Below are 61,769 nucleotides of genomic sequence, written 5' to 3'. Positions count from 1 at the left end.
AGAGCCTTGATCGAATTGATATCGTTATCATGAATGCTGGCCTTGGCCGAATACAGTTCACTACAATACCAGCGACTGGCCATGAGGAGACCGTTCAAGTCAACCATTTTAGTACAGCACTTCTCACGATTCTCTTACTTCCGATCCTAAAGCAAAAGGGCAAGTCCATGGGCCATCCACCTCGATTGACACTTGTCAACTCGGTCATGGCTCACTTGTGCAAAGTTCCAAACAGAGACGAACGACCATTTTTGGCTTCCTTCGACGACACAAAAAAGTTACCTTGGGACCCAAGCGAACGATATGGCGTCTCTAAATTGCTTAGTCAGTTTTTTATTGTCAAATTGACCGAGATGATTGCTCCCGAGGATGTCATCATCAACATGGTTGATCCGGGCTTGACCAAAGGTACGGGCTTGGGGCGTGATTACACTGGCATCATGTACTTGTTTGGATTGTTATTCATGACAATTGCGGGCAGACCGGTGCAAAGGGGTGCAGCAACCTATGTGGACGCTGTTCTGGGTCACGGCAAGGAGACACATGGGTGCTTTCTGATGAATTGTAATATTGCTCCGTGAGTCAAATTCATTTCCAGTCCGAGTGAACACAGCTGACAATGCTTTAGACTTTCTCGTTGGTACTATTCCATTGGGAAGGACTTGACGGATGTCATATGGTCCGAGACACTTCAGGAGCTCAGCTTTGCCGGCGTTCAGGAAAAGCTCGCCTTGCTGCAGTCTTGAACGGAATGGCAGAAGGTTTTCAGGATCATTCGCTTCAAATATCTTTATGGTTGCGAAAGCTCCATGATAAATGGATCATTTATCGCCTAAAAGCAACGGACAACATCTTTTGATTGTATATTTCACGCAATCCGGGTCGATAGTTTTCCTTTAGGCTTCCTTAGTACTAGACGGCTTCTCTCGTTACTATATTGTATACCTAACTCAAGTATTCTTAAGCTGATCGTAGTAGCTACATCCTAAAGTCACTATCATTGTGTTTTTACACTAACACTATACTCGAAAGTGTATCTCAGTCATGCGTTTTGTAAATGCCTTACTCCAGTATCAAGGTGACCGTACTGCCAATCTTTGATGAGACTACCGGGGAGGGTTTGCAAGAAGAGGTCGGAGGTCATCATCAGACTTGAAGCCCCGCTTGTCAAATGGGCCGTATCCTTTCTCCTTGCAAATCATAACCCCAAATCCAAGTGCCACAGCGATCCAGTAGAGATTGTATGATACCACAGACCCGACCGTGGCAGAGTTCTGCCAACCTAATAGTGCATTGAAAATTCCCCAAAACCCTCCACCGTTCAGGTCGGGGTTACAGCACTTTGAAACTTGTGAGTACTTTCGTTCACAAAAAGGATAATTGCGACAATTGCGAGCGCAACTTACATTCACATGCCAGACGCTCCTACGGATGTCATATGAGCCTGGACCCGATCCGAGCTCTGCAGCATCGCCGCCAACGATCATGTTCCACTATTCCTAGGTTAATCATATAATCAGCCATAAGGGAACTGTGCACGAACCTGATACGCTTCTAGATGCCAAACACCCTTAGAGAAGAGGCCCGCTCCGACAAGATAGAGGAAGCATGTAGATAGGATCAAGAAATACTGGATGGGTGCAACATTGGATCCTCTAGATTCAGAGTCAGTAAAGCAAAACATTACAACGCACGAATTTGCTCGTACTTATAGATTAAATATCCAATAAAAGCACCAGTCAGAAGGCCGGTGATAGCTGGCAGCGGAATAGATGCGGGTGATATACCCAGGCCAACACCAGCAATGAATAGTACGGCTTCAAAGCCTTCTCGCAGAATCGTGATGAACGGCAGCACAAACAGAGCATACTTCTCGCTTAGATACTTGAAGCGTTCGAGGAAGGGCCCTTTCTGGGTCGAGCTCGGGCTCAGAGCCTGGGAAAGCTTGATGCGCCATTTGTCTTGGAGCTTCGAGACACGCAAAAGCACAGCTCCCATGATGGTGATGATGATCGAGGCACCAAGCGAGAAGAGACCTTCCCAGATATCTTCTGCGCCGGCTAGCGACTCTGACTCAAGGCCATAAACACCAGCCATGACGATGATTCCTAGGATGATCACAGTGACCATTCCGACAGCAGTTCCAAGCCAGACCTGGTTTACTCCATTAGATGTGCAAAATACCACTATACCTTTAAATGCATACCTGATTGGCCAGCTTTTGGCGAAGTGAAGGGTCATCTTGGGGAGTCAATGTTCTCTTGATGAGTGCCAAGAGAACAGAAACAATTATGGCTGTCTCGAGCGCCTCGCGGAAGGTGATGAAAAAGACTAGACAGGTCAGTGTCGGCTCGGAAACTAGAGATGTGGCGATAATGGCGATGTCTTACTCGGGAGCGAGAAGTAATCCGCCATGTTGGAGTTGTTATGTCGAGCGGAGTTACGAGCGGCGCCGCGGCAAGAAATCCGACAGTTCAATGTCGACTTTTACCACCACTTCATATGACGCTTTGGCAGAAGAAAGTCTCAACGGCCATGCAAGCGTCTTTGAACTCTTCTAAAGACGTTGAAGAAGCGACAGTTCAAGACAGGGCTGCGATTCTTCAGCAGGAGAGAAAGTGGCGCTATGTTTGAGAGGCGCGCACAAAAGGGCACAAGTCTCATGATGATGAACGAAACGACAGAGAAAACCGGCGGATCTATGGACCCGATGTCGGGTCGAGGCCTAAGCTAAGCGATCTAAGATAGCATGCGGAGACTTTCGGTTGGGGCTCAGCGGATCAGATAACGCGCTGTAACTCCACTTGCGGGGCTAAAAGGAGGCGGTCAGGGGTGTGACAAAAATTATCAGATCCGCCAAGGTTTCATCCCCGGGCCGAGTTGGTGTGCATGTGCTGCGTGTGTGTGGCCCGGCTCAAGAGTCCCAGTTTTCCAGAACAAATACTCGTTCGATCCTCCTGACATCTTCTTCCATCTCGCGGGGAAGAGGCGAACGACGTCGACGACTGCTACTGCTGCAGATACCTGGTTATTGAGCTTCATACAGTGGCGGCCATCATGGCCTTCTCAATATTGCGCTCTGGCCTGCTGGTTTCTCTGGCAGTCGTCTCTTTCTTACTGTCATCCGTACGCTCGGAGACAATTGTGCGTGACTTCACAGTCGGTTGGGTCATAGCCAATCCCGATGGTGCCTTGGACCGGCTTACGATCGGCATCAATGGACAATGGCCGATTCCTGTAATAACCGCAAATGTTGGCGACAGGCTTATTCTGACTGTCCATAATGACTTGAAGAATGTCAGCACGTCTCTTCACTTCCATGGCCTTTTCCAAAATGGAACGAATCATATGGATGGGGCTGTCGGCGTAACGCAATGTGCGATTCCTCCCGGCAAGTCATTTACGTATGATTTCAAGGTCGGTCTCTTCATTCCCGCAGCCCCCTGAATTACGAAACTCATAAGATATAGTTTGATCAGCCCGGTACTTATTGGTACCATGCACACAATAATGGTCAATATCTGGATGGTCTACGTGGACCAGTGGTAATACATGACCCCAAAGGCCCGTACGAAGGCAAATACGATGAGGAGCTTATCCTGTCCTTCTCCGACTGGTACCATCAGCCCACCAAGAATCTGATCAAGGAATTAATCAATGTCGAGAACCCAACCGGGGCGGAACCCGTACCTCAGGCTGCACTCATGAATGACACCCAAAATCTACAGGTCAAGGTTCAGCCAGGCAAAACGTATCTAATTCGCATGGTTAACATGGGCGGTTTTGCTTCTCATTACGTTTGGTTTGAGGGTCACCAGATGCGCGTCGTTGAGGTAGACGGTGTCTGGACTGAAGAGGCTGAAGCTGATAGGCTCTACATCACGCCGGCCCAGCGTTACAGTGTTCTTTTAACAACAAAAGATGATGCATTGGAGAATTTCGCCATTATCGGCGCCATGGATGAAGAACTCTTTGATGTCATCCCTGACGAGTATAACGCCAACGTTACCGGATGGCTCGTATATGATGACACAAAACCTCTCCCCTCGCCTACACCTGTTGACGAATTGGACTGGTTCGATGACATGACACTGGTCCCCTACGATCGGCAAGAACTTCTCGAGAGGGTCGATTATTCCTTCAACCTCGATGTCAAGATGGATAATCTTGGTGATGGGGCCAACTAGTATGTTCCTGTGTCAAATTCCCAAGGACTGCGTAATTGACCAAGTCTGTAGCGCCTTCTTTAATGATGTTACGTATGTCGGCCCCAAGGTTCCATCGCTGTATACAGCTCTGTCAGTTGGAACCACAAATGCCGCAAACCCACGAGTGTACGGCTCGAATTCGCTCGCTCAGATTCTCAAGCACGGTGATGTCGTTGAGCTTGTCCTCAACAATGGTGATGACGGGAAGCACCCCTTCCATCTTCACGGCCATAACTTCCAGGTCGTCTATCGTTCTGATGAGGATGCGGGTGATTTTGTCAATGACGGCAGCATTGAATTACCACGATATCCTATGCGCCGTGATACCGTCTTCGTCCAGGGAAACGGCAATTTCGTTATCCGATTCGTTGCCGACAACCCTGGAGTCTGGCTTTTCCATTGCCATATCGAATGGCATATGGACCAAGGTCTCATAGCGACTATTGTTGTTGCACCAGAAGCTATTCAAGGCCTAGAAATCCCCTCGGATCACTATGATGCTTGCCGAGCTGTTGGTGCCCCGATTAGGGGAAACGCAGCGGGCAATATTATGGATGTCCTAGATCTTACCGGAGAGAACCGACCACCTCCTCCACTACCTGCCGGTTTTACGGCTAAAGGTTATGTGGCTTTGTTCTTCAGCTGTATTTCTGCCATTATTGGCTTATTGGCGATATCATGGTATGAGAAGTCAATTTCTTGCTTCTTTCCCAGAACTATAACTAACCAGAAAACTAGGTATGGTGTGATTGATCCCGGAGCTAAGGAGTCAAATGTCGAGAGCCAGAATGCCTCTGCACAGGAACAAGAAGAATGACTACCTCTCCTGAGGTTGAACGATCAAAGGAAATTATCCAAATTTGAATAATACCCAGCAAGCATATGCTTTGCAATATCAGAGCAACCAGTCAAAACAAAGTATGACTTGACGCGCCAAGACAGGATGCGAAAGATGATTGACCTCGTGGTCGTCTCGATGAGAACAAGACATGTTTTAAAGCAAGCCCGTGTTGAATAAGGCGAGGGCAGAACACAAATTATTGTGATACTTGAAATAAAGATCCATTCTACAGCTTCCTATCCCATCCCTATTTTAGAACCCTCTCCAAACCTCAATTTTGACGTGTCGTTATTCATATCGATTTTCATGCTCACTTGCATTACTGCTCACAACCGCCTATACTTTCGCGGCATCTGCCAGGATATCCTCCGCAGCCTTCGCCGAAATCATGAATGTCGGCAGTACGGGGAAAGCACCCGGAACAGCAGGAAAGACTGATGCATCTACGACGCGGAGTCCACTCACCCCACGTACACGGAATTTGGAGTCCAACACTGCCCACTTATCATCATCGCCACCAATGGCGCATGTGGACGATGCGTGGTGAGAGTAAGCTTGTGTGAGTAGCAGCTCCTTCTTTGCGGCATCGGTGCAATTGCCGGCACCTGTTCCAGGGCAAGGATGCTTCTCGTTGAAAGGTAGCACAGGTGCACCAGCTGCCTGCCAACCCTTGCGCAGAAGATCTGTGGCTTCTAGCATCTCTTGCAAGTCTTCGTCGGCGTGCTCCTTGAAGAAGTGTAGGTTGATGTCTGGTACGTCTTGCGGATCGGCACTGATAAGCTTGACAGAACCTGCTTGGGACTTTGGGTTAATATGAACCATTGCACACTCATATTCATTGGCGCCATAGTCGGTTGGAAAACCTGGCCAAAAGCCCTCAAAGGAAAAGACTCCACACCAGGTGAAAATGTTTCGGTTCTTGGGAGCAGACGGTGTCTTGAACATAAGTGTGATAAGGCCACCACCCACAGGAGCTTGACCGATTGCAAGGAGACTGTTCTCATAGTTGTCCGCCAAGTGCTCACCCACGCCGGGAAGATCTTTAATCACGGGGATGTTGAACTTTTTCAGCTCGTCTGCTGGGCCAACTCCGCTGAGCTTGAGGATCTGGGGGGTGTTGAATGTACCGCCAGAAACAATAACTTCTTTGTTTGCGAAGATTTGGGTGAGCGGTCCCTTAGTACCAGGCTTGTATCTCGGGTCAGCCTTGTACACGGACTTTCCATCCATGACTTCAACACCAATAGCAGTAGGAATGCCGCTCTTAGTGTCATTAGCAAAGAGAACCTTCGTGACGAGAGAGTTAAGTCTCAGAGTCAGTGGGTACTTCTTAGGATCGGCGAGAGTGGCCTTAATGTAGTTGTTGGGGCTAGAACGCTTGCCCTGCTTATCCATATGCTGGACCATTGAATAGAAGCTGGTAATTTGGTCTTTATTCGGGTAGTCGCCCAAGATGTCCTTCTCTACGAGCCTAGAGGCATTTCCCGTATCTTGGCCTGTCAGTTTCGCCAGTTCATGCAGGATCTTGGTGGCGGGCAAGTCCTCCTGCGTAGACCAGGACGAGTCACTGGTTGAGACGGAGAGCCATCCTACTAGGTTTAGCTATGCTTCCTATACGGATCTGAGGCTCCTGGCTTACCGTCAAACCCATGATCCGCCGTGCCAGCGGGCAAATACTCGTTCTTCTCAATCTTGATTAAATATTTGCGCATTTTCGAGGCCTCCCAGCTGGTGTCGCCAGTCTTGTTGACAATCAGGTTCCAATCATCATCTTGAGGTAGCGAGCACACGCCACCATTGTGCACTACAACATCTGAAGTCAGTAATTTCCTAACAAGGACAGTGAAAGAGCACGGAAAGGCTTAAAAAGGGATGTCTCGGGAGACACCGTCCACATTGCGACGTTGCCTTTGTCTCCATTAATCCAAACATGGCTAAATGAGGTGAAAATGAGCTCCAAAGGTTGCTTACTGGCGCAACCTCCCAGTGTCGCCGCCCGAGGGTACTGAATACCCAAATGTGTGGCACCAGCGGGAGGATCAACGCCAACATAGAAGCTGCCGTTGGGCAACCTCCATGTGGTGTGCTCGAACTTGAGCTCGCGGGCCGCGTCATCAGAGTGCTTTGTCCAAAAGTCCCAGCGGCTCAGCTCGTCGTTGCCAGCTTGATTAAAGTTGGCAAGATCCGCGTACGTCGGGTTGTCGCCCTGGTCATCTCCAGCCTCAATGAGCAAGGTGGAGTATCCTGCCCTGGCGAGGTCACAAGCCAGTGGCCCACCGCCTGGACCGCTCCCGACGACAATGTAGTCATATGATGCATCAGTCGCACGAACAACTGCCACCGCAGACGCCGCAAACAGAAAATCCCAGCCGTGACGCATTTTTGCAATCTTGCAGTGAGTGAGTAGGTTGTATTCGGCCCAGTGCCAACTTTGCCGAATTGCATAACCGCGGATTTGGGAATCCAGGGCATCTTTTTAGCTTTATAGCTTGGCCCATCGTGAAATGTGGTTACCAGGATGACGGAAATATAGACGTTAGAGGAATTAGCAAGCGAGCCTTGATTAAACAAGAAGGGACTTTGATGCGAGGAATAGATCAATATCTCCACCTGTCCCAAATTGGTGGATGAATGGGAGCAAGTGAGGCTCGAACGGTGATGCAGGTCCACCATGGCTAAATTCTCGTTGGATCAAAATTGCAATATTCGGCGTGGCCAGTCAAAGAAAGCGCAGGGGCGGCACGTAAAACATCGTAAATCATTGCTATTATGATAGTAAAGACAGCCTGAAAGACGGAGGACGATGCACCATTTATTTGGTCGAAGCCAATTTCGGCAAGGCAAGTTACCAGCCGCAGCGCTCGCATTTGATGCAGTCCGAGGTGGTAGACAATGCTACAACAACCTGGCATAGGTACTGAACTGACCAGGATCCCCGCACGAGGCTTCGAAGTGATGCTGGAGCAATCTAGGCGAGATTTTGAATGGTCTCAATTGGCAAGGAACTTTTACACAATGGCGTGGCGACATAGCCTATGCTCTCGGCACTCGGAAGTATGGCTCACTAGAATATGGCAATGTTGCACAGGAAGATGGCATTTAATATGGAACTAGGCGTCAATTTAGAGTAGTCAATCGAATCTCAGCGCGAGGCTAACCGCGAAGTCGTTGTGTATCATGATATCCAACAAGCATTGAGATTTTTAGGCGGAGACGGATATATGTTTTCGTGTAACGAGTTGAGTATCCTATAGCTACGTAATTCTATATTTCACTATAGATGATGGCAATTGCGTGTATTTGCAGTGTCCGATTGGATTTTACTTTTGCATATAGTATGACGTGCGGTCTCAGTAGGAGACATCACTCGTTTCCGACAAGAGACGCTTTCACTACATCGCAGTAAAAGTTATATCGTTTTTATATCTATATCTAATCATATCAGATCCAAGTCCTTATCGACTCCGTTAGTCTCTAGAATACGAAATACAAACTTGAGAGCCGTTGCTCTACCAGCTGCTAACTTGTCCATACCCTCCTGGATACCTTCCAGACCTCCGGCGACGACAACATGTGGCTGCGGCTTGAACCAACCATCCCGTAATCCCTTGGTGATGTACCTGTAATAAACATGCCCGAAATCCTGAGCATCGCGATGCACAGACCCCACAAACGTCAGAGGGGCGGCGACCACATCAGGTATGGCATCCTGCTCCATCACAGGCAACAATGTCGTAATTGTACCACCAGGCGCGACAACCTTTCCTAAATTGCGGTAACTCCCCTTTTCCGAAACGGAATCTAAAGCATGTAATAGCTTTGTATGTCCCAGGACCTTCTTGATGTTCTCGACCACCGCATCGTCACCTTCGCGGTAATCGACAACCACGTCGCCTTTATTCCTATCGATGAGCTTCTCTACGTGTGCAATCGACCTTCCTGCAACACATATCAAAGGATGGATATTGCTCTGCTTTGCCAACTGTATAGCGTAAGATCCCACAGCTGATGCAGCGCCGTACAAAACGACAGGAGTTGGCTCCTTGGCAGGTGTCCAGGGTTGTGGAAGTCCCAGGGTTAGGTATAGACCCAGGGCGGCTGTCATAGATGCTAGAGGGATTGTGGACGCCTCTTCAAAACTTGTCGATTTGGGTATATGGAATGTGGTATGTTGCCAAGCAATCGCATACTCCGCGTAGCTTCCACCAGGCTTCCCAATCTCATGGAACGCAGCAACACGATCCCCAAGTTTGAACTCTGTCACGTTCGCGCCCACCTTATCGACAATGCCGGCAATGTCATCTCCTTGGTTCGCGGTTGTACCAGTGACCATAGGATATTTCCAATCCTTCGGGTTAGAGCCACTCACGATGACTCGAATGCGGACTTGGTCATCATTCGGCTCAGGAATTGGTGATTCGACGACTTTGACTTTCGGGCCTGTAGAAAATATGAATTCTAACTCTCATTATATGCTAGTACTTGAAGAAAAGAGCACTTACCTGGTGCTACCAGCGCCTCCTTCATCGTGGAGGACCGAGTCGCAGATCTCACCGTAGCCAGTGAAGAGCCCATCTTGATCAACTACTCCCGATTTCCCTCAAGATATAAGACTCCCTAGGCCCAAAACCACCAATCCTTCGGTGACTACCGCATTTTGGCGTTTCCTGAGTGGTGGGACAATGGTCTCTTTAGACTCAAAATAGCGCCAAATCGCCGCATGGTGAATAGTGACATGACGCTCGAATGCGGGTAATTGTCGTCGAACATCCAATATCTACCGCGTCTGGCCCCTCTCTACGTTCATATTGTCCACGTTGTCCATCTCTCGGCCGCTCCGCTATTACTGCATCCTGTTCTCGTCATTCAAATAAGGTTATTCCGGAGAATCGCAGACTCCCCGCTCTCGTATATCCGTGTGTGTTGATTGGCTTACTTCATCCGGGAGTTGACCGCCCGGAGCGGTACGCTAACCGAAGAATGCCTTCCTCGGCCCTTTCCATGCATTATCCTTGACGACGTGTACGTTGGTATCAACTATGTGGACCCAGGACACCGGATGAGTTCGCCGTTCGGCTAACATCCGGTAGGGAGCTCTGCAAGCCACGCGCTACAAGCCACTTGAACTGGTCTTTCGGTCTGCCTACCCTATTTATGGCTGGTACTTCCCTCATAGGGTACAACTTAGACCACGCCTGTCCCAGTAGCTTCATTGGGGATGTTGTCCTACTGGTGCATGATTGATATCCATTCATATGTGGGAATACGGTTGATCCGATCCCAGTGAAGGATTAGGGCCCTGGTTTGGTTTTCTTCACGTTGATTTCCAAGCACATTTTTTGCAGTTAGGAGCAGGGATATGGTTTTCCTACTATTGAGATACTGCATGATCTCTTTTTTTCCAGTTCCAGAATTATGCACCTTTTCAAGAAGCCAAACGAGTATCTATGCCTCCGCCAATGGTATCCCGGATGGCGCCACAGGGCAACTTAAACATTATCACGCAAACCACGATAACAACATGCTTTAAGTAAGTCACATTTACTAAGAGAACGCGCCTCACCTGCAGCCTATCTTTTCACTTGGAGTCGCTCGAACACGCCCTAGCAATCGAACCGATAATCCAGGTCGGTCTGGTACTCACCGTGGCAAGTCAAGGCAGCTGCCGGGAGTGTTGATGAAGATTCAAAGATTGGCTACCCTCTATGTTGCGGTGGTCATACACCCTCTTCTGACTGTAGCGTCCCATCGAGAGACGAGAAAAGACGACTGAATGATTTCTGACTATTGAAATTTCAACAACCACAAGATTAGGCACCTATAGCAGCTTCATGATTCTTCATACCTGGTTTTGCAGGTCGAGTGCACCCAGGCTTAATGAGTCGCGCGAATTCGTCACCGTCGACCACGACCCGTTCGTGTCATCGACTAAGCGGCGTAAAGAAACTAATCATTCAGTCAAAAATGAGAGTTGTTCGAAAGTGCCTGTTTGAGTTAGACTGCTGCCTTCATTCAAGTTCGATATTTCCTCATACATTTCCTACAAACCTCATTCATGTATCTGCCCCGAGGCAGTCCATCACCCACTAGGGATGCGAGTCCATTGACCTGTGGTGAAGGGACTAATTGTCAGCGCAACCACATCAAGAGCTTGATGTAGACTCATAATTATGCTCTCAACCTCTTCAAGTTCCATAATTTATCATATATGTTCATCTCAGGCAGTCTTGCTGTGCACGGGAGTCAGGAGCTGCCTCTTGGCGCTATGGCGCCGGGTTTTCACAACCATTGCGTATCGTTTCCCGCGTAAATGGAGATCATTTGACCGGGGTTTCAATAATTTGAGTCGGACATTGACGCGTAATATTCATTTGCGCGCTGTAGGTGAGGGAAGGGATTGAGATTTGCGGCACTCAAGGTTATGGGAGCTCACAGTGCGTTTGAGTGGGTCCGCACTCCACACTGTACTGCTTTGGTTCGAACAAAAATTTTTGTGATGTCACACTCGAGCTTCACATGCCTCGACTTTTGCCAGGCCCAAGCTCACAAACAGACACCATGGCGCCAAACTTGAGTGAAGATGAGATTGATGACCTCATTTACTTTGCCCGTGCTGGTGAGGAGGCTGAGCTCAAAGAGACATTGACATCCCTGGCATCACGGGAGGAAGTGTCGGCAGCAGAGATCCTGCAAGCTGCGAAGGACGACGGGAAGTCAACGTGCCTGCACATGGCCACTGGAAATGGCCATCTAGGTGCGTTATGAATACTATTCAAGATGCGAGTTTTCTCGAGATCTGTGGATTTGAATCTTGGGGAATTCGCAATATCCTTGAGCTAGAGACCAGTGACTAACCAAGGTCCAGGGATTGTTAAGTCATTACTAGAACAATTTGACTCAAGGCCAAAAGAGGATAGGCAAAGTTTCCTCGATGCACCTAATGAGTTTGGCAATACAGGCCTACACTGGGCAGCCCTTGGCGGTCATCTGGAAGTGGTCAAATTTCTGGTTGAGGGCGGCGCGTCACCAGCCCTTGCCAACGACAAGAACTACATTCCTTTAGACCTAGCGAGCTTTGGAGAGAAGACGGATGTCGTCGATTATTTCTTGTCGCAATCCGGAGGGCTAGAAGGTGAAAATGAGGAGGGGTTAAACGGCGCCGCGCAAGGGATGGACATAGAAGGGGGTGAGGAAGGGGAGGATACAACGGAGGAAGGCAAAACATGAACAATGAAAACTCTTGATGAATTTTTGCTGCACTACATGCTGATTTGAAGGTATGATCTTCACAGACATTACGGCCATGCCGAGGAGCACTCCCTAAAATGCTATTTCCGCGATGAATGAGCGATTCGCAGCTAAGCTACACTACACCCATAATTCCCTTCCTCGACCGCGAACAGTTTGGACAGGTGAAGCAGATCCCTTCTCACTCGAAGAAGATGTAGACTCTTCTTCCGAATCACGTATCACTACCTCGGCTTCTTCTTGCTCACTATATTGGATCTTGTCATCCTCGAGGTCTGCATGGTCCTCTGAATCTTCCATGTCCTCATTATTCCCATAGTCAATGAATGGCACTCCATTCCTCGTTTCCTTCTCCCACACACTGTCCTTCCCGAACATGCTGGCTAGCCGGCTATCATCGTCCAGCTCCTCGTTCGTTGCGTTAGAGTTCGCTGTCTTCTTCTCTACATCTCCATCTTCTCTCTCAGACTTGACACGTTCCTCTTCTGCTTTTCGAATGGCCGCACTTAGTCGGGCTACTCTGTTTGGCATCTCTTCGGTAAGGTCTGATCTCTCCTTAAGGCGTGAAGTCTGCTGCGGGTCAGCCCGGCATGAGGTGCCTTGAACAGAATTCGGTCTGGGAATAGAATCTGGAAGCTTGTTGCTGAGCCCTTCCGGCCAGAACTTTTCGATAATGTCCTCAGGAAGCCGTTCGTGAGTGATCCTTGAAGAGAAGAGATGAAGCTTAGGCGGGAACCTATAATGTTCACATATACCAATGCATCTGCCATCGTTGTCCTTTGCAAAACGGCGAATGGTGGCGAGCAGCGTTACAAGCTTCTTCAAGCTGTATTGATGCTCTGATTGCCACGATCGGTAATGCTTAGTGAGGTCGGTCACCTCAGTGACCAAATGCGCGCCAACATTATCGATTTTCTGCGTGACATCCACCAGCCAGCGGGTACGGTCAAAATATAGCTGTGGTAATAGTTCACCGAGTGCATCAGTTCTGTAATTGGTGAGAATACGGGCAGTATCAGAGGGAGTTGCTGGGCGACCGCGTGCAACGACGGATAGCGATTTATTGATGCGAGGCGAAACATCCGAACTGTCGGGGACTTTGATCAAATGCCCAAAAACAGGCATGTTCGTATTTGGCTCGCAGTTGTCATTAGAATAAATTGCATCGACCTCAGATCGAACAATGCACCTCAGTTTTTCCAGGTCGTATTGCAAGATACGCCAAGAGGATGTGCTGTCGTGGAGGCCATTTGGAGTCTTCAAGAGCTTGGCAGGGAAAACTAACCCAGCGCCGGCAGCCTCATCATCTTTGAAGATCGGTTTGCCGCGCTTCTCGCAGAGGGTTAGAAACGTGGTCGTCCCGATGATGTTGGCGTCCATGCGGAATCCCTTCGTATCTTCGTCGCCCTTGCAAAGCAAAAAGAGCATGTAGAGTGTTTCACTATCCGCAACAAAGTCGACATTGTTGTAGTTATACAGGTGGTCGGCCGCTATCAACGCTCGGAACATGGGCTCAAAATGGGAAATTGGCATCCGAGAGGAATTCTCGTTGACGTACTTGCGCGGTTTGTCAATTGTGGGGGGAGGGAGAGAGTGCCCGTCCTGATCAACAGGTTCGAAGATCTTAGGGCCACCTTTAACAGTTGTCAGTACGTACTCGAGAAATTGTCACCTGAAGTTTCGCACCAGGTACAAAAATAGCCGGGTCTGGTGTTTTTACCCAACTGTATGAACCGTGTACATCAAAAAATCTAGTCGAAACCCGACTGCAGCATGACAAAATGTCTGTTGTTTTGATTGTTGTGATGAACGTATTCGTACCTTTCATCATCCACCCTAGCTTGGCCGGCAGAAGGTCGTTATTGCCATCCTGGGTGGTCAGTGGCTCGATTAGGGATCTGTGAAGCACCGGCTGAGAGATGCTCGTCTCACTGCTGGCTGAAGTCTCTGGTGATGCCGTCGCGGAAGGCAGGAATTCTGTGCCTGCTTCCATTATTGCGCAAAAGTCGGAGCGAAGCCCGATGCATACAGTGAATATAGTTGTGGAAGCGCAGATGAGCGCTCAATTTAGTTCATTGTGAGATGTTAGTCAATGCGTGGAAAGAAGGGAACAACGCGACATGCTTCCAAGCTGATCGGTGAGTGCGTCGTCTTTTTTACGGACAGAACGTTCTGGGGCTACCCGGATTTCACAAATATGGGGCAATGAGGGAAGAGGTTAGAAATGACGACTCGGTTTGTTTTGATGGAAACGGATATCGCAAGTTGAAGAAAAAGAGTGTCCACGTGTTTCCATTTGACATATTTCCTCAAGTATTTGAGGTCACGGTTCTTGCCTTAAGAAGCTGGCTCTTCTTTCACTCAAAATACCTACACTTCTCAGCTAATCGAGAAAATTCTCATCAAATCTGTCACCGGTACTACATCATGATGGTTGCTGTGACATCGGCGTGAAGAAGCAGCTACTTTTGGGCAGTAGCTTTTTCAAAATAATATTACCATTATTTACTAGTTATCTCTAAATAATTATATCCCTAGCTAGTTTTGCCTTGGTCTAATGTTTACCTTGGACAGCATCTGTTTGAAGTGACGTACATGACCCCAACTCTTGAGCCCTCGGACATCGTTAGGCCGTCAAACATGACTGTTTCCCCGACACTACCTTCATACGAAAGGCTCAACACAATGAGGTTCACATGGGTTGCCCTCCGAGTAAAGATGACAGCTGGGATCACTCCCTTGCGAAATTTTGAAACCATTACGCTAATGTCTCCATCTTAACATCTACGAACTCAATGTTGACACACACCGAATACTGGTGGCCTTTAAGAAGGTAATCAACCAATAAAAGGTTCATGGAAACGACCAGCGATAACTCATGCAACAAATGGCCATGGAGACGACTGGTCGGCAATAATCAATCAGCATAAGGACGATAGAGACGGCCGGCGGCAATCAACCAACAAGATGTCCGTGGAAACGGTCGGCGGCAGTCACATGCAACCAAAAAGCCACCACCCCCGAACCCGGGAAGCGGCCGGATACTCATATATTAGTAGCAATCGTCATGGTATGCACATGGAGCTATGACCTAACCGTAGGAGGGTACCTAGGCAAGAAGGTTCGTCCTCTGACCTACGCATTCCGTCTGCTATCTCAAGCGTTCTCTTAGACGCCAGGAGTCGGCGTTGATTTGAGGCCAACAACGCCAGAAGAGACCCTAACCTCACGGTTATCGTTCCAAACCCGGAAGATGGCCGCTTCATTTCCTTTTGGCGCCAGAGATACATACAGAGTAGTCTAATGTCCAAGAGCCATTACATATATAAAAGGGCAACATTTCCAGCCTAATCTCGGGTCTACCAAGCAGACAAAAAGCTCACCAACGATCGTATCTTGGTTCTTGTCCTAAAAATTGCCTCACTATCATATAACCTCGCTACTTGTCCGTTGGTTGCGCCATTAGCAGAATTTCGACATCTCACATCTCACAACAACCCGAATCTCAAGCAACCAGCTTCAACAAGGTCCTGATCAAAATTGTAAGCTCACTCACCCTTATCTTGAATAGTCGAGCACCTACTGACAGCAGCCACCAACTCCAGTGTATTGTGCTACTTTGCGACAACATGTGCGAGATTAAGATGTACGCCGTCTACTTCGTCTGCGGTCATCAGGACTTCGGATACTACCCCTGCAAGACAACCAACTAGTGCCCCATCCGTGGCATCCGAGACTGTGCCAATCCCCAGGACCGTGGAAGGTCGGGGCCGGATATTGAGTCACCAACCCCTTGCCACGATTGTAGGCGGCGGAGGCGCCGCCAGTGATGCTGTTGGTTTGTTGCTGCCATGCTGTTGGTTCTGAATGATTGACTCTTGGATGTGAGTGGCTGGACCTTTCGCTTCTAGATTGGGAGGGGTGGACCGATTAGAACTTGTTGACAATAAGGGGCGTGAATGTATGATAAGCTTGGACTTTGTGATATGCTGAGAAAGAAATGTGATACGGCTGCGCCGGTGGCGATGGGCAAAATTGGACACTTTATATAAATATACACCCACCCCATCGTCTAAGCTCGTCCCCTCTGGTTCATCCTTCATCCTTCAACATCACCATACCACACTCCCCTATCTTGCCTATTCACCGAGTCTCTCATTCTAGTCTCTGTGAATTAAAGTTCGTGAGATGGATACTTTAGAAGCCTTCGAACATGCTCAAACTCTACCCAGAGACCAGCTATTCTTCATTCCTAGTCTTCATGTCCCCATCTTCCCAGTCAAGATCAATGCAGACCTCCCCCAACACCGGCAGAACTTCAACCGATCTGCCGTATTCTTCTTGGATGATGATATCGTCCTCAAGATGCAGATCCAAAATCGAGTTGCTGATGTCGACCTCCCATCAAAGCGATTGCTGCTTGATCTCTCCTTAGGCAGTTTCATCTCCCATAACCTCGAGCGGGATATCTTTTCTAGACTGAAGAACACGCCGCATCCCAACTTGGTCCGCGAGCTTGAAGTCGGCGAGCCCTACATTGCCTTTTTCGAGCGCCTGTCTCCCCTGATGACTGTCTGGGGAGGTGCCGACATGCCTCGTCGGCGTCGCTGGGCTATGGAGCTTGTCTCGGCTTTTGCACATCTCGGAAACATGGGCCTTGTACCGCAGATTCGTGTTCAGGATCTCGGTACTGACCGAACAGGCCGACTCAAGTTGGTCGGTTTTGGCTCGTCGCCTCGCACACCGTCGGCCGAGGAAATCGCGCAGTATGAAGCAGACGCCAACAAGGTAGGGAACAACAACCCCGGCGAGTACTACCAAAGAGTCATGCAACAGGCACACCAGCGTCTTGCCTGCTGTCTACACTACATTCTCAGCGGGATCGACCCAGACCAGGAAGCTTATGCCATTACGACTCCGCAAGAGCGCACAAGCTTCAGAGAGAAAACCCGTCGAGGGGCCTACCCAATCGCCCCGGCCGCGTCTGTCCTACAGGGCGTTCTCCAAGAAGCCTGGATGTTGAAGTCAGCGGCACAACCTTTTTCCGAGGTTGCAGACAAGATTCGATTTGCTTTCGAAGGCTTGGAGGTCGAACAAGAAGCAGATCTTCCCGCCCGCCTCCCTGAAGATCACTATCGGTCTCTTGAGGAGAGATGCCGAGAGTGGATGAGGGCTCAAGAGCAAGACTCGCAGTGGATGGGACTTCAGGAATATGAAGCGGCTTGCGAGCAAGTAGGCTGCTAGGTTTGAATGGATCTGGGGGCCAAGGAGGAGGGGGGAGGACAGACGGATAGTATACTTCAGTTTCCTTCGTATAATCAGACACGATCCTTGTAAGAAATACTTCACTTCTTTTCTCTTCTGTTTACTTAACTCCGGTTATTCGGTTATTCGGTATTCGGAGAAACAGAGAAGCCAGGTCTGTCCGCCAGGTTTCCGTAAAGTAGAAACCAAGAGTACCGGCCATTGAGAAACAGATCCAGCCATCATCACCATCGTGACTATGCACTAGTCCATCACCGAATTGGACCATTGTCCTTGTCTGCTCTGCCCCGGAATCATCATCTTCGGTCCTCTTGAAGCAAAACGACATGGGCCTTATAAACGTCTCATGCGGGTCAACGTGGAGACGACACTGACCTAAGACGCGTTGAGCGCTATTCTCGTAGTCGAAGAGTAGGCCTCTACAATATTGTGTTCTGTGTTTGTCCCAGAACAGCCGAACCCGGCGGACATTTTCAAGATCGGCATACGAGCTATACCAGTGCAGATGAGGACAGTCATCCACCACCGGGGGGCTATACGAGGTGATGGTCGCTTCTTCTGTAAGGTCGCCATCGTAGTATGGCGATAGAAAGGAGATGGGGCGAGCATATCGTACGCCGTAAACTAGCGCAGCTGGCGTTCCTTTGCTGAGAAGGAAGCCCGTACCGCCGTCTGGCCGGTTACGCCCTTTTATAACATCACCTGCTAATAACATTCGGAGCTGCCCTCAGTAGTCATTGTACCTTTTACTAGAGGGGAGGTAAATACTAAAAAGCAGGGCCTATTGCCGACTGTCAAGTGTCTATCGGTGTTTCCTACGATAAGAGGGCCGAAGGCAATGAGCTTCTCTGCCCACGGCAGGGGAACGTATACCCAGACCATACCGCGTCGAAACAATTCAGGAAGTCGATCAACTGTGAACTCGGCAGAGAACGCCCTTTTGGTGTGGCCGTGGATCGCCATAATCTTATTCTTCTAGACATTATATAGAATCTTAGCATATAAGTATATAATGGTAGAAAAGAGAATCTTTATATTTACTTTAGTACTTAAGTCGTCTAAAACAGCTATCTGTTAAAGCCCTTATAAAGAGTTGACAGTTATATTATTAGGCTCCTCTAAGGTATAAAGCACCACCAACTTAGCTAAACCATATTCGTAGAGTATCTAGTGCCTATCTATGCTCGTCCTGCTTAATGCCGGTTTAGCGCCTGTTAAGGCGGCAAGGCGTCTATAGCTCTGGGAGGACAAGATTCGGGGAGCATTACAAGCCCAACTCCCGAACCTTGGGACCTAGGATCTTGGTTGGCGATATGTTTGAGTTTTGCCATCGATGTACCCTCCCTACCGGTCACAGCGGTTGTTAGATTTTCAAGGCCGTAAATAGAGGTGCTGGCTCTAAAACCTACGAAGTCACCATTATCAAGTGGAATCCTCCAGCTCGCCATCATAGACAGGGTCGTGGGGTCTACAAACAGTCGAGGCTTCAACTATTTGACCGCGCTTGCTCTAGGCAATGTCTCGGGGATTGAACAGTTGTATTGTTTGCATCGGCGTACGCGATCGCGAACCCCATATAAGGACTGATATGCTGCAGATCCAGACTTAGAGCCAGGTTTTCAGAATCAGCTTTTGAGAGGCCATGTCTCCTGGGTGTCAACATGGTGCATGATCAAATCCACCGTTGTGCATGTTCGGAGATCAAACGTTGTATGCATTGCGGCTGAAGGCGTAGAGCTCGGAGAGGGTCTCAGGACCCCTCCGTCTTATCTGGCTGCACCTCCGCTAACCTCTCATGCTCCATTGCTTCTCATATACAGGTATTTATTTACTCCAAGTCGGACACTCATCCTTAACATTAGAGGTAATGGTCACGGTTGGCCCTTGTCTAACCAATCCAAGACTGGCAGTCGTATCGATTTCACACCGGTCGCCCTTTGTGGACGAGTGAGCACCCTTGAAGCTGGCAACCGTTAATAACACGACTAAGAAGGGTGAGAAGGAGGGTGGGATGAAATTTGGGGGGTTGGGGGGCATCTGGTGCCAACAGCCACGACTCATGCAGGAGAGCGTGGGTTGGTGGCGTGGGGGCGCAATCTTATTAGCAGCTGTTGGAGGGGGGACGTGGGGGTCCGACCTTGCCCAACGAGGGATGGCCGGGCAGACCGTTCGAACATCGCGCACGGAATTCTGGGGAAGAGGAACGAGAACCCCACGGTTCTCCTGCCTGTCTGTCTCCGTATCCGCTGTCGTCGACTCGTCGCCCTCTCTCTCACCTCGGATTGCCAATTTCCCCCGGGAAAAACAAGCAGCTCTGAGCATTGATTGCCCTTGTCTTCAATCGTAGCGTTTTCAAGGGTTCTCCATCTTGTCATATCTCACCGTGTCGGCTCCCCAGGCCCCTCTTCCTCCTGTTTGCCTCCACAATGACGCGATGGTGGTTGTTGCAGTCCCAGAGTCACTGAAGTTGTCGATTTCTTCACCAGCACTGCCAGCTCTCAGCTTGAGAGCAACTATGCGCCATGCAGATGCACGACGATGAAGATGATTCCATGGTGAATCACGAACAGCAGCACTCGCCTGCCAGCACTGGTGGCGGCTACAAGCGCGCAAGTCGCAGGGGCGCCCCTCGCCGCTTCAGCTGCGACTATCCAGGCTGTGATAAGCTGTACTCGAGAGCAGAACATCTCCAGAGGCATCAATTGAATCGTAAGGCGACCCACCGATGACTCTGTCGTTCTTCATCCGGCGCATGCCCGCGATCGAAATGGAGCCGTGTCGCGTAAGAAGCCACTGCTAATCCCGTCGCAGACAATCCCAAGGAGATTTACAAGTGCGACATCGACGACTGTGACCAGAAGTTTGTGCGCGCCGACTTGCTCGCCCGGCATAAGAAGCGTCACAACTCTTCATATATCCCCAGAAATCGCGCCCCCAGCTTCAGCACTCCCGGCGCGACGCCCGTCTTGTCGCCTCCAAGCGGTGGCGAGGCGCGCCCGGCTGCTTTCCCCCACCCATCTCCCAGTGTCCCCCATGATGCTGCTATCCTCTTAACCCCCGACTCCAGCACTGCCCAGCCGACATCTACTCTGCCCCAGCCGCCGCCCTCGCGAATGACACCGGCAGCCAACTGGCAGACTGCGGTGCCAGACATTGGAGCAGCGAACATTGTCCGCTCCAAGCAGAACTACTTCGCCCGTGATGCGCCTCCGTTGCCCGACCAGACTAACGTTCTATCATTCCCAAATGTCCAGTTTCAGGGCGACGAGGTTATGAACCGCGATAACTTTGCCGTCTGGCTCTTCGACCCACAAAGCAGCTATGGCGACTTCAGCGTTGCCAGTCTCCCATTCCTAGAGGGCGGCTTGGAGTCACCTTTTAACAGCAATATTCACTACGACTACGAGTCGCTGACGAGCAGGTCACAGCTTGAAACGCCGCCCAGGGTTGTTGACAATGATGATTTGCTCAGCGAATTCAAACGTCACGAAATCTTGCGTTGGTTCCAGGTGTTCAGATCCAAGCAGCCCAAGTCGGAGGGCCTTATTGTCAACTTAGTACACGATAGTGGCGGCGACCTACCCGCCCTGAATTTGGAGATGATGAGAGACTGTTTACACGAATATTGGGAGCATGTCTCTCCCCGTGTTCCCATTGTACACCAGCCCACCTTCTCCTGCAACCGATGTCCCGTCTTTCTGGTCATGGTTATGATTGCATTAGGTGCAGCATCCTTACGTAGTAGAGACGTTAGCGGAAACCTGTCTGACTATGGATCATTTGCCGATGTAATCATATCCTCCATACGATGGGAGATATTGACAGCTGAAGAAGCCGCGCCGCCCGTAGGCTTGTGGGTGGCACAGGCGCTGCTACTCCTCGAATTCTATGAGAAGCTATACTCGTCCCGCAAGCTACATGAGCGCGCTCATATCTACCACTCCGCTACTCTGACACTGCTCCGTCGCGGCAGCCCTCTCATCGGCCGATCCGGGAGTGAATCTCCGCCTGAGGAGGGCACGGCAGGTGCAGGGGAGCAAGGTCAGGGCGTTCCGCTCGATTCCAGAACATGGTGGATTCGCTGGGCTGAAACAGAAGCAATGCATCGCGTCGTCTTTGTCGCGTTCATGCTTGACGTTATCCATGCCGCAATGTTCGGACACGAGGCTCATATGGCACCGCACGAGATACGTCTGCCTCTACCGTGTGACGATAATCTGTGGGCAGCGTCATCACCAGATGTTGTTCGACAATTAGACGCAAACCTCCGTATGTACGGAGTGAAGCCGATCTCATTCCTCGATGGCCTCAAGCGGGCGCTACACGGTAAGGAAGTCAAGATACACAGCTTCGGTCGGATGATCATCATGAGCGGCCTTCTCAGTGTTGGCTGGCACCTCAGTCATCGCGAGACGCATCTCAAGTGGCTGGACCTTACCGCTCCGAGCAGCGAAACTCAGGACACCTGGCGGAAGACATTGCTGCGCGCTTTCGATGACTGGAAAGACAGTTTCGATAGTGCACAAGGCTCTATGGATTCAATGTCCGAAGGCGCCGGCCAGAGGGCAGGGTCGACAAATGGGCCAATTCAAAGCGCCGCATTATTGTATCATCTAGCCCACATCAGTCTTCACGTTGACATTATTGATTGCCAAGTATATGCTGGGGCAAAACGTCTTTTGGGACGGAAGGTGTCTACAAGAGACTACATGAATGTTCAAACCCGCATGAAAGCATGGGCCAATTTACCATCGACGAGGCATGCTATTCTGCATGCTTTCAAGCTTTTGCATAGGGTCCTTGTTGATCCGAGGAGGAACGAGAAGAAACGACCGATGCAAGCAGGGCTCGGGGCCATCAGCTTACCACCCATAACAAGGCAAACATACTCGTGCCGTAGCGAACCGGATCCTCACCGCCCGTGGATCATGTATTACGCAGCACTTAGCATATGGTCATTCGTTTGCGCACTCGGTGGCAACTCTGGCTCTCGAGCCCATTCAACAATCCCTGCTTTGGTAGATCCCATCGGAAACCACACCCGAATTGTCAAGTATTTGACTACTGTAGCGAACCAGCCTGAGCTGAGCGAGACGACGAAAGCGTCCGACCTGGCTGGAGGTCTTCCTGATCTGTTAGAAGGACTACACAACATCTTCGCAGAAGCCAACTTTGAGCTTCTGCGGGAGGCACATGAGCGGCTGGTGGTTTGTAAGGACATTTTAGCCCGTGGTCACAATCATGGACATGGTTGAAGCCTGGGGGGAATCGAAACCGTATAAACCCATCCTAATGCTAAAAACGAGTTCAGCCACTCAAGCGTATCGGTCTTGTCGACAACCAGCTGTTGTTTGATGCCTTGAGATCACACGAACGACGCGGAAGACGATCAGTACTGGGTAGAAATCACACATGATCGCACCCTCTGCCGACATCGAGAAACGGTCAAAGAGAAACTAGGCGCATCACTGCCGGGTTATACCCATTCCATAAGAAGGAACAACATCCATTGCTTTGTGTGGATGCCGTCGACCGCAAAACGAGCAGCCGATGGCTAAATAGACAAACTATAGGCATTATAGATACCTCGTTCTGATATTGTTCGATTCAAGAAACGGCTCATTCCGTCAACATTTCGAGAATGGTCAGATGCGCTGCAATGCAGCTCAGAATAGATAGACTCTTGGCCGGTGGTGCGAACCTGGGACTGCTAACCTTGATCAGCACCGGGTTTCGGCAAGCCTGAAGCCAATCGCAAGTCGATAGAAACCGTAGATAGTAACATGGGGATGAAACGCATTGCTTCTTGGTGTCACTTCGCGCCCGTTGATATGGTCCCAGCGTGTCTCATCCGCTTGGGCCAGCTGTCCGAGCACCCCCCCGGCCGAGACAGCCTCAGCCACTCTTACGCTCAGGCAATGAATGGCCAAGCTCACCAAGAGCCTCGAAAATCCCCGGTAATGCTACCACTGCAAGTACCGGACCAATACAAGCTCGATTCTACAGACCGGGAATTGTTTGGACGATCGAGACATGATTCCCGCCAGATGTTTAGCCCGCTGTCTGCTTGGGTCTGGCGTGAGGCTTGTAAGTCTGGGCCCCTCACCCCTAGAAACATCCCTGAAATTTCAATACAGGGAAGATAAAGCAATAAATACTTTCAGCCCAGCGCCTCGATTGAGGCCCCTTGCTTGTTCAGCTCGATGGTCCTGGTCATACCACACCTGTTGCGATCACGACGAGAAGGGAGGATGAGGAGTCGAATAATTTCTGTCTAATCTTTAATCTCTGCTGGTCAGATACGCTCATTTCGCCAATTTCACTCTACAAAGCTCAGCTTTCATGGAGACACAGGTGCACTGAAACTTTCTCTAATCTGTGATGCAGATGGCTTCGAAGAAGAGTTTTGATCCCATCTCATACGAAGTATCTCGCGATTCGATAATCGCCGACGTCACGGGGAATTCACAGAGCCGCCAACCAAAGCCGCGCCGCTTTCCATTCCTGTCATTGCTGTCACTCTTACTTGTCCTTCTCTCCTCCGGATCTGGGATCGCTTTATTTGTCGTCATTGCTTTGCTCAAGCTCGAAAGCCCCGGTGATTTTGCTAGCCGGATATTGGTGCTTGTTGCTTCTTGCATGAGCATCATTTATGTCGTTCTCCATTTAATCGCTTCGAGAAAAACATACATCAAGAATCATGGATCGCGATCGCCTCAAATTTACGGACACTACGTGGTGGCTCTCGCTCTCCTGCTGGCGCGCCTGTCGCTGCCGGTGTGGATTGCAGCCGTTGTCACCACTGCTGTGATTGCGGCGAAGACTGGCCTGGATGCAAGCCGCGGCATCCAAGGCAACGTGCCATGGCTGAATCTGCTCGCCAGCGTTTCTGCGTTGTAGGATACCCTGGTCGATGTTGACGACGTGTTTGCTAATCAGTCTCCAGGCTCTCTTCAATTGCGGTCATGGCTGTGATTGAGGCTTCTGATCGGCCGTTCGCCACAGCAGTGGTCTCCCGACAATCGTTTCTCAGAGGAAGAATGTCACCCACGAATGATGATGTCGAAGAGCGAAGCGCCTCGCGAGGCTTGATGCCGCAATCACCCGTGGTCCAAAAGACAGCGCCTCCTTCACGACGAAAGTCTGTGTTGAGGAAGTCGAGAATCAGGGGCCAGGACCTCGAGAAAGAAGTGCTGAAAACACCCGATATCTTCGCCTCAGAAATGATGAGGCAGAGCAGGCAGGACAGCTTTGGCCTGATGGCAGATTCTCCGGATCGTCGGCACCGAGCACGGAGTCAATCCGTACCCGCCCCTCTCAGCGCAATCTTTGTTTCCCGGCCTCTCCAAGAGGTCACCAGTTCGCCCAATCTCAAGGGGGCGTTTGCATGGCGGCCACCGACGAGAGATCTCAGCAACCTACGCATGTCGGGTGTCACGTCATTCGATCAAGTCAGTGTGCGTTCTAGAGAAGATGACGAGATCAGTCTTCTTGCCCGAACCTCAGATGTTTCTAGTGTTGAACGACGGCCAACGCTGCCGAACATCCCCCTGCTAATGGTGCGGCCTCGAGACTCTGTTCTTGTGAAGGCTGCAGATCTCGATACAAGGCGCTGGACGGCCATTGGCATGGAGTCTCCATCGGTAAATATGTCGTTCGTTGCGGTACCGCTACCGGTGGTGCGACCACGTGAAAGTACTACCGCGACTCGACCGCTATCACGAAGCATCACCGTTAGCGGGCGCATGACAAACTTCTCCCGGCCAAGGACGGCGGCAGCCGCTGTGATGCAGGCCAAGGTTGACAAGAGGCTGCAACTTGCCAGAACAGGAGAAACAAAAGAAGCATCTGTCCCCAAAGCTACAGCAGAGAGACCAAGGACAGCTGCAGCAGCGATTATGCAGGAAAAGGTTGGAAAGCGCTTGCAAGCAGCGCAAAAGCAAGAGGCGTCGTCAAAGCCCAAAGCAGCAAAATCCACACCTTCTAAAGCTGCATCCAAGGAGTCTGATGACAGCAATGATATCGAGCCCAGGATGCGCAATCGAGTGAAAAGAGCCCAAAGACAACAACAGACGGAAGACTGGGTCTCCAAGTCGGGGGCACGGGGAGGCTCTCAAAACATGTACGTCTTCCCACGTCCGCCGTCGAGTGCGAGGAGGCCTTCAACCAGAGATACCCAAAACAAATAGTAGATCTCAATTGAGACATATTTATTCTCCATACATATGTAGAGTCTTGTATCATACGAAGCACCAAAACGTAACATGATGACGTGTCGCATCGCCTCCAACCGGAGTCATGGAGATGAAAATATAACACAGGCTCAAGTAATGAGGGTTATGGCGAGCTCATGTGTAGATGGGCAATGACCTCACTCAATTCACCACCATCCAATCTCTTCCAGGCCCTAATTGTGCATGTTGCGGCTATGTTGAAGTCGAGTTCGATATCCCGTAGTCGGTCTTGCTCTTCAATTATGCATGGGGACATCCCTGAAGTCGAGCCTTGGCTCTCTTCCAGCGTCACAACACGTCTCGCAACTCGTGTCAATAGTCGTATATCACAGAAGCTCTGTCCCCTGATATTTTCCATGACATCAATAGCATACCTTCGCAATGTACTGTCACGACATTTGCACGCGACAAAGAATAGTGGTTGTACTAATGTGATGTCGAAGGTGAAATTAGGACTGGATTGAGTTCTTGAGGTGCTAGGATTTTGCTCGGCCGCTATAATCTTAGTAGCAAGATCGACTATGGTTGAGAAATCTGAAGTGTATGCATCATATGCTAATTCGCTTGAGTTGAAGTATACCAGAGCAGAGATGCGGGCGACACGATGGTGGATCAGCAGGATCTTGATACAGCTCTCGGTTTTCGTGTCCATGACATGGCAATTGATAAATCTGGAAAATAGAGCATTCCAGGAATCGAGAAGCCCTAGTAAGATAGACAGATCTCTCTCTAAGGCAGGATTCGATGGCAGCTGTAACAATCCGTCGTTTTGCGTAGCCCCTTTCCAGAATAATGAATTGATGGCGCCAGTTATAGAGTTAATAAAGCTCCTTGCCTCACTGATATTTCCGAAAGCTGGAGGAAGGACGGGAAATCGAAGCGATGTGTGTATGTAATGTTCTTGCAAGCCCAATGACTGCCCGTGGAGCCGAGAGAAAGCATTGAGGACATGAGCTAAATCGGCTCTTGGCTGAGGACTGCCGTCGCTGGAAAGCTCACAGCTTTTGAGAATCGCCAACGCGCCACGGAGATGCATCTGGGCTACATCATAGTTGCCTTGAATGCTTTCAACGACGATGAAGATCAAACTACCCAAAACAGCCAACTCCCAACTGCTCGGGGATGCTGCTAGGCGGCCATTGAGCTCTTGGATAGCTTGGTTGTATTTAGTCAAGGAGTATCGGATAGGAAACTCTGGTGGAAGAGCTGGTTTCTTGCGCACACTACTTGGCACTGCATTCCTACTAAGCGCTCCCAATGCAAGAACGGCATTCAAAATGCAACGCTCAGTAAGTGCGGCACGAAGCACCAGGGTCTCCCACACACTGGTGCCCAGGAATAGCGAAAATTCCTTGGCATATACGACTCGAAAATACTCGAAATTCCACACGTCCATCATCTGAAGAGGGGTATCACTACCCGGTTCATTAGCAAGAGACCATGGCTTCGGACCGAGCTGGCGCATTGCACGATGCGGTGGAGCCTCCAACGAGGAAAGCAGATCACATTTACGACCTGTGCTCGTACATTGCGAGCAAGCGGGCTTTCTCTCGTCACATTTCTTGTGCCTGATTCTGATACCGAAGACGTTAAGCTTATGCAGCAGAATATTGCTCCAAAAAAGGAAAACTTACTTGCAAGTCATGCATCCTGTCTTTACCTTATGAGCCCCCTGAGCCCCCTTGCGCTCTTTCTTCGAGGCCGACACAAGTCCCGCCTGTCCTCGGAGTCTCTTAGGCATCGGGATCCATAAAGATGCTCCGGTCCTGCGCTGGATTGTGTGGATTGTGTGGATTGCGCAGTGATAGGGTATGACCAACCATACTAACTTTCTAAAGCCATTTGGGAATGAAGAATACAGAATCAAGTTTGATTGGCTAGTGCGTAAACAAAAGCAACTGAAGTACCTTGAAGGATCACATGATCTTCAGTATAAGCAGAATGGGGTCTGTAGACAGGACCTGATTGGCTATTGCGTAAACCGAGACATCTGATGCCTCTCTCATTAGCACCGCGCGAGTAAGGCGGAGAATCCAAGGAGGCCGAGGCCATGGATCTCATCATCGCCGGCGAACAAAAACCATCCGTATTACAAATGAGCGTCGTCTAACTCTTGAGATATAAAAGATGCTTTTTCGTTGAGATGCAAATTCTCTCGATTGACGATAGTATCAATCCATATGTTTCCTACAACCACATTGTTTCAATTATGGCTAAGCTTTTGACAGTCTTCGGTGCCACTGGCCAGCAGGGCGGTGCGTTGATCGATTATGTCCTCAGGAATTCCCAACTTTCCGGCTCATTCAGCTTGCGTGGAGTTACAAGAGATGCGACGAAGCCCGCTTCGATCGCTCTGAAGAACAGGGGGGTAGAAATTATTGAAGTAAGCTATTCTTCGTCTGGGTGCTAAACTTCTATATGAGAGTCTATGCCATATCCTGATTTCTAGCTGATCACTTCTCTTTATAGGCCGACCTTAATGATAAATCCACACTGAATATTGCAGTTGCAGGATCTTATGCAGTCTTCGCGATCACCAACTGTATGACAACACTTGCTTGACATTAAGTCACACCTTGAAACTAACTGCTGTGATGTAGATTGGGAGCCAGTGTCTGCTGAAGTCGAAATATCTCAGGGAAGGGCCATAGCTGACGCGGCTGTGACGGCTGGTGCAACGCAGATTATCTGGTCATCCCTTCCCAGTGGCGAAGATTGGTCGCCGACGGGTGAACCAACTGGTCCTACACACTTCGTTAGCAAAGCTGTAGTCGAAAAGTATATCCGAACTCTAAACATTAAGAGCATGTTCTTCATGCCTGGCTGGTTCATGCAGAATCATCTTACGATGATGAGGCCTCAGAAGGTATGTAGGGCGGATTCTTGAGAGGATGTGGTAAACTAACTTTAGCAAACAGAAAGATGATGGTACTTACGAATTCCCTCAACCATGGCCTGCGGCTACTAAATTGCCCTTGATTGACATACGGGATGCGGGGAAATTCATCGCCCCGGCCCTGCTCGATCCTGATCTTTACCATCAAAAGCGCTTCTCTTGTGCTACGGCATTCTACTCTCTGACTGAAATGACGGATACTTGGACAAATGTCACAGGGAAAGCAGTCAGGCTTAAAATTGATTCAGATGATGATAGTACACTCACAGAAGAGCAGAGGAAGGAAGTCAAGAACTCGAGCGACTCTCTCCTTGAATATGGCTACTTTGGCCCCACCGGTGAAAACGATGTAGCCTGGACCATTGATCAGTTGAGCGACAAGAAGTTAAGAACATGGGAAGAGTTTGTGCGTGATAATGAACCTTGGTTTTCTTAGTTGAGAACCGGGTTAGATGTCGAGAGTGTTCGTACGTGTTTTGGGATATTGCTCGACGGTTTCTCGGAGCTGAAAATATACGCGACAAACAGCATGTTAGGTCATTAAGTAATGAAATCGTTGACAGCAAAAATCGTTGACTTTCGGCGACGAGAGCACTCCTGTACGGTAAGAAATGATGGTGCGTAGACTCAACCCCCGTCACGCCCTTCAGGAGGATCAAGCGGTGAACTCTTTTCTGCATCAGCCATCAATGGCTTGATAGAAAGCACGCAACTGATTGAAATGTAGCTCAATCAATGCGGTCAAATGATTGCTTGGCAGATAGAAACCGTGCATGCAGGTGTCTTACATGAGGCTCCGCAGCCACGTGTGAGGTGATCCTGCTATGACGTCGATAATGTGCACTCCCACTTCTCCACATTTTCCTCCCACCAAACGCTTTCCAGCAAACGAACACGCGAACAAACTCGAGATCCTTCACAGGATATCATCAAACAATCAAACCACGGCCGTACTTAGAATCTTACCTTCACGCAACTCCTTAGCTCACCATGTCTTCTGCTGCTGCCGAGACCACGCCCATCCCAACTGCCACCTCTGTGGTTGAGAGCACCGTTATCGAGGCGCCTCTGTCCCATGTCTGGCACCACATCAAGCTGGAGAACTTTTCCAAGTTCTGGTCCGCCCTCTCCGCTTCTGAGTTCGTCAAGGGCACCACCAATGACACCGATGTCGTGAAGTGGACCTTCAAGGATGGCACCGAGTTGGAGGTCAAGCAGGAGGAACACAGTGTGAGTCCCCCATTTTTACTGATCCTCGATGTCTCGTCGTTCTGGCGCGGCTATGGAATCTAGAAATCATGGATCCATATTGCGACAGGCTTTCTGACTGGCTGCATAGACCATCAACCACTACATCACCTACAGTGTGATTACCGCATCCCCGCAGTTAACATATTCGAGCGTTCTCAGCACCATCCGCCTGTATGAAGTTACCTCAGGCAAGCTTGAGAACAGCACTTTTGTGCAGTGGACTGGATACTTCTCGAGCGATGCCGATGCAGGTATGCTTTCATGTGCCCCACGATATGACCATATGTCACAATCTTAGCCCCTTGCTAAAATACTTGCAGGTGTCATTCAGGACGCCAAGTTCAAACGCCGAGAGGCTCTGGCTGATTTGGCCAAGGCTGCGGCGTCGTTCTAGGCGATAGTAGCCTCTGAGAAAGATGCCATGAGGGTTGGGGGCCAGCATATTGGCTTCAGCTGGATTTATCTGAACTCCCGGCAATCATCAACAATGGGGCCTCGCTTTTGGCCACGGATGACTGAGCACGCCTCACGAGTTACATTGCTAGCTATTGGACTCAGTAGGGATAATTAAAAGTATTGCTTCCAAGAGTAGCCTTTGCGCCCGGATTGGACATCAGGGTGATTCTCGGTTCTCTACAAATGATGATCGCTGATGTGACAATTAATATAGCCGGCTTCAGAGACGAAGCTGATTCTAGGCTACAAGCCGTAAAACTGTGATAGATGATTCTCTAGATCATGCGATCCTGGCATCTGCTCTTCTCAGAGCGCTGATAATGACTTCATGCAGGAAGTCCTTGCCATATCTCGCTGCTCAATGTCTCGTTGGGCTTTATCCACTTACTGAAACACGATGTCTCTGGATTCCATGCAACATCCTGTCCAATCACAGGTGGGTGTCCAAGTAGAAGATCCGCAACCATTCTTCCGAAGACTATGCTTCCATAGTCGTTGAGATGAGTTGTGTCATTCCACTACTCCCATAGTATTGCGGCGTTCTAGACGATGGAATCTTGATAAAGCCTCCCACTCTCGAGGCGATCCAATTTCCAGTTGTTTGAGAATCTCCACCACGACGGCGTATAGGATCTCAATGTTTCCGTCCTCGATTTTTATGGATACTCCCACCGATCCGTCGGCTCCAAGTCGTCTGGTCTGCTCGGATGCCCTGATACCAACACAGTACAGGGCATCGGCGCCAATCTTACCGATCAAGTTGCCTTGGAATACACGCATTAGATCTGTGCAGAATCGAGCATCGCCTCCAATCATCTCAGGATATGTGGTCATTGCTTGAAACACTCGGGCCATGTATTGTGAACGTTGCGCGGCAGCCGTCTGATCCTGACGAACAGCATCTGCAGCATCGGCAAATTTTGCATACAATTTAGACATGTAAAGCAGAGGAACAGCTGGCGCGGGTAAGTTGCATCCGTCAATACCCCAGAGGATTTGCCTCTCCTCCAAGCCGCACAAATCCTCCATGACTTGTTTGACTCTCAGCTGCATTGGGTGGCTTGGTAAGTGGTAGTCCTCAACATCTGCCTTAAGTGCATTGGATCCTCCAATCATGCCAACGTGTTTGCCGGAGCAGTTGTTACATATTGCCGTTGGTATGTAGTCTCTTTTGATCCAAGAGCGGTTCACCACTTCGGAGATTGCTGGATGGCCACCACAACGAAGCTGAGTCTCTGTAGCGCCGACTCTATTGAGCATACTGCTTGCTCTGCTCAGGTGGGAATCCTCGCTGCTGTGTGATGCGCACATAAGCGCCAAATCTGCAGCATCAAAACCATAGGTGTCCACGGCCCCGGTTTCCAAAACAGCCAAAGCCTGTGCAGGTTTTGCGGCCGATCTTGCGAGAGTGATTCGCTGAGGGTTTCCAATAGAGTAGAGAAGCTTTCCATCAGAATCCGTCACTGCTACATGAACTGCATGCCGGTTTTCAATAATCCCTCCGCGGTCGGTAACCACATAATTATCATCGATCAGCATTTTATTCGAATAAAGAAGCATATGAGAAAAGATTGGCATCATGCGAATGTGATAGAGTGCTTGACGTTAAAAACATCTGATAGAAAGCACATCATATCGTAACGTTACGATTGTGCGCATTTGCGGCCAGCACCTTAGTGCCGCTTGTCATGCACTGTTTAGTGTTTGCTCCGAGATAGGAGGACCTTTCCCAGATATATGAAGCAGCAACGAATCCAATTGGGGCACCCTTGACGGCCGCTTATCAACGCCTATCATGTGAGTCACATTGCTATCCTTCAAGAAATGATCACATTTGTGCTAGCGATCATGAAGCACACCAAATCCTTCGTATATTTTATTCAAACTGGACAAAATGTCTCATGTGTTTCCAATATTACTCAATGAAACACAGACCAAGGCGCCAGACTCTGTGTGCAACTATATAAGAGATGCAGTATCAGTGGGGTATATCATGCCAGACTGCTCCGTTGGTGGGTTTCCCATCAGAGGTGCTGCCAAAACTGGTTCAAACACAAGAGGTGGCGCACCTCCGCAGGCCTGAGATGAAGGGGCCATAACGGTAGAACAATCGGGGAACTGGGGTGCCTGCGGCATTTCGGGGGGAGCTGGTGGCGCTGGTGGTATGTCTTCCGGCGTGTACTTAACCTCAGGCTGTTGTATGGACTGAGGCTGCTCATTGGAGAGAGGTTGCTGCACGGCCTCAGGCTGCCCTGTGACAAGAGGCTGCTGCACAATATCAGGTTGCTCTATGACCTGAGTAGGTTGCTGTATAACTGGGGATTGTTCCATGGGCTGAGGCGGTTGAATGATCTGGGGTTGCTGAACAGTTTCGGGCGGGTATGATACCTCTGGCGGCTCCTGTACTTGAGTCTCAATAAATTGAGGTTCTAGTGGTGCCGGAGGCTCCTGAGCATTACATAAAGAAGGAGGATCTGCCCAAGAGAGGTCAGAGAAATCAGTGATTACTGCGTCCTGCCTGACGTATTGATTCAAACCGGAATTCTGCGAAGTCTCCACAAAGAGAATATTGTCAGTGTACTCAGTGTCCTGGACAGTGGTCGTTTCATTCACAAGAGTCTCATGTACTGTGACATTGACGTTATTGATCACCACAGGGGGCTCTTGTGATAAGGTGTCTTCTTGGGGGAGCTGCATTTGGTCAGGCGGCATCCCCAAAGTCTGGTCATATGAATAGGACATCTGATCAACATAGTAAGATGTTTGTTGTCCTGGGAGGAACTGATCTTGTCTCATCATGAACGCTCCTTGCTGAGGGAATGCTTCTTGTTGAATGAATGTCTGTTCCGTAGTGATGTAGGTAGGTTCGGATTCTGTTGCAAAATAAGTGGCTTGGTCGGTCGAAATCTCTGTCGTCTGTGTAACTTCAACCTCCTCGACCTCCTCGACCTCGTCTACTTGGAAGTAGCCAGGATCATAATCGCCGTCAAGCGCCCCAGTAACGGTCGCCGCTGCGCCAATCAAGTTGGCAGCGGCATACATATTCCTCCTCTTACCCAAGTTGCCGACCTTCTTTCCAGCAACCTTCAAGCCGATGCCTGTTAATTTCGCAGCCGCGACTCCGGCAGTGAGAAAACCGGATGGACTCATATCCGACGCCGCTGATAGCTTAGCAACATTATTTGCGACATTGGCCGCCATCACCATTTTTGAAGCAGCTTTTGTCGCTTTGTCTGGTCGCACCTGGTTATTGCTATTGATCCTGGCGACTGGGCCAGCAGTAGCAGCCACAGCAGCTGGCGTAGGAGGCCCACTTGGAGATGACTTCATGGACCTTGGTTTGGGCTGCTCGCCAGGCCTATCCCATGTTGACAACCGAAGAGCCTCGTTAACGTAAAAGAGGACCCCGTCGGGAGTCTTGTAAACCTTCCAGCCTTGAGGTATTTCGTTCTTCGGCTTAGTCCAGGATGAGGCATGAGTGTTTTGATTATAGAAATAAACCTTCCCCTCGGGAGTCTTCATCTGTTGCCATCCTGGCGGAATTCCTACATCTACGTCCATCTCATACACAACCCCAGTTAAGGGTTGAATATGTGTCCGGTATCCGGTCTCATTATAGGTATACCACAGCCGTCCAGAAGCATTCTTGCGAATCGTCCACTGTTGCGGCAAGATATAACCCACTCTTTCCTGGACACGAAGATCCGAATCTGTTGCCAAATATGAGGTGTCATGTGGGTGGGAGGAGGCTGCTGCTCCTGTAGTGTAGCACCATACACAAATATGTGTGGAAATTTCGGCGGTGCTGCATATCAGGCATGTGAAAACAGACAAGTTTTGAGGGATAGCTTGAAGTTGTCAACTAAGGGTTCATCGGACGAAGCATTGCCTTAAGCAAGGATGCGTAGTCGCTCGTTGAGGGTCTTACCTTGTTTACATGAAGCACACGCCCTGGAGTTGCCACCTGGTGTCCCAATCGCCTGCTGGGACTGATCTGGTGTTGAGAATGTCGTTAATGGTGTGCCAACGCTGGCGTTGCTCGACATACTCAACCGACGGTCGAAATCTGACGCACGAGATTGTACACTATGCGTAGTATTTAATCGCTGAAGCTGTGGCGCCATTGGACTAGGGGCGGCCATAGGCGCCGCTTGTCCCGGGTTGGCCATATTGATTCCTGTAGGACTCGGAAAATTCTGAACCATAGACGGCGCTGGGCTGCTCATTTGACCCGGGCGAGGGCCTACGGGACCTTGAGGGCCTGGTTGGGGCGACGGCGCAACGATGGATGCCCGAACTTGAGCGGCATGAGCCATCGGGGATTGAGTCAGACGAGGACCAGGGGTTTGGACCGGAGCCGGGACATATGCGGGTGTTTGCGGCGGTGGTACAGAATAAGCTGGGCCCTGGTATGTTGTTGAAGACGAAGGCCAGTGTGTTGAGGCTTGAGCACCGGGCTGCATCCCCAGAGTTTGACCAGATACTGGTGGCATAGGGGCAGCTGTGTAGTACGGACCTGCTTGATACGGAGCGGACTGTGGCGTCATCTGACCCGGCACAGAAGCCGGAGCGGTAGACATTTGGACACCCGGTGGTCCTGGGAAGACCGGTTGCTGAGGCGCTACATTACTGGGAGCTTGCCCGATTGACTTTCGGCCAACGGGTCGGCGCGAGATCGATGGCCCGTTCATGATTATGACTTAATCAAGCCAAACAAGACACGCAAATGTTGAAACATGCAACAAGAGGCGGCGACAAGAACAAATCTAGGCCAATTGTTAGCATACCCGAGGGAAAATGGGCATGCAAGTCACAGGTGTCAACACGAAGCTTGCTTGGCGGAGAACATGTAGGATAAGGTTAATATATTAGTCGGACTTAGTTGCAGGAGGCGGCCCAAGTCCAGGTCTCTCCTTTTGATCGGAGACAGCCCGCAAGGCATCTTTTTTCAGCTCCCAGATTCACCCCTGCTCAATGGCTTCCAGGGTCGTGTGTGAATGGTCGCTTTTCAGCCGCATTAGCAATCTAGACGTGGTTTTGGTGTCTGTGGCACTGCCACCCTCGCCTATTAATGGTCTCGAACACCAGACCGACAGACCGACAGCACACTAGCGAAAAGCCATCCCACAAGCGGCAGCGACTATCGCACTCTCTAGTGCATACCAATCATGCAAAGAAATTATTACGAGGCATCGTGCGTTACAAATCCCCCCCATTGATCGACAAATTCGCTTTATAGCTAGTCTATGGCGCGTTTCGCCAGGCAGAATGAGGAATGAGACCTTCGGTATTCGAGACTGCTCCAGGCAATGTGCTGTCTTTCGTCGTTCTCTACTGCACATAAATCTAGTCTCATCACGCCTTTTTGGTTGGATCCAGTGAACAGGAATCGTTGGAGACGCGCGCGTCTACAGGTTCGCCTTGATTGACTCCGGGCTCCCTCTTATTGCCTCGACTACCTCGGCCGCTCCCCTCTCCCCGCTCCGCACTGCTCCCTCCATGTAGCCCTTCCAGACAACGCTCGTCTCCGTCCCCACGAAATGCACGTTGCCATGCGGCTCTCGAATAGCATGGCCAACCGTACTAAGTACCCCAGGTGGCGTTACCGGACAGGGGCACCCCTTACTCCATTCTTCCTTTGCCCACTCCTGCTCAAACACTTCGACCGGAGCGTATACTAGGTCTCGGTCAACGTCAGAGTACATCTGTGCGACTTGTTCCAACACCTCGGCGCGCCGCTGGGCAGGCGGCAGCTGGGACCAGGTGCGGCCGACGTTGGCAAGGACAAAGCATGTCAATGCATACACTCCGGCTTCCGGATCAGACGTATCGCGAATCAGGGTGACCGGGCCTGCTCCATTGGCAGTCTTTCCGTCGGCGGTGGTGTTGAAGGAGTGTGCGAGACCTGCCAGGCCTGCCTTCGTCCACCAGGGTGAGGAGTAAACCAGAATGACCTTGGTAAAGTAGCCAAGGCGGGTAGCTGAGGAGAGAGCCAGCTTAGCGCCCGAGAGAGGCGGGCTGAAGGAGATATCGCGGTAGAGAGGCGTTGGGATGGATACGACAACCTTCTTCGCTCGTAATGTGAGGTTGCTCGCTGTTGTAACCGTGCATGCCTTACCAGTTTGCCGTATACTGGAGACCGGAGTGGACAGGAGGACCGAACCCGGTGTGAGTAGACCGGCCAGGCCTTCTGAGTAAGGCTGAGAGCCTGCTGTTGTCAGTATACTCCTAAATGTAAGGGACAACGGTGCATCTTACCAGTCTTGCTGCGGAGATGCTGTCCACCATCTTTACCATCTGATCTCATTTGCTTGAAACCTCCGCCACTTTTGCAATAGTGAAGGAAGTAAAGCGCGCTGATTTCCGTCCCATCAATTCCTACCATAGCTCTTACCCAGAGATTCGCGTATTCTACAGTCTTAGGAGAAGCCCCGGACCGCTTTGCAAACTCGTCAAATGTCATGGAGTCATAGTATTTCCCCTCTCCAAGCCAAGGTTTCTCGATGTCGATAGTTTGACACCTTTCCTCCACCACTTCCCTGAATTTGTCAAAACTTTCCAGCTCCTCTTTACTCTCAAACTGCAAGGGATCAGCATTGTACCAGTACAAGGCAACGCTGTGATCAACATACCGGAGGAAGCTCCCCGAATGGAAAGCGTCCATGATCTTGAAGCACACAGTCTCCCTCAATAGTCTGGACAGTATACTCCATTCCAAATCTCTGACCAAGAGCCCACATCTTGCTCTGATTTGTGTCGTTGATCCAGGCGCCTCCAAGATCAATGGCACCTTTGCCATTCGCTGTGGGAACAGTCCATGTCTTGCCGCCCACTCGATCGCGAGCTTCCAATACTATAGTCTTCAATCCCGCCTTCTGGAGGTCATGTGCTGCCTGCAAGCCACTCAAACCCGCGCCAACAACGACGACATCAAATTCATCAACTCTACCCGAGACAGGAGTTGGGATCGGGGCCGCGAGCGCCGGATCTCTCACGGCAGCAATGGCCTCAATCTCGAAAAGGAATTTGGGGTTTGCCAGCTTCGGGACTGGTACGAGAGCGGTTGCTGGACGATGGCCCTCTAACCATTCAAAAATGATAGCTGCATGAGGTCGATTATTGGGATCATAGTTGACAATGTAGTAGGTTAACTTCAGGACATCCTTGACGGTGGCACCTGAAGCCTCGAGACAATGTTTTAGATTGACGAGACTCTGCTTGATTTGTTCGACGTAAGAGTCCGAGATGTTTCCGTCTTGAGTTTGGCCGACCATGCCCGAGGTGAAGACAACCTTGGCGGGGCCTTCAGTGTGGCCGACATGGGCGAAGGGTCCTGTGCTAGCAATGGCCGGGGGTTTGAGTGTCTTGATCGCGGATTTATTAGCGGCAGCCATGTTGACGTATGCTTCCAACAGAATCTCGGAGATGCTCAAGCCACAAATAATTGAGCATGGACATGGAGAAGCTGGACAGTCTTTAAAAGAAGGAGAGGAAATTGCTAATAGTGGCAGTATAGAGTCAAACTACCGAAGACTTTACCTTTACCAGATTTCATGGCACCATCTTTTTCACATGATCCGATACTTTCCAAGTTCGACCTGGTCTCTCTCGTTCCCGCGGCCTAGGTAAGATCGGACAATGTTGTGAAAGCGGTGGCGGTAGATCACTGATTGCAACTCGGCGATTTGGTGTTTCGGCATTTCGGCCAAATGCTCTGCTTTTCTTATCTCAAGGTGGGGATCACAATTGACAGGCACCCGAGCACAGCCCTCATACACCAGATTGACTTACTTCACAGTTTGTTCCAGACTTTCCTTATACCCGAATTTAACTACTCTGTTACGGAATTTGAGAATCTTTGCGATCTCCTAGCCATGGGGCGCACCGGCTTCGATCGAGGACGAGACCATGCCATATCATGCATATAGAACTAGAACCCAACAGAGGCCTACCCGATAGGATAGAGGTAGTTTTTCTGATTTGATGTTGTAACACAACTGACAATCAAGTAGTTCTCGGGAAGACTAAGGAGCCGTGTCTATTATCCTTTTGCGTGAGACTTGATACAATCTTATTATTGAAATTAACATAGATTTCTTCAAAGATGTTGCTCACATACTTCGCCCATCACTGTGGCCACTATATAGATAGCAGGGCATACGTGTCTTGTAGAGTTAAATATATTTAGATATAGAGTTGTACATTTGGCTAAGCTACAACCTCAGCTGCATCTTACAGTGATCAAATTATGGATCACTACAATGTATCAACCCAATTTATGGCCTATTCTCACTCGATTCAGGCCTCTCGACGTGGTGAAGATTGTCCTTATAGATCTACAACTAATAGATATACCGAAACTTGGTACCAGATGCTGCGCCATTCTCCCCTCCACGGGCTGCGTCTTTTTCATCCAACTTCTTGTTCTCGCGCTTGAGGATGGTGCGGAAGACGAGTGTGAGGGCGATTGCACAAACTAGAGCGATACCTTCAACTGTACATGCCATCCAGTAGCGAGGTGCCTGGTTGTTGGGATAGATATAGCTGGCAATGATATTCCTATTCATGTTAGTTGAATGAACTTTTGGCAAATGAAATTATTTTCTTACCCAAGCTGTGAAAGCATGTTTACTAAAGCAATGGCAGCGGCGCGCTTTGGTGCTGGCCGAGGAATGCAATTTTGGATCCTATTATCGAGATGGTCAGCCAGTCTGTGACAACGAAGCCTTTTAAACCACATAATTCTCGGGGCTTCCTTACCATGCGAGGTTGCAGTCAAAGGCAACATACACAAAACAAGTGACGAGAAACAGCGAGAAATAACGAGCGCCCGTATTAAGCGTGCTCGCCAGAATGATCAAGCCAACCAAGGTAACCGACAGTGTGCCAATCATGTGCCACGTTCTTTCCTGTTTCTTGTCTGCATGATGGCATCCGTACACAGAGGTCGCAAATCCGAGAAGATACGGAGGCGCGATGAGGGCATATGTAATCTCTGCATTATCATGCCTCATATTAGCATTGCTCGTACAAATATTCAGCACGAGAATAGGTAGTAAACTTACTGCGTGAAAACCCCAGGGTTCCAACAACAGTTGGATAGAACACAACAATACCAGCACCCACGGTGAGGAAAATATGATTCCATACCAAGATCCAAGTCTTGTAGTCTTTGACCGCCAGAAGAAAGCCTTGCCACATGCTCACAGCGTCCGTCTCGGCGTCGTCTGCTTCACCAACATCCTCAATTAGACGCCAAATTGCGACGGTGCGCTCTTCTCCCTTGATCCAACGAGTATTATGCGGATAATTGGGCAACAAAAAGAAGCTGACTAATGCGACGCCAACAGTCATGGCTGCCTCAATTATAAAAAGCCATCTCCAAGATTCAAGTCCACGGACGCCATCCATATCACTGGTGACTCCCAATGCAATCAAGCTGCCAAATGCTGACAAATGTCTCAATACCAGCAGCACTTCAAAGGATAAGAGAGCTTACAGTTGCTAAGCATATTTCCACCGAAAAGAATTGCACAACGCATGGCCATTTCCTTGCGCGTGTACCACGACGAGAGTAGAAAGATCGCCCCAGGAAAGAACGGTGCCTCGACAATACCAAGTATGAATCGAATAGCGACCAAGCCATGGTAGTTTTGCACTGCAGCAGTACAACCGGAAACGATACCCCAGACGACCATCCAAAATGGCTTTGTCGAATTAGCTGGTAGTTCGTATTGAAATATGGTGAACTTACGAGATATAACGAAGGCTTTGACTTCGATAGCATTAAATTGGACGGGACTTGAAACTACCAGGCTGTCAACAATGTATCATTTAACAGCACGAACGCATCCTTACCAGACAGTATCCAACATAGAGAATTGAAAGACAGGTTGCACTTGTCAAGAGTCAGTTGAAATCTAGCTCCAATGAGCAAGCAATCACTCACAACTCAGTTCCTTTGAGCTTAAGATCCTTCTCGATGTTGACTATCTTTGCGAAACCCAGAGCGTTCCGATCCTGGAAACGAACTTCTGTGAGCGTAAATCCACAGAAGCTTTTTCTGTTGCCATACCAGGTAGTTGAGAATATAGAATATCAGCAGAAGCGGAAACATGAAGAAGTCAAGCTTCAGCTTCAATTTCTTTTCTATCTCGACACGTCGCTCAGGAGAGATCTGTGCAATTGCGAGCGCCAAGTCAGGATCGACGTTCCGTGGCAGGGAGACCAGAGCGATGCTGGCAACGCTGAGGTCTTCTTGCTCTCTGGCAGCCGATGACTTGGAGTCCATCTGTACGGAAGAGTCCATCATGTGCTTAGACGTTATTGTAAAGACTTCGTGATGTTTGGAAGAAGGGCAATGGAGAGTGCAACGTCGGTCGAGGTCGGCATTGCTGTCCATCGCGGATCATATACACGCACGACTCCCCTTCTCCCTAAGGCTATTTGATTACGGGATTACGGCAAGACAGAAACATCAAGACCAGCTTATCTGGAATCGAATTACAGAAAACGCTAATTAGGCTTATCTGGTGACCCCGAATTAAGGTCGTGCCTACGCTAGTCATGTTAACGTTGTTTATAGCGGCGGGGAAGAGGCGCTACTCGGCGTTTCGGCCATTCGCCCCAAAATGACGGATTTCAAAGAGGCAGTTTCCGAAGTAAGATAAGAAAAGAAATCCCAGGGCCCAAGCATTGAGGGATTCCACAAGTATCTTGCCTGTACTTTAAATTAAGCTACCATTCATTCTGGTTCATTATGTCCGACGCTTTAGCCCTCCTCAATCCGTCAAGCGTGGCGCCCAGCGGTCCATTCTCTCACGGTCTAGTCATACCTGCTGGACATGACATTATAGTCACAGCCGGCCAGATTGGAACTATTGGTTCGGATGGTGTGATATCAGAAAGTTATGAAGAGCAGGTCTCGGCAGCCGTCAAGAACCTTGGAGATGTACTAGCTGAGGCGGGGGCCACACCGAAGGACATCATTAAATTGACATACTACATTGTGGACTATGGTATGCTGTCAGAAAAGCTGGATCCTGTTTTTAGCTAATGCCATTCATAGATGTTTCCATTCGTCCTGTACATATCAATGCCCTGTTGAAGTTTCTTGATGGCCACCGGCCCGGTACTGCACTGATAGGAGTTGCGAAGCTTGGCAACCCAAAGTTGAAGTTTGAAATCGAGGCCATCGCAGCTGTAAAAAAGGCAGCAGTCTCAACCACCGTTACGGAATTGGCATAGATAGAATGAACCAGATTAGACAGTAACCAGAACTTTGAAGGCCAACATACGTTGTAACCGTGAATTGTCTATTGTGGTTCCTCGTTTAGGTTGAAACGCGACGGAGTTCTAGATATCAGGACGGCCAGTCAAATCTAAATTGACCGAAGTTGTCTTCCAGATGTATGCTTGCAAGAGGGTCGCTCCAGTAAACTGACTGCCATTCATTGAGACTGTTGTGCCAGCGGTTCTGCTCTACGTGCATATTCACCGTCGTCGGGTCTGCATATTGTTGTAAGCGAACCCAGTCCATCTCTTGTGCGTCAGGATGACCTTGGCTCAGCATAGACGTCATTCCTTGAGTTGCGCTATTTGAAATAGCACCTAGAGAGGATACCGTCGCTGCTGGAGAATCCCACTCCGGAGCCAAATGATCAGTTCTTGGCGTAGAACGTTCTGGGTGGGTGACTTCCTTTTGAGACTTCTCAATTGAGTTGGATTGAAAAAGTCGTAGGATTGAAGTTGCGTACAGCCAATGTTTCGTCAATTTATGTAATGACAGAAGACCGGCGTCGTATTTTTCTTTTATTCGGAAGGCAAGAATCGGGTTGCGGCATTTCAATTGACCCCTAATTTCTAAGATGGCTGTAAACAGCGTGCTCGGTGCCCAGAACCAGCAGAAGCGAAGGGCTGAATGCTGATCAAGCTGGTCAAAAATGCGGATAATATTCGATGCAGCACCGGCACAAATGTCCTCATCATTGGCAGCCAAGTGAGAGGTTGAATCCATTCCGGACTCATCCAGTCGCCGGTGGAACTGGACCAAAACTGTGTTGTATGTCAGATGCATTAGCGACGGCCAGTGGTCCCATTCTCCAGCCGTGTGTCTCGCATGTTCCTGGAAATCCGGAGGAAGTGCAACAAGCCACTCCGCTAGTGCAGCATCAACGATCTCAAGGACATCGCCTCTTTTTGCTCCATACTTTCGTGCTCTCACAGAGAAGTGTCTTCGGACTAGATCTGAAATAATTGCGCAGAGTTTGGTATGATGTATCACAAAATTTGCTGCCCTGCTATTTACGGATGCGTCAAAATCATCCAATGACAGAGGGGGCACATCACAATCATCAAGATTACTATGAGGGTCAGAAGATCTCCATAGTCGGCAAGTGTTGCTTGACTCACATGGACTGGGGTCTCCCGTAGCACAAAGATACTAGACAATCCAGTTGCACTAAACACCACCAGATCATCCTCCAAATTCTCTGGTCATTCTGAGGCATTCTTGAAGGTCGGACATCGCGGTGCACTAAATGATATGCTGTCAGCGTATCAGAGTCAACTGACTTGAACAGAATAATTCTCACTCCCGAGACCAATAGCAGTCTTTGCAGCAATGCCAATCCACCACCAAGCATTCGCGCAGATATCATCACCTCCGTCAGAGAACCATGTAAGAAGCATAGCCGCCTGAACAACAAGCATCCTATCTTCTTCATATCTGCCGTCTAGCAGAGCTTTGGCTCGTCTGAAGAAGGCAACCTTCAGATCCTGAATATTTTGAAAGCTCTTAGTGGCATGACTTGCTGCTAAACAGACGGCTTGCAGAAGCAGAATTGGTGGAGAGGACGAAGGGTCGTGATAAGCACTGAGAAACCCCTCCCTCTCAATGATAGGAAAGCCAGGGTGAATATATTGGAAATAATCGGCAACCAAGACGTCCGCGACATGTTTAGGAGGAAGCACAAATGCATCTTTCGCAATCAAATTGGGTGTTGCAAGCGTGTGAGAGTTTCGAAACACGCGAGGAACGTAGACATTCGAACAGGGATAATGATATACGTGCTGATTGACCGCCCTTTGCCGAGTGAGATAATTTAGATTTGACAGCTCGCTTCCAACGTAGGTGGACCTAGCCCTGATCGGGTTGTGCTTGAGATCCTGGCTGAAAAACTCAACTAGATGCTCCTTGGCAAGTTCGCACTCGCCGGCATACTCTCCAGGAGTAAGACTGGAGTCATTTCCTACTGCGGAGCTTGACTCGGGCGCCTGAGGAGTTGCTGCCGGCCCTTGAGTATTATCGTGGTGAGAGTCCAATGCTTCACTCTGATCGTTGCTCTTAGGTCGTGAAGTCCTCCGGTGAGGCGTCGCCCTTTTCCTTTTCTGTCGTTCGGCGATAATGCACTCAACCTGTGCAGATCTACAATTACTGCACGGAAAACCGTTTGCGGCAGCATCACACTTCACTTTTCTGGCATGACAGTCCATGCAGGCCCTTTCTGGAGAGCCATCAATGCGCGCTCTGCAGCCGGTGTAACATAGGATAACACTCACTGATTGGCCGCACACGATACGTTTCACGCGTCGAACTCATTTTGTATGGTTCTGGCGGCGTTTCGGGCTAGAATAAAACGATAACAGATTGTTTTGCAACCTTGAAACGAAGACTGGTCGAAATTTGCTGCTCGGTCTGGCAATTGAATCACCAAGCCGGGTTGGAATGGAGATTTTATGTGGACTGGCCGAAATGCCGAAGCGCCGGAGTCGGCCGTCTCATTATCTCACTCTGTATCAGCACGGCAGCGCCACTAACCTTACCAGCTAGTCAGCGCAGGGTTCTTAGGCCGAGACACCAAAAAGACCGCAGCTCATTATTCATGAAGGTATCTGTGATGCAATCGCAAGCATCTACAGAGGGTGGTACGCAATAAAGTCCTGGTGGCCAGCCTTGCAAGATTCCGAGTGATAGTATGATCGAGAGCTCTTGTGGACAGTACAAGATGGAAACTGACAACAATAAGTGGGCACCTATCGCGGAGGTAAGTATCAAATACTTCTGTTCAAGAGCCAGCCTACATACTGACAAGATAGAGCGCGCAAACAAGACTGAATGCCAAAATTCCAGTCGAATGGCGCTTGGAAAAGGGGTTCCTTAAACCGGAGCAGCGCGATGTTTCAGGAGTTCCAGCAGCCAGTGGCATTCTCTCACAGGAAGAAGTCGATATCACCATCAAGGACGCAACTACTATTCTTGAAAAGATCCATGCGGGCGTATGGAGTGCTGAGAAGGTCTGCCTTGCGTTCTGCAAACGAGCAGCCATTGCTCAACAACTGGTGAGTAGCTTCTTGATCCTAAGCCTTGTCATGGGTGCTTATACAACTTAGGTCAACTGCTTGACAGAGATCTGCTTTGACGAAGCACTCGAAGCGGCAAGAGAACTTGACAAGGAATTCAAAGCCACACGCAAGCTGAAAGGGCCTTTACATGGTCTGCCGGTCAGTATCAAGGACCACGTTAATGTTGCCGGATTGCGCTCCACCCTTGGATACTGCTGTTGGGCAGACAACATTCCGTCGGAAGATGCGGTACTTGTCAAGGCACTCAAACGCGCTGGTGCTATTATCTTTGTCAAAACCACTATGCCCGTAACAGGCATGGCCATTGAAACGGTCAGCCAGCTTTGGGGCCGTACATTGAATGGGTTCAATCGATCCCTTGTATCAGGGGGTAGCTCTGGGGGTGAAGGAGCACTCGTAGGTCTCTATGGGTCTCCTATGGGTATTGGAACCGACATAGGAGGTTCCATTCGAGTTCCTTGCGCATTCAATGGGCTCTACGGAATTCGGCCATCAACGCGCCGGCTTAGCTACGAAGGCATAACGTCCAATGTCAGTGGCTCAAGGGCAATTGCCGCTGCCATTGGGCCAATGTGTCACTCAGTACGTGATGTTGAATTAATTTGCAAAGTGGTGACAGATGCACAGCCCTGGCTGGAAGATATCGGCGTCGTTCCGATCAACTGGCAGCCAAGACCGTCCATTTCTGGGAGGTTAAGCATTGGGATCTTGCGCTTTGATGGGGTAGTGATGCCACATCCACCAGTTCTCAGAGGGCTAGATGAGGCGGCTCACAAGTTAAGAGTCGCAGGACATGAAGTCATCGAGTTTGTCCCGTATCAACATCAACGAGCCTGGGATATAGCCGTATGTAGTGCCTTCCCTATTCCCTAGAGCTACTGACAGCAATAATTTAGTATCCACTTTACTATGCGACAGGGGGTAAAGAAATGCAGGCCCTTTTAAACAAGACCAATGAGCCATGGCCACCTGCCGCTGCCAAATTGAGTGCAAATCCATCCATCCGAGAACTGTCTGCAAGTCAGCTATACAAGGTCGGTCGCCAACAGTTACTAAAGCTTTGCAAAAACTGACAACTACTCCAGCTACATACTGCTCAAGATGAATACAAGAAAGAATATCTCAAGCACTGGAACGCGACAGCGAGTTTAACAGCATCCAAAAAGCCAATAGATGCATTATTGTGCCCAATAAACCCTTGCGCAAGCTACCCACACGACTTCCTAAGGTATTTTTTCACAAATCCACGTTAGAAGCTCAGTCGCTTACGGGATACGGATGGCAGCTGGTGGGGTTATGCAACACAGTGGAATCTACTTGACTACCCTGGAACTATCATTCCTGTTGGGTTCGTGGACAAAACACACGATCTGAAGGACAATACCTACCAACCGATCAATGATCTAGACAAGGAAAACTACGATATCTGTAAGCCTCGGTCTGTCTTCGTTGGAATTTCCATCAAAGTTAACGTTACATCTAGATGATCCCTCGATTTGGCACAATGCTCCTATCTCTGTCCAATTGGTTGGTAAACAATTTGAAGATGAGCGCTTGCTTGCTGTGAGTGCAATCGTCGACGGAGTTGTGAATGGCAGATAGATCATTGAGGCCGTTCGATGAGAAGGAGTATCATCGTATGACTATTTCTCATTAGAAAGGCGCCATCGTGTCAAGTCAATGCAATCAAAATAACGATTTTGTTCCTAAAGATGTATCGTGATTATATACTGATATTCGATATATCAATGCATGCAATACGGCAGAAGATAGATTGCACGGATACATTCTGGCCTCAATCCGTATCTTTCCAGAGATGTGAAATATATGACTTACGCCATACTTAACCCATTACTCGTCAGAAATATAAGAAAGAAGCTACTAGTAAATCTTTAGGACATTACATCAATATTCATGTAATTTAACAAAGCACATCCACGAGGCAAAGTTAGTAAGTACTAATCAGCCCTGTATTGCTCGGCATAGGTGATTATAGTCACTGGTATCTCTCCGGCAACTCCCTGCCTAACGATGATTCAGTCCATATGGAAGGGAGATGTGGATCCGCCACTCACCGAAACGCCGACATGACCGAGGCCGCCTGTCATTCCACATGGCATGATCTGCTCATCCGCGAGGAATATATCTCTTTAGCAAGCTTGCACAAATTCAGCTTGTTTTTGCATCTGCAAGCTAGACTTTTGTGTTTTTCTTTACTAGCACTACTTCACATCTACGTAGTCACAATACACGGGCAAATAGATTCACTTCGGACGATCATTCAGGTTCTGAGCTACTCACCAGCTCTCGCAAAGATTTTGGGCCTTTCCCATGTATTGATCTTCAAAATGCTAGACATAGAAGACTTCATTGAGGAGCGTGGGGGTAATCCCGATAAGATAAGGGAATCTCAACGACGTCGTGGTGAATCTATCGAGCTTGTCGATAGAATCATCGATATGTGGCACGCAAATCGCAAAGGTATATATACAAGGCCAGAGAGTAGGCTTGCTACTGGGAAATCCATACTCACTGTAACTTAGCTCAATATTATATCGATCAAATAGGCAGCCAGATCAACCATATTCAGAAAGAGATTGGAGGGAGGAAAAAGACAGGAGCTGCGTATGGTCTAACCGAGTTATTACAAAACAAGGATGCCCTACAGAAGCAGAAAAATAAGCAAGAGGAAGCTGTCATGGCTGAGCAGATCGAATTGCGAAACACAGTTCGCCTAATCGGCAACTATGTCGATAACTCTGTACCTATCAGCCAAACAGAGGATGACAATGTGATAATACGGGCGTGGGAACCAGAGGGATTTCACGAATCCAAGAAGTTATCCCATCATGAAGTTCTCCTACGACTTGATGGCTACGATCCTGTCAGAGGTGTCAAGCTGGCTGGACATCGAGGCTACTGCTTGACGGGCTATGGCATGCTTCTGTACGAGATCACTACTACGAACTTCGTGAGTATCTCGATGCTAATAGACACAGGAACATGGCATTGATCAACTATGGACTGGAGTTTCTCTTCAACAAGGGTCTGTTTAGGGTCAATTTAATTTCATTTCAACCGACTGACATAACACCAATCAATAGGCTACACACCAAATCAACCACCATTCTTGCTCGATCCTGATCAGATGGCGAAGACCGCTCAGTTGTCACAGTTCGATGAAGAGCTATATCATGTCTCCGAGGACTCAGTTGGTACAGGCGAACGATACCTCATTGCCACCAGCGAACAGCCCTTATCATGTCTTCACTCCAAAGAGTGGCTTCTTTCCAGTCAACTGCCAATCAAGTACTGTGGTTACAGTACATGCTTTCGAAAAGAAGCTGGAAGTCATGGGAGAGACACTTGGGGCGTCTTTCGAGTTCACCAATTTGAAAAAGTCGAGCAATTTGTCATATGTAAGCCTCAAGACAGCTGGAAGCACTTTGATGAGATGATTGGGATTTCAGAGGACTTCTATAAGTCTCTTGGGCTTTCATACCGGATTGTCAGTATTGTTTCTGGAGCTCTAAACAATGCTGGTGCGAAGAAGCTTGATTTAGAAGCGTACTTTCCTTTTCAACAAGAATTCAAGGAGCTTGTCTCATGTACCAATTGTACCGACTATCAGACACGAGAGTTAGAAATCCGATATGGAACGAAAAAGGGTAATACAAGGAAAGAATATGTTCATGCACTCAATTGTGTTAGTTAACCCACCCTTTCTGTCTTCGATCTTCATCGCTCACATTTTTAGACCCTGTGCGCTACTGAGCGAGCAATGTGCTGCATACTGGAAAATTATCAGACGAATGATGGCCTTATTGTGCCGAAAGTCCTTCGTAAATTTATTCCAGGCCAGCCGGAGTTCTTGCCATTCACCAAAGAGCTTTGAAGATTCTGAGGGAATGTGTGCCTAAAAGTAATGGGGCAAATGAAATGGTCTCCTGAGATCATGTTTCGTGATAGCGCGATGAGGGCTGATGGAAGGCAATGATAGCAAATTGTATTTGTCTATCATATACGATGGTTGTCCTATTTTCCTTGACGAGTGCAGAATGATGCATCATCTGGCGTCACACGATGAGCCAGGCTCGACAGGTCCCAAAGTCTGCAGAGAGAACACATATCAAAACAACATGAGAAGCAAGGTATTCGAAGAAACAGCTGCAAATAGTTAAGTTATCTAAAACTGATGGTCTTGCCGGTCCATTGAGAATAACAACAAGGTTTGCTGCTCCAAAACTATGCCTTTCATTGACAGATATCGGCATCTGGTCCCGGGCAGACAGGAGAATTAAAGCAAACCAACACGAACCAAAACCTACATATCATATTATTGCCTTGCTACCTGATGACATGCACGTCAAAACACCCTTAGAAACCTATCCCATCCAGTTCCAGCAAGTGTTCCTAGAAAATGACAGCAAAAGCACCAGCTACTAGTGTAAGTGAACTCAGGTACGCCGTAAACTTATCTGCACCAGCTACAACGACACTAGCAGTCGGGCCGGTTGGAATGACCGGCGCGATGCTGGCGGGCGGTGCCTCCACGAACGTCACCCCGCCCGAGCAATGATCACATGGCTGATGATGGCAAACGACGACACTATCGTTTCCAGTAGTGCCACTGTAGGGCACACAAGTGTACACAGTCTGGCCAGCACAGCCGCCGCCGGTGCAGTTGGCTGGTACATAGCTCCAACCACCACGGCAACTGCAAGGCTCAATAACGAAGATGATTGCACCGATAGCGGGAGCATGTGGGCAAACCTCGAAAATATAGCCTGCAGGGTTGCAGTAGCCACTTGTGCAGACCGTTGAAATAGCAGTCGAGGTGGCTGTCACCACAGACGTCACAAGAGCTGTCGTAATGCTAATCAGAGCGGGATCCGTAACGGTAGGATTAGCTGCCGCCATCGAAACCAAGGTCGATGTTCTAATTTGAGTTGTAGTCAAGGTATTTGAAGACGCCAGAACAGCATCCGCATTGATATAGATGGCCAGAAGAGCATCGTTCGGCACGGTAGCTTGACGGCGCGCCAACCGAGAGAGGGTACGATATCCGCCGCAATGCTCATCCGGATTGCCAAGGCATGGGATACTGCACAAGTCGCGAGCCACAGTTGTCACATTATCATAATTGTCAGCACAATAACAGTTCCTAAACATTGTTAGTGGCTCTGGCTCAAGGCAAACAAGTCGTGCGACCTACGTGTTATGGACACCTGCGTAAACGTGATCTAAGCATGCAGTCGTGCACATTTCCAGATCCATATCGTCGCTAGAAATCTCCTAGCTGAAGGAAGGGTAGTTCTCATCAGATCCAGTACAGCCAAGGAAGTTGAACACACCAATTGACGCCGGGAGAGGGTCGACTGTGGCTGTGGCAATAGCGCTAGAGGCAACTGTGCTGGTAGGCTCGGATGATACCGAAACGGGAGCAAAACTTGAGGGGATTACGCTCTCGGTTACTGGCGAAGATTGAGAAGGAACACCGGGCTCAGATGCCGTGGGAAAGATGACGAAGCGATGGTTCTATTAGAGAAAGGCACCGATCGAGAGGGGCCGACAGGCGAGCCCGAGGTTTCTGGTTCAATACTTGTAGTTATTTCAGGCTCGGAAGTCCTTGAAGTAGATGAAGATTGGCTCGAGCTGTCTACTGTTATAGTCGAAGACACTGCAGTAGATGAAGTGGTGGTTGTAGTAGTGTAAACATCAGGCAGATTGCACAGCCTAGCTCCATCAAATCCATGAGTTCCATGGATGCAGAGGCAGGCCGATGAGTCATAATAGCCGAACTGCACATGGCTGAAATCCGATTGTAATGTTATTAATATTTAGAAGAAGAGATTAGATGACTGAAGTGGCCCGTGACTCGTATTGCTGAAGTCGACGTTATCTGGACACGGAGACTGCCTGTAATGCGTGGGCGTGTTTTGGGGAGGCTGTACGGTTGAGTGCCCATACCCTAACTGAGGCCGAGGTCTATCAGGATGTAATTGTCTAGATGAAGGATACAGATCTTGATGGAATGCTGCTGTTTGCGCCACGAGGCCAGACTGAGAGATGATCGGACCGCCGGCACCGCCAAAGCCAGCTACGCCAAGGTTGTCTTCAAAATGGCGTGAAGATACGGATTGTTCGTTATGCTGCGAAGCAAGTAGGGCCTCATTCTCCGTGAGTGCTTCAAAAGATAATGGCATCGACCCATGGTGGACCAAGTCACTAGAGTTAGTCGCATAGAAATGCTGAGCCTGGGGGTCGCAGTCCCAAGTCAGATGACTGCTGTTGGCAATCGAGAATGTTGTCGACGCGCGGACTGAAGACATCTCAGTTCCTATTCCAGAGTCTCGTAGAAACTGGTGTTCAGGAAAGCCACGGGGCCTGGCTCGTCTCTTCGGGTGAGAAGTAGCGGTCGTCGGCTTTGTTCTGTTAGAATGATCCATGGTTCTTGCTCTCATCCGGCAGCTCTCGACAGCCATAAGGAAATTTTCCGCAAGCATATGCTGTAGCTCGCCAACTGCTGTATCGTCACCAAGTACACCAAAGCGTCGCTGCAGCGAATCTGCCAGGATCGAAAGAAGTCCTCTGTACTCGGCCTCCAGGTCGCAGTCCTCCATGACAACATGGTAGTCTTCTATGATCAGCTTCGCACAATTAATGGGTCAGCTGTGACACTCACTATGAATAGGGACATTCGGAGTGTCAGGAAAGATCAGATCCCAAAGCTCGTTCCATTGCGCTTCAATTGAGATTTCGCCTCCAGCCTTGGTTGTTTGCCTGTTACGATCCAGAATTCTTCGAGCCGTCTCACCATCGACACCGTCCTCTGGATCTACGGGCTTGCTTTCACAGGGCTCTACTTGCTTAGCGTGATATTGTTGTTCGCCCTTAGTCGCAAATACTTCATTACAACGATGACACGGGAATTTGCTGGGATCTTCCCGGTGGTGTTTCTTGACGACGTGTTGCCTAATTGATTTAATCAGCAGCTGTATATAACAATGTAAATAAGGTATTATCTTAGTTACTCACCTGAGATCTGACATGGAGGGAAATGAGGTGAGGGCACATCCTTGGTGATCCCGGACATTGAAGCGTATTTGGTTTCTCGCGCGAAATGGGCAGCGAAGTCGCGTATCTTCCCTGAATGGACGCTTCTTTGCTGTAGATGCCACTAGTACTTCGAGACTGTCTTCATTGCTCTGTCCAAGTCGAGAGTTCCATTCACTTTGTCGCAGATCCAATGATGTTGCCTCGTTACCTCTGTTCTCTTCGCCTGTGGCGCTATGATGTCCCTGTTCAGTCACCTCGTTGGCAGATGGTACACTGTCAGTACCCGGAGACTCCGTCGCATTCTCTACTAAATCGGCTAGAGTTTCGGCATACTCGAGGGTGAGATTGCGACAAAGATCTCGTCTGCTGCTGTGCCCAAGATCTGCAAGCTCAATGCCATAGGTCGATCGCAGGGTGAAAGTCAGTATCCTATCCACTTCACCTTCCGACACATCTTGAGTGATTGTATTGTTATCATCGGAGTCATCATCTGTAGTTGAATGGAGGCTAAGATTGGCGACCGATATCAGAGGCTCTATGCCGGTATCGGAAGTACCTTCATAATCCGAGCTCACTTCTATACTGTCACTTCTATACTCTTAGCACATGACTGGCATCAGTGCAGACGTTTATGTAGTGGAAGGTAATTGTGACAAGACTCAAGTGCTGATAATCGAGAGATGCACATACCTTGTATTATGTTCACCCATCTCTTCATCTGAGGTGTCATCGAAGTAAGAACGTGGCGATGGGTCTTCGAAGTCCATAACGACACCCGAGTCCTTGGAACTAGATTGGAATGAAAATCGCTCAGGCTTAACCACAGGGCCGCTCTCGTCAACTTCTTCAATTTCGTCTGACATCGAAAAGTCTGATGAGGGTGTATCATGAGATGATGGAAGCTCAGGAGTGACTAAAGTTTTGATTGATGACGCGTGGAGTTGCCGGAACTCAGAAGTTGAAGTTCCACAACAATCAGGCAAATAATCAGCGTCTTTTGAGACAGAAGACTGGCGACACATATGAACTGAGGATGGCCGCTTTCCGAATGGCATAGAGCATACACATAAGCCATTGACCCGTTCAAACTCGTGACAGGTTCCTATGTTGGACAAGTGGGCCGATGTTGACCGCTGATGTTGGGCCTGGCCACCTTCGGAGCTTAGCTTCGTTGGCCCCATTTTCATTATGCTCACAGGATGTCGTTTTCTACCGCTGCAGGCATCCACAGTCTATTACGATCAGAATCAAGTCGAGCGAATGAGAGAGAAGATCGAGTGGATAAACGACGAAAGTAACGCGGAGAATCGTGAATGAATAATTGAAACGAATCGTTCGAATCGGAAGAGATGAGACGAAGCTGGCTGGGTCGTTGATAACGCGGCTTGCTGGCGAACAACGCGCCTTGACTCGGTTGCCTCACCCGAGGGCAGTGACAGCCTCTTTTCAGGGGTAGTTCGAGGCGCAGGGGTACAGGCTTCCTCCCTCCCTCCGCACAAACGCTTGGAGAGCTTCGTATTAGCTCAGTGACAGGACATCTCCCAACAGCATAGCATATATGAGCGGATCTGTTAGCGAGTGCTAGTGTCTTAGTCTAAGCTACCTCGCCCTTGTGACATGGGTTGTGCCGCATGCAGCTGATTGGTTTATGACAGCAATAATGACCAATTGTCCCTCATGGACCAGGGGTTTGTCATATGTACTAGCCCCACCACAATGCGTCTGGCATCATGTAGGTGAGCCTGCCAAATTATAACGGGCATATCGCTCAAAACTAGGTTTCGACGCCTCTAAGAACGAAATTAAGACCGTGTCTTTTCATACTGCTCTACACTTCAGCATTTGAAGCATGAAATTGAAGCTCTTCACCAGTATGTCTTTCGTTTTGGGCGTTAGACAGGGATACTCAAGGCAAACACATCTAAAGCTGCTGACATGACGGCTACCATGAACTCTGCACGATTCAGAACATGAGGACGTTCAATTCATGGTCATACTTCGACATAGGAGTAGTTAAAGAATTGTAGCATCATAAATATATATTACTTTCGTCTTGAGTTTGAATAATAGAATGATTATAAAGGTCGACACTTCAGTGACAACCAGAAGCCTACGTCAAAGTCCTTCAAGTCGACTTCAAAAGAACAACATCTCGTGTCAAACATCAAAATTCCAGCTATTGCGCAGCACACACGTGTACAAAAACGGTGTGTTTTTTTGGGAGAGAAAGAAAATTTAGTTGTCAATATAAAACGCCGAAATCATGTCTACTGTTGGACAGGTCGGATCTTATAATTCCATAAACAGTGAAAATAGGTAAGAATCTCTGCACATGGTTCGAGACGACAGTTTCCTTGTTGACTATGGGTATAGTATCTCATCAGAGCCGCATTCATCTATGCTTCTCAGGTTTATTCACGACACTAAGACATGGCCAGACCGGCTAGTCCAGTTGCAACAACGGCAATATCATGAAAGCAATGCTACGACTGAACACACTGGAAGTAAGCATGACTACAGGACACGAACGACGAAAGATCGGTCCATGCCAAGATAATGTATCCTGAGCTTAAAAACGACAGTTTTGTATACTACCAGCAGTGGCATTGTTAATGTTGAGTAATGTGACAACAGCATCACGGAGCTGATGGGAAAGTACAATAACAACTTCATTGAATAAGATTATCAAATGTATCAGTTTTCTCTCGTGACTACACTAAGTGCGCATGTAATTCTTGAAAGAGGAGCAGCCCAATAGAGTGGTGACCAGACACCAGGATAACAAATGCCTACACATCTTGGTGCTGCTTCTCTGCAGCGGCAACAACCTCCGCATTGATCTGGCATTGGTAATCCTTGAACTTCCGTGCCGGCACACCAGCGTGGAACATCTCTTGTATCTCGGCATACGTCCGACCCTTCATTTCCGGTAGGCAGTAGTAAAGATAGAAACACATTGGCACCGAGAGACCGAAGAAGATGAAGCATATTTTGCCTCCGAGATTGGCTTGATCGGTATTTATCAAGTAAGGCATTACTTGGAGGACCATGCAAGAAACTGCAGTTGCTGCCATGATGTTGATAGAGTACGTCTTTTGTCGTAACAGCGGACTGGCGGTTTCACCACCAACAGCGTAAGCCACGGCACCGAGGGTAGCTTGATACTGTCATTCCAGTCAACACGTTAGCAACGGAGCATTGATTTGGCAACAAATGATCAGATTGTGCATTATGGAGATTCAAACATACCAAAAATCCCCATACACACATGAATGCAACTGTGGCGGAGAGTCCGGGCTTGGTGTTGATTGTACTGATACCACCGACAAGTAGTAGGCCGCAAGTCATGATGATCATTCCGCCAACGATCATAGGACGGCGGCCTAGTCGGTCGACCAGGGGCCACGAACAGATATTGCCAAACAGCTGGATTGCAAATGCTGCCTGTGCGACACCAATGGGGTTTTTAACACCAGCAAGACGGAAGTAATAGCTTTTCGTAAGTTAGTGGCCCAGAAACTTCGGTAATTTGTGCTTGACAACTTACGTTAAATATCCAGCAATGAAGTTGACCCCAATGAATTGTTGAGCAATATACACCTTGTTTCTTTAGCGATTCCTTATCTCGTATTATCAAATAATTGCATGACTTACCATAACGATGATCAGGGTTCGCCTCCCATCAGATCCCTTGAAACACTGAATCCAGGAAGACCCAGCACGCTCGAGCTCTTGTTCTTGTGCAACAGCAGCGGTGGCTACAGCCATTGCAGCATTAACGTCGAAGCGAGGTCCGTTAAACTTTCGGAAGGATTTAGCCGCCTCTTCATGCCTACCCTTGATGATAAGCCAAGACGGTGACTCGGCAAGGAACGGCAAGCCAAGAAGCAAGAGAGCAGGAGGGATCATCTGAGTGATGATAGGAATTCTCCATGCGTAGTCATTGTGTCGATTATCAGAAGCCAATACGGCAAGGGAGTTAAGCCACTGCCCGATGACTATCATGGTGTTCTTCAAATATCTTTGTTAGCCATCTCCGTTTTTGGGTGCCCTGTGCTTTGACTGATGCGGTTTAAGTTTACGTACCACAAGCGAAAGACAGATTCCTCTCATTTTGGGAGGTGCCAACTCAGCAACAAAAACGGGGCCAAGCGAATGTCCAAGGCCAAATCCAAAGGTTCCAAGTAACTTTCCTCCAAATAGCTGCGGGATGTTATGGCTGAAGTACTGTGTCAAAATCCCAGCGATGCATAGGACGCAACCAAAGATGATCGTCTTCTTGCGGCCAAGGAAGTCGGAGATGAAGCCAGTGGCGAAGGCAGAGACGAAAAGCCCAACAGTGGTGGCAGCATTCAGGATTTGTTGGTCTTTTGCTAGAATGACCAGCTCCCCGCCGCTCACTTTACCAAAGCGCTCGAGGAATGGCGTAACCGCGAGTAGATTCCCGAGGGTGCTATTTTCATAGCCGAAGTTGACAGGAAGAAGAAATATGAAAAGGCCTGTGCAGAAGATGGAACAATTAGTTGCTTGTATGGAGAAGTAGCTGGAACAACGAGGGAAGACTTACACCAAGCCAAAACTCTCTTGTTGTGCCATACTTCTGTGAAAGTTATCTTGTTATCGGTCGGCGTCCCAGCAATGCGGGACTCTTCAAGGTGCTCAGCATCTGTAGTGATTGCTCCCTGAAGTTTGTGGCCAGGGGCAGGGGCTGGCCCTGGCGTATCCGGGTTCGACATATTGAATTATGATGAACTAATTATCTCTAGAGAGGAGATGACGTGTACAGCGGCAGGTCCTCGGAGTACGTGTTCATGAGATATTGTTGAGCAGATATAAATATCGATATGCTTGTCGTGTTATTGCCTCTAAATAGAATATTGAAGTTGGTCAAGCAAGCACATGCCGGCCAGTCAAGCAGCCACCCCACAATCGATCAGGACCTACTATTTGGGGTTGTGGAGTGCATTGCGTGATGCACGACGCAAATCGAAGGCGGGACTGGGGAATTACTAGACTAGGACTGCAATGCGATCCAACAGCGACAGCTGAGGCATGATTGATAGCCAGATCTGGAAATCTTAGGCACAACGCAAGGAAAAAGAATGAGAATTATATCCCACGGCAGGTGGTAAGTCTACCCCGAAACCCCAATCCCCTCAGTGCGGGACGAAGTGGCGCGCCCATGATTCACTAAAAAGTATCTATCCCCAGACCGGCAACGCTGCGCCCTCATCCCGGAGCTAGTGCGCTCTATTTCACTGGCCTTGCGAATGACCACATTTTCGGCAATGTGGATAGGGAGTTTGGCCGCGGCAATTAATCTTGAGGCAAGACTCTCTCAATGGCTTGCTCCTTTGAGACGGTTTCTGCAATGTAAGCTCTTTGATATCCAAAGTTACATAGGAAGACTAACTCCAATTGCTGTGTTTTCTATTCCGAAACTCCAATTGATCAATTGTATAGCCAAATGTGCAGCCGTTGTTCTCATAGGAATTCTGGCACAATGACCTTCCCTCAGTTGGAGTTTTCCCTTCCCCCACTACCTAAACCAGTGTCACCCAACTATGCCTATGTACGAGATGAATGGGCGCAGCATCTCATTCCTAAAAGCGTGCACACCGTAACCGGTCATATCGATAATCCCGAGGCTTTGCTGTCACCTGATGTCGACAGCTTCGCAGCTCTGTCCAGGCAATCTCTAGACGACCCAGAACCATCCATCATCCTGGACTATGGTGTAGCCGTTGCCGGCATCCCTGTTATCCGCATACATGAAATTGAAAGCTCGGATGCATCACCGAAAAGAGCTGTCGTCGACTTCGCAGTATCAGAGGGCTACAATGGTATCCTTCGTACGGATGGCGACGGGCCATACCCTTTCTCAGCTGGCGCGGACACATGCCGTCGGACGAGATTTCGACTGCGCGGCACCGGCTTCTACGAGGCGAAATATGTCCAGGGCAGCCAAAGATGGCTCCGCCTATCCCTTGTTTCTCCAGCACCTTGTACTGTGAAGGTCTCTCTTGCAGGCTTCATTCCCACGACCTCCAACATCCCCGTGGACCAACTACCTGGCTATTTTCAATGCTCAGACAGTTACCTCTCTGAGATCTGGGGCTATGGTGCGCGGACACTGCAGCTGAATTGTATCCCGGCAAGAACGGTACCGCCGCCATGGCAAGTATCGGAAGACATGGGCGCCTTGATTGATTCCCAACGCTGTAACGCCTATGGCTGGGGTTCCGAGTGGACAGACTACGAGGTGCAGTTCAGTGGTATGGTTCTCGAAGGAGGCCTGGCGTGGACAGTGAGAGTTACACCAGGAATGCCGAGTATGCTTTTCCAATTGATTATTAATGAGAATGATACAAAATTGGAGCAATGGTTTGGTTATTACAACAAGCCACAAATAACTCTAGAGCCCAAGTTCATCACGAGCGTAGATGTAACCAAGAGCGGTCTTGTACTTGGCCAGTGGTTCGACGTGAAGACTGTCTGCAATGGCGAACAACCCATTCAAATCAGCATTAACGGCATTGAGGTAGCAACCTTCAAGCAAGGTGGAATCAAAGCTAGTAAGTCATCTATGTCTGTGAGATACGTTGTGAACAGTGCTGACCGGAATTAGGCGGGTTGGCAGCTTTGTTGCAAGCAAATGGCGATGACTTCCCATTCTCCCCGAAAGGCTCAGTTGGTATAGGGGCAGGGCAAGATCAGCTATGTCGCTTCAAAGACCTTTCAGTTACATCTTTAGTCGACGGCAATGTTCTTTACGAATCCGGACTTAACAACGCTGCTGTTCTCTCCGATTTCGGCATTGCCTGGAACCAGTTTCCGTGGATTTCTGACGGTGCTAAACGGGATAGATATCCCTGGACTGCTGATATTATCATCGGTGGACGCTCCTTATACTACTCGACGGCCGGGATTGAGTATATACGAGGAAATATAGTTGCGTCTATGACAAGGAACAAAGAGCCATCACTGCTCTTACCAGGAGGCTGCCCTCCCGGCCGTGATCCATGCAGAGACGGAAAAGATGGCATGTTCGCCGTGATGACGGCAAACTACTCCATGTATCTCATCCTGGTCATTTATGATTTCTGGATGCACACTGCAGATGATTCCTTACTCCTTATCTGTTGGCAACGCATTAAAGGATGTATATCATTCTTGGCGGAGAATCTTACAGCAGATGGCCTGCTTCAATTGCAAGGCATGAATGGTAAGGCGTGCCCGGCCATCTTTACAAGGAATTCGCTGATTTCGTTGTAGCGGGAGATTATGACTATTACAACGGTATTCAAGAGGGCATCTCGACAAAGCGCAACGCGCTTTTCATCGCAACTCTCCGCGCATGTGCCGAAATGGCGCTTTCTGAAGCCATTGTAGACACTGAGGCAAGGGATCGCTATCTTTCGTTAGCAAACACCGCGGCTCAGGCAATTGACAAGATCTGCTACAATGATACAACTGGCCATTACAATATCACTGATTCTAGGACTTCCGGGTTTCAACAAGAAGCGCACGCATGGCTGGTACTTCAGGACCTCATCCCACACGACCGACACGCAAGCATTCTAGAAAAATTCACCACGCTTCGCCAAGGTAGCCACAACGGTGCTCCGCTATCCTTCACCGCCGACACGCCTAAAGTGCCTCCCGTCATCTCGCCCATTATGTCCGCGTTCCATGCGCAAGCAGCTATCCACACCGGGAACCACGCTGAGGCTGAGCATGTGTTGCGCAGCGTCTGGGCGCCCATGGCCGATGTCTCGAGTCCGCATTTCACTGGCACGACATGGGAGTTCCTGCGTGGTGACGATGGAGCACCCTTCAAGGGCGACTTCTGTTCGTATGCACAGCTCTTCAGCGTTGGCCCAACATTCCTGCTATCACGGTATGTCCTTGGCGTCGAGCCAGTCACGGCCGGCTTCAAGCAATTTGTTGTCAGTCCACGCTTGCAAATAGCAGATCTCCGATGGGCACAGGGCAGAGTCCCAACACCAGTAGGAGAAGCAATTGTGGTTCGCTGGGAGTTATTTGAGACAGGCTGGAAGCTTTGGTGTCAAGCTCCCAGAGGTTTGGACGGTAAAGTGATCATACCTCAAGATATTTGGGACAAAAGGTCAAAGGTTCTTGTGGGCGGTGTGCCACACGATGGTGGCAGGGAAATCAACGTTTGGAGCACTGGAGTTATTGAGATCAGTGTGTACTTTGAGACCACATACATATTTAGAACCTAGATAGATCTTCTCCAGCGTTGTCTATATCATCCACTGCCTAGTGCCTCAACTGCTACATTTTACCACGAAATTTGCATTCATTCCTTGCTGAGTATCTGGAGAGCGTCACGCAAGGGGAGTTAAGATCCCTGTGACCATTTACAGACAGAGTTGTATTCTTACCAAGCTATTCTGTAGAAATTATGCCATAGCTGCGTATTGATGGGTCATCCACGTCGGCCACGTGCTAGAGTTGAAGGAAATCGGCATGATCCGAAGCACCGACTTTGAGATGGCTTACACGAGTCGTGCAATGTGGAGCCAGCCAATGGCATTATTGGGTTCTCCGCGGCGAAACCCCTGCTTGATCTCGGCCATTGTGCGCCACTAACATCACCAGACACTCCCCCCACAACATACAAATTGTCCTGGGGAACAGGGCTGCGGGGACCAAGGGAGGGGAGCGCAAAGAAGATGCGCATTTCATACGACAAGAACTGAATGGTCTGGTAAGCGGTAAATATCTCCTGATCGAGGAAATACTCTATCTATACTTGCATTTAGACTATTTCTTTTGTCTAGTGAAAACACAATCTAGAAATTGGGGTACTGGAGGGAGCGAATGCGTCCTAGACAAGCCCCTAATAGTCGTGGCTCTTCTTTGAGAAGATACTTTGGTAGGGTCACCCAGAGGTATCTTGTCACTCAATCGCCTGATAGTAAGCATTCCTAGAGGGAACTTCTCCAGCAATAACGCTGTATATACTTCAAAATCTATTACAAAGCTTCATGTATTTGGATCTGTGTGGTTTGTATATCTTTGTTGAAGTCAGATAGATGGATGGTTAGATGGTTAGGTGGGGATGCGGAACCCGGAGATGGCGGGCTTTTCGCTTTCCAGTGGAGGTTACAGCGAGTCTAGGTAGTTCCCCATCCCCCGCCTTCTTAAAGGCGGAATGGTAGCCATCTTCACCTTTTCAAATTTTACCGCGGCCAAACCCCCGTGTCATCGAAGCACGATTCTGCTCCACCACCATATGGAACCACGCTGCTGGACCATGCGTGCTCCAGACAGCGCTGACGGTTTGCAATGGCAAAGCGAGCCTGTGACAACTGCAGGCGTCGAAAGGTCAAGGTATGTGCAGTGGTATTCGAGATGACGGAGCAGGCTTACATGCCAATTACAGTGTGACTTCTCCCCCACGGAATGCTCCAGCTGTCGAGTAGCCGAGCTCAAGTGTTCATATTTTATACCACAGAAGAAGCGTGGGCCGCCCAAGGCCACTTCTATCAAGGTCAAGCCCAGTGAACCCCGGCCGGATACTTCCTCCCCCGGGAGTCTGAGTGCCCCGAGTCCGGGCTCCGGACTCATTCTCGAGTCGGGATCGGAAGACCAGAACTGGACCCGACTCGCAGACGTTGCCCAGCAGGCAATTTCTCCGTGCTTCTCCGGCCATGGGAGTGAACTATCTACCACCCGGTCACGGCCTGAGCAGCATTTCGGTGTCGGAACATGGCCGAACACGAGCGTTCCAGATGCACGAGACAGTGCAGCCGGCATTCATAGCAAATTGGTAGCTATATTGTCGACGGCAATACCTAGTCAATCGCTTCAGCAAATAGTCGAAAGCTGCATCACCCTTTTCATCCAGTTCATTTTTCCAATTGCACCCATATGTCACGAGCCCACGCTACGCAGCAATGCCGCTCGATTCTTTTCTG

The 61,769-nt window shown here is 49.2% G+C and overlaps 10 protein-coding genes across 10 annotated transcripts; 4 read left to right on the top strand and 6 right to left on the bottom strand.

Moving 5' to 3' along the window:
• Positions 1-1,106: 1,106 nt before the first annotated feature.
• On the bottom strand, positions 1,107-2,415 carry UCRPA7_3540 (putative plasma membrane iron permease protein; the record flags this gene model as incomplete). Its single annotated transcript, XM_007916109.1, has 6 exons — positions 1,107-1,274; positions 1,407-1,493; positions 1,544-1,655; positions 1,709-2,154; positions 2,207-2,331; positions 2,391-2,415. 6 exons carry the CDS (start codon positions 2,413-2,415, stop codon positions 1,107-1,109), a joined length of 963 nt encoding a protein of 320 aa, XP_007914300.1.
• Positions 2,416-3,348: 933 nt separating this feature from the next.
• UCRPA7_3539 (putative iron transport multicopper oxidase fet3 protein) lies at positions 3,349-5,025 on the top strand (the record flags this gene model as incomplete). Its single annotated transcript, XM_007916148.1, has 4 exons — positions 3,349-3,417; positions 3,480-4,186; positions 4,239-4,889; positions 4,947-5,025. The coding sequence occupies 4 exons, from the start codon at positions 3,349-3,351 to the stop codon at positions 5,023-5,025; spliced, it is 1,506 nt and encodes a 501-aa protein (XP_007914339.1).
• Positions 5,026-5,385: 360 nt separating this feature from the next.
• UCRPA7_3538 (putative alcohol dehydrogenase protein) lies at positions 5,386-7,429 on the bottom strand (the record flags this gene model as incomplete). Its single annotated transcript, XM_007916095.1, has 3 exons — positions 5,386-6,638; positions 6,689-6,853; positions 7,021-7,429. 3 exons carry the CDS (start codon positions 7,427-7,429, stop codon positions 5,386-5,388), a joined length of 1,827 nt encoding a protein of 608 aa, XP_007914286.1.
• Positions 7,430-8,485: 1,056 nt separating this feature from the next.
• On the bottom strand, positions 8,486-9,576 carry UCRPA7_3537 (putative alcohol dehydrogenase protein; the record flags this gene model as incomplete). Its single annotated transcript, XM_007916068.1, has 2 exons — positions 8,486-9,489; positions 9,552-9,576. The coding sequence occupies 2 exons, from the start codon at positions 9,574-9,576 to the stop codon at positions 8,486-8,488; spliced, it is 1,029 nt and encodes a 342-aa protein (XP_007914259.1).
• A 6,350-nt stretch (positions 9,577-15,926) lies between these two features.
• On the top strand, positions 15,927-17,541 carry UCRPA7_3536 (putative kinase domain containing protein; the record flags this gene model as incomplete). Its single annotated transcript, XM_007916131.1, has 2 exons — positions 15,927-15,943; positions 16,554-17,541. 2 exons carry the CDS (start codon positions 15,927-15,929, stop codon positions 17,539-17,541), a joined length of 1,005 nt encoding a protein of 334 aa, XP_007914322.1.
• Positions 17,542-20,084: 2,543 nt separating this feature from the next.
• UCRPA7_3535 (putative zinc c2h2 type domain containing protein) lies at positions 20,085-22,179 on the top strand (the record flags this gene model as incomplete). The annotated part of the gene is made up of 3 exons (XM_007916147.1): positions 20,085-20,220; positions 20,374-21,888; positions 22,082-22,179. 3 exons carry the CDS (start codon positions 20,085-20,087, stop codon positions 22,177-22,179), a joined length of 1,749 nt encoding a protein of 582 aa, XP_007914338.1.
• Positions 22,180-29,682: 7,503 nt separating this feature from the next.
• Positions 29,683-30,337, top strand: UCRPA7_3534 (putative bet v1-like protein; the record flags this gene model as incomplete). The annotated part of the gene is made up of 3 exons (XM_007916077.1): positions 29,683-29,922; positions 30,032-30,194; positions 30,264-30,337. The coding sequence occupies 3 exons, from the start codon at positions 29,683-29,685 to the stop codon at positions 30,335-30,337; spliced, it is 477 nt and encodes a 158-aa protein (XP_007914268.1).
• Positions 30,338-35,807: 5,470 nt separating this feature from the next.
• UCRPA7_3533 (putative flavin-containing amine protein) lies at positions 35,808-37,793 on the bottom strand (the record flags this gene model as incomplete). The annotated part of the gene is made up of 4 exons (XM_007916063.1): positions 35,808-36,599; positions 36,658-36,696; positions 36,782-36,979; positions 37,032-37,793. 4 exons carry the CDS (start codon positions 37,791-37,793, stop codon positions 35,808-35,810), a joined length of 1,791 nt encoding a protein of 596 aa, XP_007914254.1.
• A 948-nt stretch (positions 37,794-38,741) lies between these two features.
• UCRPA7_3532 (putative permease of the major facilitator protein) lies at positions 38,742-40,711 on the bottom strand (the record flags this gene model as incomplete). Its single annotated transcript, XM_007916085.1, has 6 exons — positions 38,742-38,958; positions 39,190-39,394; positions 39,465-39,681; positions 40,258-40,297; positions 40,349-40,419; positions 40,475-40,711. The coding sequence occupies 6 exons, from the start codon at positions 40,709-40,711 to the stop codon at positions 38,742-38,744; spliced, it is 987 nt and encodes a 328-aa protein (XP_007914276.1).
• A 13,900-nt stretch (positions 40,712-54,611) lies between these two features.
• Positions 54,612-55,731, bottom strand: UCRPA7_3531 (putative maltose permease protein; the record flags this gene model as incomplete). Its single annotated transcript, XM_007916159.1, has 4 exons — positions 54,612-54,986; positions 55,072-55,315; positions 55,370-55,422; positions 55,477-55,731. 4 exons carry the CDS (start codon positions 55,729-55,731, stop codon positions 54,612-54,614), a joined length of 927 nt encoding a protein of 308 aa, XP_007914350.1.
• Between the last annotated feature and the right edge of the window lie 6,038 nt (positions 55,732-61,769).

Source organism: Phaeoacremonium minimum (genome assembly GCF_000392275.1).
Source record: "Phaeoacremonium minimum UCRPA7 unplaced genomic scaffold PA7_03_scaffold_288, whole genome shotgun sequence".
Lineage (NCBI taxonomy): Eukaryota > Fungi > Ascomycota > Sordariomycetes > Togniniales > Togniniaceae > Phaeoacremonium > Phaeoacremonium minimum.
The sequence above is the reverse complement of the archived record's forward strand: the minus strand, read 5'-3'. Positions and strand labels throughout refer to the sequence as shown.